Source organism: Manis pentadactyla, chromosome 8 (assembly GCF_030020395.1).
Source record: "Manis pentadactyla isolate mManPen7 chromosome 8, mManPen7.hap1, whole genome shotgun sequence".
Classification (NCBI taxonomy): domain Eukaryota; kingdom Metazoa; phylum Chordata; class Mammalia; order Pholidota; family Manidae; genus Manis; species Manis pentadactyla.
This window is the reverse complement of record NC_080026.1, coordinates 32,407,097-32,479,185: the sequence shown is the minus strand read 5'-3', so window position 1 is coordinate 32,479,185 and position 72,089 is coordinate 32,407,097. Positions and strand designations below refer to the sequence as shown.

The 72,089-nt window shown below is 39.1% G+C and overlaps 2 long non-coding RNA genes across 2 annotated transcripts; one reads left to right on the top strand and one right to left on the bottom strand.

Annotated features, from left to right (window-relative positions):
* Positions 1 to 26,845: 26,845 nt before the first annotated feature.
* On the bottom strand, positions 26,846 to 69,619 carry LOC118913016 (uncharacterized). The gene is made up of 3 exons (XR_005025042.2): positions 69,526 to 69,619; positions 63,823 to 64,117; positions 26,846 to 28,676 (listed from the first exon to the last, which is right to left on the bottom strand). It is a non-coding gene; the product is annotated as an uncharacterized LOC118913016 (long non-coding RNA).
* LOC130684544 (uncharacterized) lies at positions 48,278 to 51,060 on the top strand. Its single transcript, XR_008998828.1, has 3 exons — positions 48,278 to 49,838; positions 49,875 to 50,293; positions 50,354 to 51,060. It is a non-coding gene; the product is annotated as an uncharacterized LOC130684544 (long non-coding RNA).
* Positions 69,620 to 72,089: the final 2,470 nt, after the last annotated feature.

Below are 72,089 nucleotides of genomic sequence, written 5' to 3'. Positions count from 1 at the left end.
CTTTCTCCTTGATTAAGTGTAATGAATCCTGGGAAACCATGCTCTCTGGTCTCCATGGGAATGGTGTAACCAGCACACCCTAGCCACAAATAGGAGGAATAAATATTAGTTCATTGTTCCCATTACAAAAGTCCCAGGAGAGAGAACAGATTCAAGCTATACCAACTAAGAACACATACCACCTCAGCTGAGTTTTATCTATTTCTTTGCCATTTCCTCAAGGCTGTAGAAAGTAGAAACACAAAGTATTTACCTCTCACTATAGCTCATGGTTTAAAAAAAAAACACTGCTGGAGAGAGAGGGTCTAAAAGTTAACTACAATTTATAAGAGCAAAGAGAACATTATAGATTCCCAGAAAAGAGAAAAATGGAAAATAAAGCAATCTTGGCAATGAAGCCAACCTAAAGGAATAAAAAGGAAAAGTAGGATGTGAAAGGTAAAAAATAATAAAATAATTTTTTAAAAAGGATGAAAATAGGAAGAAAGGGAGGGAAGAATGAACTGGACTTTCAAAAAATTCCACATGAGATACAATATGGTTGTTTGCCTTTCACCAGCTTGACACAGACAAATATGTTGACTTTGAAAGGTATGTGTTGAAAATGGTGGAGCCACAAGACAAAAGAACCTGTGTTCTTGGAAAAGGAACTTGAAAGGGAGCTGCCCAGTATCAGGAATATCCATATAAAGAGAGAAATTTTGCATGTGAACCAGTATAGATACTTTTTATTTCTTCCTTATGATAGTAGCATTGCCTTAACAAAAGCACTGTTTATGCAAAAAGTGGAAAAGGAGCAATGACAGATGAAAATATAATTCAAGTATTAGAAGCAAACTTCTCTCAGTTGTTTCATATCTTAAGATCTTAGTATGAGAAAACTCAAAGATAACCTATGAAAAGCAAAAATAATACATAAAAAGGGAACTATAAATTTAAATAGAACACCAAAAGCTTTATGAAAGTAAATTAGAAGTAGTAACAGAATAAATATTTCTGTCATCCAAATTTCTGATAAATAAAAATCATGATATAAACAGTATAAATACAGATAGACAAAGATAGAAAAATATGTTTAAAATATTCAGACAAAAATACACTACAATATTAACTGGTAGAGAACATGGCAAAGAAATAGGAAAATATTCAAAATGTAATACAAGAGAATACCATTTTCTGTATTTAGAAATTAGAAGTTTGCCTATCAAAAGAGAATTTCATGTATAAGAAAAACTTATCCTGAAAGTTTTCTACAAATATACACCTTAGTTAATCTGTTAAAAAGTCAGAAACATAAAAATCTTTTTAGATATTGAGGCAGAAGACTCAAATCATTGTGAAGGTCAGATTGAGGTTTCTCCAAGTACTATTCAGTGTCAGAGACAATGGCAATAAATCAAAGTTCTGGGAAAGAAATAGAGTCAAAATATCTTTACCCAGCCAAAATGTCTTATCCACTGGAGACAAAACAAAGCAAAAAGTGAGTGTAGGGCTAAAACCCTAGAGTAAAGAGAATCACAAAAAGGTGAAGCCTATATTAAGGGCACTTTTCCACTTTAGACTCTGTAAAATTCAAAGTTGTGGCACCTAGTCTTAGAATGAGCAGAAAGTAAAGGAATTAAGAATCTGAGCACAGATTTGGGCTATTTCACAGGAGTGAACAACAAAATTGGTGTTCAGGAACCTTCAGGGAGAAAGTCCTTTTCAGCATTCTAGATTTCCAGTTACAACCCAGTCTAAATTACCACACTCTAAAAGGACTTAAGAGGACACACACTAGAAATAAAGGTAAACTGGAAACACAGAGTTTCACAGATAGAAGTCCAATTTCAAATTAGCTCAGTTCCAATTGGATTAAGCTAATATAAACTATCATAACTACATGACAGAAGCAAAAGCCGATTTCTGGGGGAGATTAAATAAACCAGAGACAAATTAACTATAATAATGTCGATTCCATATATTAATTTTTTGTAAGTCATTAACATTGCATGATCATATCAATACAGGCACACCTTGTTTTATTGCATTTCAGTTTGTCGCACTTTACGTATTTATACACAAACTGAAGGTGTGTGGTAACCCTGCTCTGAGGAAGCCTATCAGCAGCATTTTTCCATAGTATTTGCTTCCTTCATTCTCTGTGTCACAGTTTGGTAATCCTCACAATATTTCAAACATTTTCCTTATTATTATATTTGATATGATGATCTGTCATCAGTGATCTTTGATGTTATTATTGTAATTGTTTTGGGATGCCACAAACCACACCTGTGTAAGACAGCAAACTTAATACATATGTGCAATTGATTACAATCAATTAATGTTCTGTTTACTCCACCAACCAGCCATTACCCCTTTCTCTCCCTCTCTTTGGGCCTCCCTATTCCTTGAGATGCAACAATATTGGAATAGGCCAATTAATATCCCTACAGTGACCTCTTAGTGAAAGGAAGAGTCACAATCTCTCACTTTAAATCAAAACCTAGCAATAATTAAGCTAGTGAGGAAGGCTAAGCCTCTTGCACCAGTGAGTCAAATTGTGAATGCAGAGGAAAAGTTCTTCAAGGTAATTTAAAGTGCTATCCCAGTGAACACATGAATGATAAGAAAGCAGAACAGCCTCATTATAGATATGAAGAACGTTTTAGTGGTCTGGATAAAGGATCAAAGCAGTCCCAACATGCTATTCAGCTAAAGCCTGATCCAGAGCAAGGCCCTGATATTCTTCAAATTTATGAAGGCCAAAAGAGGTGGGAAAGCTGCAGAAGAAAAGTTGGAAGCTAGCGAAATCAGTTCATGAGATTCATGGAAAGAAGCTGCATCCAAAAATAAAATCAAAAAGTAAGGTGAAGCAGCAGCTGAGATATAAATGAAGGTGCTGCACTAAACAACAGATTCTCAATGTAGACAAAACAACCTTTTGTTGGAAGAAGATGCTATTTAGGACTTTTACAAGTAGACAGAAGTCAATGCCTGTCTTCAAAACATCAAAGGAGAGGCTGAATCCCTCATTAGGGACAAATGCAGCTGGTGATGTTAAGGTGAAGCCAGTGCTCATTGGCCATTCTGAAAATTCTAGGCCTGTTAAGAGATGCTAAATCTCCACTGCCTGTGCCCTGTACATGGAAGGACAAAGCCAGGATGATAGCAGCACATCTGTTTACATGGTTTACTGAATATTTTAAGCCCACTGTTGAGACTACTGCTAAAAAATTTCTTTCAAAATATCACTGCTCATTGACAATGTACCTGGTCACCCAAAAGCTCTGATGGAGCTTTACAGTGAGATTAATATTGTTTTCATGACTGCTAACACAACCTGTAGCCTATGAATAAAGAAATAATTTTGACTAAAATCTTATTATTTAAGAAATACATTTCATAACATTATAGCTGTCATAGATAGTGATTTCTCTGATGGATCTGGGCAAAGTAAATTGAAAAACTTCTGGAAAAGATTCAACATCCTTAATGCCATTTAGAACATTTGTGATTTATAGGAAGAGGTCAAAATAACATGCACACGGGTTCATAAAAAGTTGATTCCAACCCTTATGGTTTACTTTGAAGGGTTTGGGAGGACATTGAAGACTTCAGTGGAGGGAGTAACTGCAGATGTGGTAGAAATAGCAAGAGAATTAGAATCAGAAGCAGAGCCTGAAGATATGAATGAATTGCTGCAAGCTCATGATAAACTTCAATGGATGAGTAGTTGCTTTTTATGGATGGGCAAAGAAAGTGGTTTCTTAAGATGGAATCTACTTCTGGTGAGGATGCTGTGAAAATTGTTGAAATGAAAATTAAGACTTTAGAATATTATATAACCTTAATTGATTCAGTGGCAGGGTTAGAGAGGATTGACTCCAATTTTGAAAAGCAGTTCTACTGTGTATAAAATGCTATCAAACAGCACCACATGCTACAGAGAAATCATTTGCAAAAGGAAGAAATCAATGTGGGAAACTCCATTGTTGTCTTATTTTAAGAAATTGCCACAGCCATCCCAGCTTTCAGCAACCATCACCCTTATTAGTCAACAGCCATCAACATCAAGGCAAGACCCTCCACCAGCAAAATGATGAAGACTTGTTGAAAATTCTCAGATGATGGTTAGCATGTATTAGCAAAAATGAATTTTTAATTAAGATATGTACATTTTTTTAGACTTAATATGTATGCATACTTAATAGACTACAGTAAAGTATAACTTTCATATGCACTGGGAAACCAAAAAATGCATTTGGCTTGCTTTATTGTGATATTTGTTTTATTGTTATGATCTAGAACCAAACATGCAAAAATCTTCAAGGTATTCTTGTAGATGCAGAAAATGCATTCAACAAAATCCAACACTCATTCATGATAATATCTCTTGGCAAACCTGGAATAGATGGAAACTTCTCAATTTGATAAAAACTTCCTCAAAAAACCTATAGCTAACAACATACATAATGGTGAGAAACGGGAAGTTTTCCCACTAAGATTGGGAACAAGACAATGATGTCCCCTCTCATCACTTCTTTTCAACATCATACTGGAAGTCATAACCAATGCAATAAGAAAGGGAAACAGGAGTTGCACAGATTGGGAAGAAGTAAAACAGTCTTTATTTATGGATCATCTAAGCAGAAAATCTTAAAGAATTGATGAAAGAAAAATTATGGAACCAGTAAGTGATTATACCAAAGTGGTAGGATACAAAGCTATTGTACAAAGGTCAGTTGTTTTCCTACATACCAGGAATGAACCAGTAGAATTTGAAATTAAAAACAACACCATTTACGTTAGTACCTCCAAAAAATGCAATACTTAAGTATAAATCTAACAAAATATGTACAAGCTTTATGAGGAAAATAACCAAATTCTAATGAACAAAATCAAAGAATTAAGTAAATAGTTACTCTATGTGCATGGATAGGTAGACTATATATTATCAAGAAATCCTTTGCAGCTTGATCTATAGATTCAATTTAATCCCAATTAAAATAACAGGAAGTTATTACACAGATATCTACAAACTGATTCTAAAGTTTACATAGGTAAAAAATCCAGAAGTCTACACTTTGTTATTAAAATAGTATGTATTTTATAAATACATTTTATTCAAGTATTTATATGTATCTTTATCCATCTATTTATAAATCATTCATCTATCTGGATATCTAGAAAATAACATGCAACTATGTTAATAAAAACATATGGACCATGAAAATTACATTTCTTTTTTAAAAAAACACTTCACCTTTGTGTGTGTTTTTAAAATAGAATTAGTTTTTCTAGAGTTCTTTCTTCATGGCAAAATTGAATGGAAAGTACAAAGTTCCCATATACTCCCTGAGCATCCCCCCTCTCCACACGACACACACACACACACACACACCTTTCCCCACTATCATCCCACACCAGAGTGGTATATTTGTTACAAGTCATCAATCTTGTAACTGACCCACCGTTATCACCCAAAGTCTGCAGTTTACATTAGGGTTCACTCTCGGAGTTGTACGTTCTATGTTTTGACAGATGTATAATGACATGTATCTATCATCATAGTATCACACAGAATAGATTCACTGCCCTAAAAGTATTCTGTACTCCACCTATTCACTCCTCTCTTCCCTCAAACCCCGGCAACCACTGATCACTTTACTGTCTCCATAGTTTTGCCTTTTCCAGTTTGTCATATTGTTGGAATAGTAAAATAGGCAGCCTTTTCAGATTGGCTTCTTTCACAAATATGCATTTAAGCTTCCTCTCTCTTTTTTTCATGGATAATTCATTTCTTAAAAGAAGTTACACGAAAATGATGAAGTGTGGAAAAAAATTCAACTGTCTGAGTGGAATGATGTGTAGTGTGTAGTAGATGTGTAGTGGTATCTCATTGTTGTTTTAAATTTGTAATTCCTTGATGCCATGTGATGTGGAGTATCTTTTCATATGCCCTTTGTGTCTTGTTTAAAAAGTCTATAGGAAGATTTTTCCATTTTTATAAAAAACAATTGAGAAATATTTAAAAAAATAACTGGTTCAAAGCAAATATGCCAAGATTTAACAGTGGTAGTTTGGATCAGGGAATATGAATTATCCTATTTTTTTCTTTTGTATTTTTCTATGAAATTGTAAAATTTCATAAAAAGTAAGAAAAGTCAGACAAGTTTATTTAACCTACTCAGTCTGGCACAGATGAGAAGATCTGGGTGTGAGCTGATGGGTATTCCTCAAATCTGTCCATTTTATCTTGGATTTCTACTCCTGATTTCTTTTTCAGAACTTAGAGAACTAAGAAAACCCTTTGGCCTGGCATCTAGCAGCTGCACCTACCCAGTGGGAGATGCGGGAGCAGTGTCCTCAGTTTCCTCTTACTCTAACTAGCAAAACAGAAACTGCCCCCCTGGTCCACAGCCTACTTACACTTCCATTCTCTGATCCCCTTCCAGTTTGCTTTCTAGCATTTCCCAGTAGCAACCAGAGTATACTGGTGAGAATGGGAGCTGAGTCCTGAGCAGGTAAAATCCTCACATTCAGTCTGTGGGTCTAGCGTGGCAAAGCCTGTTGTCACCACTAATCAGCTGGGTCCACGAGGAGGTATTAGTTCTGAGGGATTTCCTATTTCCCACACTTAATGATAAAGCAGGAAGGGGAAACATGGAAAAATAAACCTGTTTTAAACTTTAAATACTTGAAAGAAAAACCAAAGGAGAGGAGACAGAGAGGGGAAAAATATACAGCCACAATGCCCATCGGTTCAGGTGGAGCACTGATAAGGGGCTGCTGCCCTTTGATTTCCTGGGCCCTGGGGTGGGAAGTTGGTGGCAAGGGACAGACCTTGGACCTCTCTCTCCCCTGTAGGCCACTGTTTACCCTTATGATGAGCCTTTTGTTGGTAGCTTTTATTAAACTTTGTAGACATAGCTTATATCCCAGTGCCATTCACTGGCATTCAAACAGCTGTTTGATAATTCTTGTTGTTTTATATGCTAAGCTGAAGAAGTCACCTTGTACATGACAGAACAAACATCCAGCAATTACAGACTTAGGTCCCAGGAACTATCAATGGCACAGAAGGGTTTGCTGCATGAAAGAGTGTTCAACTCCAGGGTAAATGTCTCACCAAAAGGCCCAACTAACCCCAGGCCTTCATGAAGTCGTGTAACATCTGCCATACTAGCTCAGCTTTGGGGATCTTGACATCATGGGGGGACCTGGTGTGTGCCTGAAACTCTTCACAGTTGAGTAGAAATACTCCCACAGCAAAGGGAAAAACAGAAGCAGGTATTCAACTTGGAGGCTAGACAAGGCCTAAAACATCAACTTCCTCAGAATTGCTATGGAATCAGACAAATCTCAATCAACTAGAAAAATCTATTCTTTCTTGTTTCTTAATACACCCAAGGGAAGACTTACTGTAAATTTCTCTGTTAAATAACCAAATATATGCTTTTTTAAAACTCTGGGAATTCATTGAAAAAAATAGCAATTTCAGACACAAGATGTAGTCATAGAAGAATAAATGGGCCATAGAGTTTATAAGCTGCTACTGATATCTGAGTAACTTTTGTTGCCCAATTTAACCTTGCTGAGTCTGTTTTCCTACTTGTGAAATGGGTATGTCTAGCCTGGAGAACTTTTGTAAAAATAAGAGATAATGAGTGCAAAAACTTGGCACAGTGCCCAGCCTAGAGATCAGGCACAAAGTGGTGATTTAAATATTATTCATACATCATGTTCTCAGGCCCACCATAACAGTGTACTCAATGACAGAAAAACAGAAGCAGTTTTAGACATGCGACATCAGTGCATTTAAAATCACATTTAAAAAACCCATAATTTGTCAAGAGGGTGTTATTGATATTGCTCCAAATTTTGCTATTGCCCTAATATATATGTAAAATAAGGGAGAAATGTTACAATACAAATGAAAAGAAAAACCATTAAGACAAAAGGGGAGAGTCTATGTCCTGGAAGTTCCTTCTTAAACAAATCCGTGTCAGCCCACAAAGATCTGAGCAAGGCAAGACAGAGAGGAGGTGGTCCCTGGGCAAATCTGTGGCCGTCACCTTGTGACCATCCATCAGCCAGAATCAGCATTAATGGTATTCAGAAGTTTCCTACAGCACCACATTGCTCCCCTCTTTGGAATTATTACAGAGAATTTTAGGCCTCAAGAAATTACTGCCCAGACACACAGTATCTGCTCTTAACACCAACACTTTCTGCTTGACACCCTGGGTAACACTTCCCCACTATGGCAAAGAAATCCATGTTGGAGGCAGATCAGAGCCTGCGCATATGGGACAGGGGTTTAGATCCTTTCATTCCTCACTAATTGTCATCTGAGTCCAAAGCTTTCCATGAGCAGCTTCACTTCATTCACCAGGTCTTTCTGCTAGACTAGGCTTCTGGAATTCACAATTAGAACACAAAAGTAAGGTGGAATGGTTTAAGAAGAACCCTGTTTAAAGGACTCATGCTGTTTTCACTTAATGGGGCAATCCTTGCCTCCAGGAGACACCACCTTTTGAGGAAAGAATATTTATTAATTTCATTTTACATTTTTTCCTCTCAAAGAATGTATCCCAAACTCCAAACTCTTAGCAGCTTATAGGGCAAGATTAAGAAAAGTGCACATGGAAGAGTTTTCCTCTCATTTTACTGTTTTTATGCTAGTATTTATTATGTTCATGTATTACCTGGAAAATAAGTTTAAATACATATACCCAAGATCTAGTAACTTTGCTCAGCCATTCTGCAAAGGTGTTGATAATTTATACCACTGTCATCTATAAAAGTGTAAGTGCATAAACCCAACTACATCTTTAGTGTCAGTCACAGGGGACTCTGAGAAGAATAATGGCTTAACTTGTTTAAAATTCAACAAACATTTTTTTGAGTGCCTATTCTCTACCATCCACTAGAAATGCTAGGGGTGAATCAGATTTGTCCATGCTTTCCAGATCATACTATGTGATGATAATAACCTGATTAAGGATAATATCAACAATACTACCAGTTGTTAACTCTAACCACTCAGCCTGGCCCTGTGCTGAACCTTCATGCCCATTCTCATACAGAAACTTGCGATTAACAAAAGAAAAAAAAAAATCAAGGCTCAGAGAAGTGAAATGAATTTCCCAAGGTGTTTTCAAATGTAGATGTCATTATTTTTTAGGCTTGGTGAAGCCAACAGATCCCGAGATGACTACAATTGAAAAGATGATTTGTTACTCACAGTTCTGAAGAGGAGAAGGCAGGCCACGCCAAGGTAGGTCAGCAGAGGAGGGCCGGAGCAGACCAGGAGTCAGAGGGGCTGAAGGAAGATGTGGACAAGAGCCTTTGTCCAGCTTCCGTGGGAAGGAACGGTGAGGCAGGTAAGCAGGCTTCGGACTGGCTAGTGTGAACAGTTTCAGCTGGCTCTGCCTCTGGCAGCTGCCCCCACTTGTCTGACAGCTGGCCCTGGTGATTAGGGCAGGGGAATAGTGGCTGGGAGTGTAAGAGTCCCAAAGAGGAGGCTAGTATGGGCTCTGGATTGGGTGGTTTGCAGATGAAAGGTGCACACCCAGGTGAGTCCTTTACTATCTCTAGGAACTGGGTACACCTGGGAGAAGCAGTCTCTCCAGGGACCCCAGCTGTCAAAACATCAGAAACACCTGGTTAATACCCAAGGTCACAAAGCTGATAAACAGAAACAGAATTTGAACCCAGGTCCAGCCACAGAGCAATGAATACTTTACTGAGTGTTACCTTCATTAGGGGAATGCCATAATATTCCTTCATTCTTACATCTCTGTCCACTTACTCCACTTAGCAGTAATAAGGAAAGAACGCTAGTTTCCCACTCATAATTGTAAATAGAATCAGGATCTGGTTCTTTGGAGTTAAATCTTGCTGCCTCCATCAAGTAGTTTTTTTTGTTGTTATTGTTTTTTAACATTAGAGAAGTTACAAACTTGACTGAGCTTCAGTTTTCTTACCTGCAAAGAGGGAATACTAAAGCTTACCCTGAAGACCTGTTTTAGAGATTACAACATGCATTAGCACAGTTTTTGGAGTGTAGTTAATGCTCAGTGAATCACACACAATTCTCCACATAGTGAGAGCTGCAGTGCCCATTCCAGGCTAGGGGATTCTGCTGGGCCTTCAAGTGCAGACCAGGGGAGGAAGTCCTAGGTCATTGGCCCCAGATGGTTATTTCCTGAAAAGAATTTAAAGGTTATCTATTTAAATTATTTTGATGAGCAGCCAATGTATGAATGAAAATGCCCTCAAACATTTTTAAGGTAAATATTTTCTTACTTTGCTTTTATACTTATTTTGTAGCCTAGATAAGCAATATGGTGAAGTGGTTAATGGGATGGATTTCTGAAAATGAATAGGTCTTGTTAAAATTGCAGATCTGCTGCTGAGCACATTCCATTACAGATCTTAGAACCACAGTATCCTAACCTGTAAAATGTAAAGATAAAACCTATGTCATGTAATTGTTGCAAATTATAAATAAGTTAACACAAATTATTTAGCATACACCCTACATCATTGAAAGGGTTAAGTGTTGTCATGGTTATGATTATTTTCTTCCTAGTTATGCCAAATCAACTCGGTGGTGCTGGATCATCCTGGGACCACAGATGGACTGAATCCAATTATTGATTTCATTACTGTGTCTTACTATTTTGTCTGAACTGACCGCTTGTTTCCATGTCATCTAGACCGAATGTCCATAAATGATAGAAGCTAATCCATCCTAATGAGCTTCGTACATCAGTTTAAGCAGACATTCTCTGGAAACTTCCCTCATCTACATTCTCAATTCCTTGTATTTTGTCTTCAGAGGGAAAGTTGTAAGCACAGTGAAAAGTCTTGTGTGGGGAAGTTGGGGTTCCTATAGCCAGGATGCTCACTGAACTTAAACCACCTGATGATGTAACTGGCCTGTTGCTGGGCTGCCACTTCCACACCTGTAGGCAATAAGCTATTATTGCGCAATATAGAGAGCTAGGCCCAGTGCTCTGGGTGGAGGCAGAGACGCTAGTGCTCGACCTACCACCGGGAGAACGAGCCAGTTATAAACCCTTTCACCCCAAAGAACGTTTTGCTGTCAATTTCTTGGGTCACATTGAATCCATAGCAAACTTGCCTGGAGCTGAAACCCATTGGCAAGACAACTTGTAATAAAAATAGAAGGTTCATTTAACCTTTATATACTATTTTTTTGTGAGGTAAAAAAGAAATTATGGATATACTGTATCAGGAAGTAAAATCAAACCACTTGCATCTTTTCACTAAAACAAAAACACAGCAGATAACACTGGCAAGATAATACTGAATCTAAAACTGGTATCCCTTTTTGTACTTAAAGCTAATGAAAAAAAAATTTTTATTTTCTTTAAATCCCTGGTTACATTTTCAACTCTCTGTTCTACCATAGAGCCATGCTGCCAGTTCTTGTCACCATGAACCTTCTGGCTTCAGGCATTATCAAATCCCTTTTTTATCTTTGTTGGCAGACTGTGTATGATGGAGGCTAATTTCTGTGCAATCTCCATGTGTCCCTTCACAGGTATTCTTTTCCTTTGCTGTGGAATACTCTTCTCAATGTGCTATGTGAACAAGAAGGTAGAATAGGTACATTTTACAGAATATTGACTAATTTCATTTCTTAGAATAACATTGAGCAGCCAACGTTTGCTGGCCCTATGGAAGTTCATGCTGATGAATCAGTTCTTTGTATTGACAGCAGCCTAGCAATAAGTTGAAAGCCAAGATTGGTTCCTCAGTTCCAGTGAACACATGGGACCTTTTGCTTTAAAAGCTGTGGGGTGAGGAAAGATGGGGGTTTTTATAATCAGATAGCCATGGGTTTATAGGTATGTAATATGTGTATGATTTGGGGCTTGTTAAAAAATTTATCTGGATTATATAACACTTTTGTGTGAAAAATATAAGTAATAAGACCTTTGTAGTGGACCTCTGCTGTTTCTGCTTGGTTCTGCTTATTATTGTTGCCAGATTTAATAAATAAAACAAAGGAGGTGGAGCCAAGATGGCAGCTTGAATAGAGCAGCTGAAATCTCCTCCCGAAACCACATATATTTATGAAAATATAACAAAGACAACTCTTCCTAGAATAGAGACCAGAGGACACAGGACAACATCCAGACCACATCCACACCTGCGAAAACCCAGCACCTCACAAAGGGGGTAAGATACAAACCCCACCACAACAGGACCTGAGCGCTCCTCCCCCCAGCTTGCGGTGGGAGGAAAGGAGTCGGAGTGGGGAGGGAGTGGGAGCCCAGGACTGCTAAACATCCAGCCCCAGCCATCATGACCAAAGCGTAGACACAGTGCATGCATGGGGTCCTGGATACTAGGGAAACAGGAGAGCAAGAAATGTGAGTGGGTCCCTGAGGCCAGCGTCCAGGGACAAAGAAAAGCGAGCGGCTTTTTAAATTATTTTTTTGTTTTAAATTATTTATTTAATTATTATTATTATTATTATTTTTGTTGCAAGTGCTTTTTGGAAGTCTTCAAGGGACAGGGACCCCAAAACCGGATGTAAGCATCCTGGGACACTTAGTCCAGCAGGAGGGAATCTGAGGATCTCTGGGCACTCTAACTCCCTGGACAGCAGGGAGCACGGAGGCCCCTCAAGGAGATAAATAGCCTCCCGGCCACTCCCCTTCTAACGTGGCTCCACCATATCAGAGCACCTGCCAGAGGCAAGCCACACCCACAACAACAGCGAAGATAAACTCCATAGCAGCCGGGCAGGAATCAGAAGCCCTGTCTGCGTGGAGCTTCCCAGCACAAGCCACTAGAGCTCGCTGTTCTCCCAGGAAATGAAGGCCACAAACCAACAAGAAGGAAAGTTCTTCCAGCCGTCACTCATGCCAGCTCTGCAAACTATCTCAATCACCATGAAAAGGCAAAATTACAGGCAGACAAAGATCACAGAGTCAACACCTGAGAAGGAGACAGACCTAACCAGTCTTCCTGAAAAATAATTCAAAATAAAAATCATAAACATGCTAACGGAGATGCAGAGAAATATGCAAGAGCTAAGGGATGAAGTCCAGAGGGAGATCACAGATGCCAGGAAGGAGATTACAGAAGTGAAACAAACTCTGAAGGATTTATAAGCAGAATGGATAAGATGCAAGAGGCCATTGATAGAATAAAAACCAGAGAACAGGAACGCATAGAAGCTGATGCAGAGAGAGATAAAAGGATCTCCAAGAATGAAACAATATTAAGAGAACAGTGTGACCAATACAAAAGGAACAATATCCATATTATAGGGGTACCAGAAGGAGAAGAGAAAGAAAAAGGGATAGAAAGTGTCTTTGAAGAAATAATTGCTGAAAAATTCCCCAAACTGGGGGAGGAAAGAATCGAACAGCTCATGGAAATACACAGAACTCCCAACAGAAAGGACCCAAGGAGGGCAACACCAAGACACATATTAATTAAAATGGCAAAGATCAAGGACAAGGAAAGAGTTTTAAAGGCAGTTAGAGGGAAAAAGATTACCTATAAAGGAAAACCCATCAGGCTATCGTCAGACTTCTCGACAGAAACCCTACAGGCCAGAAGAGAATAGCATGATGCAATGAAACACAAGGGCCTTGAACCAAGGATACTGTATCCAGCACAATTATCATTTAAATATGATGGAGGGATTAAAAAATTTCCACACAAGCAAAAGTTGAGGGAATTTGCCTCCCACAAACCACCTCTACAGGGCATCTTACAGGGAGTACTCTAGATGGGAGCACTCCTAAAAAGAGCACAGAACAAAACATCCAACATATGAAGAATGGAGGAGGAGGAATAAGAAGGGAGAGAAGAAAAGAATCTTCAGACACTGTATATAACAGCGCAATAAGCAAGCTAAGTTAGGCAGTAAGATACTAAAGAGGCTAACATTGAACCTTTGGTAACCACGAATCTAAAGCCTGCAATGGCAATAAGTTCATTTCATTCAATAGTCACCCTAAATGTAAATGGACTGAATGCACCAATCAAAAGACACAGAGTAATAGAATGGATAAAAAAGCAAGACCCATCTATATGCTGCTTACAAGAAACTCACCTCAAACCCAAAGACATGCACAGACTAAAAGTCAAGGGATGGAAAAACATATTTCAGGCAAACAACAGTGAGAAGAAAGCAGGGGTTGCAGTACTAATATCAGACAAAATAGACTTCAAAACAAAGAAAGTAACAAGAGATAAAGAAGGACACTACATAATGATAAAGGGTTCAGTCCAACAAGAGGATATAACCATTCTAAATATATATGCACCCAACACAGGAGCACCAGCATATGTGAAACAAATACTAACAGAACTAAAGGGGGAAATAGACTGCAATGCATTCATTTTAGGAGACTTCAACACACCACTCACCCCAAAGGATAGATCCACCAGGCAGAAAATAAGTAAGGACATGGAGGCACTGAAAAACACAGTAGAACAGATGGACCTAATAGACATCTATAGAACTCTACATCCAAAAGCAACAGGATATACATTCTTCTCAAGTGCACATGGAACATTCTCCAGAATAGACCACATACGAGCCCACAAAAAAGAGCCTCAGTAAATTCCAAAATATTGAAATTCTACCAAACAACTTTTCAGACCACAAAGGTATAGAACTAGAAATAAATTCTACAAAGAAAACAAAAAGGCTCACAAATACATGGAGGCTTAACAACATGCTCCTAAATAATCAATGGATCAATGAACAAATTAAAATAGAGATCAAGGAATATATGGAAACAAATGACGACAACAACACAAAGCCCCAATTTCTGTGGGACGCAGCGAAAGCAGTCTTAAGAGGAAAGTATATAGCGATCCAGGTACACTTGAAGAAGAAGAACAATCCCTAATGAATAGTCTAACATCACAATTATTGAAATTGGAAAAAGAAGAACAAATGAGGCCTAAAGTCAGCAGAAGGAGGGACATAATAAAGATTAGAGAAGAAATAAACAAAATTGAGAAGAATAAAACAAGAGCAAAAATCAATGAAACCAAGAGCTGGTTCTTTAAGAAAATAAACAAAATAGATAAGCTTCTAGCCAAACTTATTAAGAGAAAAAGAGAATCAACACAAATCAACAGAATCAGAAATGAGAACGGAAAAATCATGACAGACTCCACAGAAATACAAAGAATTATGAAAGACTACTATGAAAACCTATATGCCAACAAGCTGGAAAACCTAGATGAAATGGACAACTTCCTAGAAAAATACAACCTTCCAAGACTGACCAAGGAAGAAACACAAAAGTTAAACAAATCAATTACAAGCAAAGAAATTGAAAGGTAATCAAAAAACTAACCAAGAACAAAACTCTAGAGCCGGATGGATTTACCTCGGAATTTTATCAGATACACAGAGAAGACATAATACCCATTCTCCTTAAAGTTTTCCAAAAAATGGAAGAGGAGGGAATACTCCCAAACTCATTCTATGAAGTCAACATCACCCTAATACCAAAACCAGGCAAAGACCCCACCAAAAAAGAAAATTACAGACTCATATCCCTGATGAATTTAGATGCAAAAATACTCAATAAAATATCCGCAAACCGACTTCAAAAATATATCAAAAGGATCATACACCATGACCAAGTGGGATTCATCCCAGGGATGCAAGGATGGTACAACATTCGAAAATCCATCAACATCATCCACCACATCAACAAAAATAAAGACAAAAACCACATGATCATCTCCATAGATGCTGAAAAAGCATTCGACAAAATTCAACATCCATTCATGATAAAAACTCTCAGCAAAATGGGTATAGAGGGCAAGTACCTCAACATAATAAAGGCCATATATGATAAACCCACAGCCAACATCATACTGAACAGCGAGAAGCTGAAAGCTTTTCCTCTGAGATCGGGAACAAGACAGGGATGCCCACTCTCCCCACTGTTATTTAACATAGTATTGGAGGTCCTAGCCATGGCAATCAGACAAAACAAAGAAATACAAGGAATCCAGATTGGTAAAGAAGAAGTTAAACTGTCACTATTTGCAGATGACATGATATTGTACATAAAAAACCCTAAAGGCTCCACCCCAAAACTACTAGAACTGATATTGGAATACAGCAAATTTGCAGGATACAAAATTAACACAGAGAAATCTGTAGCTTTCCTATACACTAACTATGAACCAACAGAAAGAGGAATCAGGAAAACAACTCCATTCACAATTGCATCAAAAAGAATAAAATACCTAGGAATAAACCTAACCAAAGAAGTGAACGACCTATACCCTGTAAACTATAAGTCACTCTTAAGAGAAATTAAAGGGTACACCAACAAATGGAAACTCATCCCATGCTTGTGGCTAGGAAGAATTAATATCATCAAAATGGCCATCCTGCCCAAAGCAATATAAAGATTTGATGCAATCCCTATCAAATTACCAGCAACATTCTTCAATGAACTGGAACAAATAATTCAAAAATTCATATGGAACCATCAAAGACCCCGAATAGCCAAAGCAATCCTGAGAAAGAAGAGTAAAGTGGTGGGGATCTCTTTCCCCAACTTCAAGCTCTACTACAAAGCCATAGTAATCAAGACAATTTGGTACTGGCACAAGATCAGAGCCACAGACCAGTGGAACAGATTAGAGACTCCAGACATTAACCCAAACATATATGGTCAATTAATATTTGATAAAGGAACCATGGACATACAAGATGAAACGACAGTCTCTTCAACAGATGGTGCTGGCAAAACTGGACAGCTACATGTAGGAGAATGAAGCTGGACCATTGTCTAACCCCATACACAAAAGTAAATTCAAAATGGATCAAAGACCTGAATGTAAGTCATGAAACCATAAAACTCTTAGAAAAAACATAGGCAAAAACCCCTTAGACATAAACATGAGTGACCTCTTCTTGAATGTATCTCCCCAGGCAAGGAAAACAACAGCAAAAGTGAACAAGTGGGAGTATATTAAGGTGAAAAGCTTCAGTACAGCAAAAGACACCATCAATAGAACAAAAAGGTATGCTACAGTACGGGAGAATATATTTGTAAATGACAGACCTGATAAAGGCTTGCTGTCCGAAATATATAAAGAGCTCACCCACCTCAACAAACAAAAAGCAAATAATCCAATTAAAAATTGGGCAGAGGAACTGAACAGACAGTTCTCCAAAAAAGAAATATAGATGGCCCACAGACACATGAAAAGATGCTCCACATTGCTAATTATCAAAGAAATGCAAATTACAACCACAATGAGGTATCACCTCACACCAGTAAGGATGGCTGCCATCCAAAAGACAAACAAAAACAAATGTTTGGCAAGGTTGTGGAGAAAGGGAAACCCTCCTATACTGCTGGTGGGAATGTAAATTAGTTCAACCATTGTGGAAAGCAGTATGGAGGTTCCTCAAAACCCTCAAAATAGACCTACCATTCAACCCAGGAATTCCACTCCTAGGAATTTACCCTAAGAATGCAGCACTCACGTTTGAAAAAGACAGATGCACCCCTATGTTTATCGCAGCACTATTTACAATAGCCAAGAATTGGAAGCAACCTAAATGTCCATCGGTAGATGAATGGGTAAAGAAGATGTGGTACATATACACAATGGAATACTACTCAGCCATAAGAAGAGGGCAAATACTACCATTTGCAGCAACATGGATGGAGCTGGAGGGTACTATGCTCAGTGAAATAAGCCAAGCAGAGAAAGAGAAATACCAAATGATTTCACTCATCTGTGAGTATAAGAGCAAAGGAAAAACTGAGGGAACAAAACAGCAGCGGAATCACAGAACCCCAGAATGGACTAACAGGTACCAAAGGGAAAGGGACTAGGGATGATGGGTGGGTAGGCAGGGATAAGTGGGGGGATGAAGAAGGGATATTAAGATTAGCATGCATGGGGGGGTGGGAGAAGGAGGAGGGCTGTACAACACAGAGAAGACAAGTAGTGATTCTACAACATTTGCTATGCTGATGGACAGTGACTGTAACCCAGTTTATAGGGGGGACCTGGTATAGGGTAGAGCCTTGTAAACATAATATTCTTCATGTAAGTGTATATTAATGATAACAAAAAAAAAAAGAAAGAAAAAGAAAGAAAGAAAAGAGGGATTACTCCCTGAAAGGATAAAACTGTAAATGAACAATTAATGCATGCTTTAAATATTCTTAATTTTGATCACTTAAAGGGTGTCAGATGATCGGCTATGGAGGTACATTTTTCTGATAATATTCCTTTCCCTTAAAAAAAAAAAAAAAGCAGTTCCTGTGTGGTGATCTCCAATGAGTTCTACACAATGATATAAAGGGCATATCAAAGTGTGGGCAAAGGGTCTGTTTGTGTTTATACAGAGGATCAAAGCCTAATTTGACTACCCGGAAAATGAACTAAGATACAATATGAAGAAGAACTTCCAACATCAGCACTCTCTGGAAGAGTCATACCAGAAGATGATCATCGATAAACCTCAACAAAGATACAGGCGATGCTGCAGTTGTAGCTGCATTCATCCCACCGGTTCCTGAACTTGCCATTGGAATGAAGAAGGAGATATCTAAGCTGGCCTGTGCATACAGTAAAACAACAAATTTGACTGGATCTATACTGTTGGAACTCAACCAAGAATTAGGAGAAGTGCAAGTTGTAGCGCTCCAAAATCTTACAACTACAGACTATCTACTGTTAAAAGAACATATGGGATGTGAACTGTCTCCAGGAATGGGTTGTTTTAATTTGTCTTATTTCTCTCAGACTGTTCAAGTTCCACCATATCATAGATAAGTTTTCACAAATGCCTAGGGTGCCTAACTGGTTTTCTTGGTTTCACTGGTGATGGCTGGTAATTATAGGTCTGCTTTGGTTATGTAACTGTATTCCTATTATGTTAATGTGTGTATGCAATTTAATTAATAGTTTAAAACCTATACATGCTTAAGTTACTCTACAAGAAGATATGTCAAAGAAATAATCAATCTTCCCATGTTTTCTTTCATCTGCTACTCCTATAGCTTTTCTTCTTCCTTCCTAATTATAACCTGTAAATAGAATTTGTGCCTCATATCGAAAAAAAAAAAAAAGATCTCCACCCAGTGCTCTGGGCGTGACATGGTGGCAGGGCTGCAAGGCTGCAGGAGAGCAGAGCAGAGGCTGATGTGGTGGCAGCGCTGAGGACAGAGGCCCAGAGGATGGCTGTGTGGGACGACTGTGCAGAGAGGCCCAGAGGACAGCTGTTTGGACACCGGGGCCCAGAGGAAGAGACTGGCTTGCTGCATGCAGACTCGTTCTGAGTGAATGGGATTTTAGTGACTGACCTGCCACTGTGAGTAAAAAGTTAGGTATAACCCTTTCACCCCAAGAACGTTTTGCTGTCATTTTCTTTGGTCACAATGAATCCATAGCAAACTTGCTCGGGGCTGAAACCCATTGGCAAGACAATACTCATTTAACTTTAAATTTCAAAGAAAAATCATTTCTTAGTATATATATATATGTCCCAAATATTGCATGGGACATATTTATACTAAGAGTTCTGCAATCCTTGAGACATAACAATAAAATACTATTTGTCTAAAATTCAAATTTAAATGAGTGTCCTGTATTTTATCCAGCAATGCTATGCTTATCCCAGCTCCCTTTTCTCTCATAATTCCTACTTTTTCCTGGGAAGTCATGCCTCCTCCAGACTATCCCAAGTGTTGCAGGTAGAGTTTCTGTTGCCTCAGGACTAAGCAAGTGATAGAATGCAGGTTTGGCCAATCAGCTCCAAATTCCGCTTTTCACTGCTTCTTTCTCAAAGCTGGTCATGTGACCTACAGACCTACAGTGGTGCAGTTGGACTCAACCCCGGGAGGTGATGAAACAAAAGTAACTCTGGAAAGAAAAATGTACTTTCTGTCAGGACTGATGAGATACAGATATAAGCTTAGAGCTGCTATTTTGCTAATATGATTGAAGGGCTGCAGGGGAATAGAGCCAGGGCGACCTTGTGTAATGCTCAGAGTTGTAGAGTAATATTATATCCTAATGATACTAACTGAGACCCTGGACTCACCTGTGTCTGCAGCCAGCATACCCCTACATTCGTGGTTATAAGAGCCAGTTTAATAAACCATTTTTTGGCTTAGAGTTGGATTTCTGCCACTTGTAACCAAAAGAATTTTGAAAAATACAGAGCACCATCAAAATATTGCGATTAAGAAATGAAAAACTATGTAGTTAAACAGTCTGACACATATGACATTTAACAAATATCAGTCTTACCCTCCCATATACACACAAACCCCCAAACCCCAAATACATACACAGTCTCTGTTCTAACAGAAACAATGATTCATGTATGAGGATGGATGGTGTCATTCAAATTGATCATCCAAATCAGAAACAAAAACTTAGAAATAAAATATCTTAACAACTATGGGGTCAGATGCATGTTTTCTTTAAAAAGGAGAGCACCACTTTTTAAATTTTCTGTAAGCATGAAATACAGCAGCATAGCAGCTCCTCCCAAAATCCATGAAAAGCAAATGCAAATGAAAACCTCTTATTGATAAGAACCATAGTGCTAAAATATGAGAAACTTTAATCTCCTTGAACCCATGCAACATTGCTGTGATTAGTAATTGAACCAAGATACTTGCTTTTCTTAAAGTTTATAGGGAAAATAATTATTTACAAGGTTTTGATAACCTAGCAAGCATTGGGGAAGCTAGCTGATCTTTAATTCTGCATACTAATATGAGAAAAACATGTTTTGGTTCCAAGCTGTCTTAAAGTGTGTGTCCTGTAATGCAGTGTAACGCAGTGGGTTTCTCCTGGGAAACCCACTGAGAATACATCCAACAAAGATAGTCTAGTGATCTGATTTCAGGGTGAGATGCTGTCTTGCCAATGGGTTTCAGACCCGGGCAAGTTTGCGATGGACTCAAAATGACCAAAAGAAATTGACAGCAAAACGTTCTTTGGGGTTTATCACCCAGGTTGTTTTCCTGGTGGTAGGTCGAGCACTAGCGTCTCTGCCTCTGCCCAGAGCACTGGGCCAAGCTCTCTATATAGTGCAATAATAGCTTATTGCCTAAAGGTGTGGAAGAGGTAGCCTAGCAACAGGCCAGTTACATCATCAGGAGGTTTAAGTTCAGGGAGGATCCTGGTCATAGGAACCCCAAATTCCCCACACTCCACCCCTCCAGGATTCTTGCCTTAAAATCTACATGCTTTCAATCTTCCGCAATGGTCCCTGTGTGAGAAAGGTGGTGCACAGTAACCAGATTCCACAATAGCAACAGAAGATAACAACAACTTAGAGATAATAACAAAAATTAAGATACAACAAGATTTTGATACAGGTAACAAAAATTATAATAATCCTCAAGCCAGAGGAGGTTCCTAACACCAAAAATTATAATAATCCTCAAGCCAGAGGAAGTTCCCAATCCACAAAGACTTCAGGGGCAATAAGATGCATGTTTTAATGCCACCAACACAGGCAAATCTTGTCCATCAGGTAGGATGCATGCAAGAGAGTGGTCCTGTGATATGACTGTATCAGGAAGGGGGTCCCTTCCAGGTGTAGTACACCATACTTTTACTCCTTTCCCTGTGGGGGTTACTGAAGGATCTATATATATTGCTACTGGAGGTGCATGCACTGGCCATATGATAAACCAAAACTCCCCAGTAAGATGCTCCTACCTTCTGGCCATTCAGGACATAGTACTCTGAGCATTGGTGGCCACTCTGCTGTTATTCCAGGAATACACAGGAGGCCAGCTTCCAGGCCTTGTCCCCAAGGTGCCAGGAGAGCCAGCCATCATTAGTCCATGTGTTGAAAGGTCCAAGGCTACGTCCACTCAATGAAGTCTCTGGGGTTCAGTGCAGTTGGTGCTGGCAGCAAGAGGTTATTCTGGTGGCCAAACCTCAGCTTCAGTGAGTCGTCCTTGATTTGTACTTACAGTTGAATAGGGGAGGCAGCCATATGTGTTAACATGTCTACGGGGCTCATGGCTCCCTTTTAGGGTCTCTTGTTCAAACACTGTAGCACAGTCCATAAGTGGACTAACCATCCCCGCAGACTATTGGTATCTGAATTTACTCTGGATTTTAACAAGCCATTGTGCCTCTCTATCATATTTGCTGTGGTAAGATTGTGTAGCACATGAAACTTCCATTTGATTCCCAGTTGTTGCACCCATTCTTCCAGTGTATGTCTAGTAAAATGGGTGCCCTGATCACTCTCAATTACCTATGGTTGGCCATAGGCAGCAAAGAGATGCTCCAGGCCTCTTTTGATCATCTGCGGGTCTGCACAATGGGTAGGAAAAGCAGCCAGAAGTCCACTAGCTGTGTCCACAGAAGTCATCGCATACTGATATCCTTCTGACACAGGTAGAGGCACAATATAGTCTACCTGCCACCTGATGAGGGGTGTAGGCCCCTTAGCTACTGTCCCATGTTGCTGTGGAACTCAATGTAAGTCCCTTTTGGAGCACATGATACACTCCTGCTGGGCTCTACTAACTTCTTCGAAGGTCAAGGGCAAGCACCACAGATGGGCTATAGCCCACATTGTCTTTTGCCCCACAGGCAACAAATGCTGATGTAATCATTAGGCTACATCAGAGGCAGGCTTTCCTCCTAAACAACATATCTGGGCTAATTTATCTGCTTCGTGATTTCCTAGAGCTACCAGTGGCAAATGACCTGTCACATGATATACTGTAATTATTTTAGTCTGACCACAGGCCCATAAGTCTTGCCACAATTCTTGCTCCCAAAGGGGTCGGTGACCAACCAGCCAGTTGGGATAGTACCAGGTTGGTAGCCACAGGGTCAAGCCCCAATAGGCAGCCCAGTGGTCAGTGCAGACAACTGTAGGGGAGGGCTCCTGGCTGATCACAAGACAAACAGCCCGTAACTCTGCCCATTGGCTGCTCTTCCCCTCACAATCTTCCATCCATATTGTCTCCATCTTAGGATGGAAAGCTATGGCACTCCATTTTGGGGTCAGCCCACAGCTGGAGCCATCTGTGGACCATGCATCTTCAGTTATAGGGACTCTTCCCTCCTGATAGGGACTCTCTACTACTAATAGTTCAAAAGCAAGTTCTTCCTGCTTTTCACTAGTATATGTCACCAGCCCTAACAAGCATTGGAGTTCTTCAATCAAGGGCCTACTAGAGAGAGCACTACACTGCTGTAGGTAAGCACCCCACTTAGCTAGTGTGGTTGTTTGTGTCACACCACTCCTTGGCTTTTGGTTCCAGTCTCGTACCCACCCCAAGATGGGATAGGTGGATATTACCTTTATTGGGGCCATTCCAGTGATGGGTTCTGTAGCCAGCAAGGCATGATACACAGCAGGCATTGTTTTTCTATCAAAGTGTATTGTACCTCTGCCCCTTTCCAGAGTTGTGACAAGAATCCAATGGGTTGGCAAGTTCGTTCAAGCTGCTGCAAGAGACCCCAGCCATAACCGTCTTCAGTCACATGAACATCCAGCTCACAGGGCCTTGATGGGTCTATCACACTCAGGCCTGCACGCCCTTGACTGCCCGTTTTGTTGTAGTAAAGGCAGATGCACATGTCTCATCCCAGTCCCACTTGATGCCCTTTTGTACCAACCAGTATAAGGGCTTCAGAATTGGTGCCATCTGTGGGATAAACACTCTCCAGTACCTAGAAGACCCAGAAACTCCTGTAACAATGCTATGGTTGTAGGGGTAAGAAAGGCCTGGACTTTATAACTGCTTCTGGCATAACTTTGATCTTATCCAACCAGACAACCCCCAATAATTTGACAGACAACCAGGTCCCTGAGCCTTGGTGCTGTTCACAGCCCATTCTTTCTCCTGTAAATGTTGCAGCAGTCTAGGTGCTGCACCTTCTAGATATGAAAGAGAATTGGATGTGAGCATGACATCATCAATATAATGGTACAGCCGCACTATTGGCGGTTTCTCTCATGTAGCCAAGTCCTGGGCTATAAGTCCATGACAGATGGTGGAGCTGTGGAGGTATCCCTGTGGGAGGACAGTCAAAGTCCATTGCTGTCCTTCCCAAGTGAAGGCAAACTGTTCCTGAGTTTCCTGCTCAATGTCAATGGAAAAGAATGCATTAGCAATATCTACCACATAATGGTGTTCCTAGTTCATGGCTGAGGATATCCATCAAGCCTGCAATAGAGAGGACAGCAGCATGCATAGGGGGTATGACTTTATTCAGTTCTCTGTAATCCACAATCATACATGAGGAGCCATCTGGCTTTTTTACTGGCCAAACTGGGGAAATGAAAGGACTATGGGTGGGCATTGTAATACCCACCTTCTCCAGCTCCTGGAGAGTTTCTCCAATCTCTTTATGCCCTCCAGGCAGTTTGGTATTAGTCATCTACTGAGGCACAGACAAAGCTATGGGCGGGTGCCTAGCATGTCCCCTCAGAACTGCCTTCACCACACATACTCTCAGTCTGAACTCACCTGCAGTGATCTGCAACCATAGACCCTGCAGGATATGAATCCCCAAAATATACTCTGGGATAGGAGATACATACACAGTATACTCTTTTGGGGGTAGATACCCTACTCCCAAAGGGATTTGGGCTTTTTTCACTCTGATAGCCTTCCCCCCATATCCATCTATGATAGTGGGGGTCCTGGGGAACTACTCAGGGTTACCATGAATCAGTGAACATTCAGCCCAAGTGTCCATCAGAGACAGGACATGTTGTATGCTCACTGAGGACCAATGGATAGGTATTTTAACATGTGGCCTCTCATCCTGCCCCAGTCCCTCAGGCCAGATACATTGACCTTCCCTTCAGTCAAACCGTGTTCCCCAAGAACCTTCCTGTGTGGGTTCAAGTGAGGTTGGTTCACTGTCCAGTAGGAAGTCTTTCAAACACACTGGCCGGATTCGTGGCTCTGTCTCTGACCTCTGCCTCTTTGGTCTTAATGGCTGGAAATGCTGCACTGGTTTGAGTAGTTGCCATAGCTCTAGTAAGATCTTATTTGATGTTCCATCTAATTTCCTTCCATCTGCTCCTTCCCATATTAAATCAACCCTCATCTGGATCCCCGTAACCTTCATGGGGCCCTTTGAATTCTCCTTGTGAGTAGCAGACCTCATTTTTGTGTGTCTTTTCATTGCTTCAGCTTCTCCTAAGTCTGCTACTGTACATGTCACCTTGCTTATGGGATGCCAAAAGTGAGGGGAATGAATGGCCTCTAGAGACCCAAAGAGGGATGTGGGAGCCATTTGAGGCATAATATTTCTCTTCCCAGTAGTGAAAATCTCTTCATCTGGGCCATAATTCACTGGACTATAGAAGGCATTTCTTATGTCTAGCTCTCATAACACCTGTTGGAGCTCAGTGTACATCTGCTATCTAACAGGAGAGGATGGTAGTTCACCCAGATTGGGCCACACAGCATGAACTGCAGCCTTAAGCCAATCGAGGAGGGAGTGACTCCCTAGGGTCTGATGTGCTTTTTGTAATCACTGCCTCAAGGTGGGCTGCACTGTCAGGGAAGCCCACTTTCCCATTTCTGATCCCGACAGAACAATTCCATCCACCCCTAAGTCCCACAGACATAGGAGCCAAGCTGATAGTGACTCCAAGGGCTTCTCTCTAAACCGGGAGCCCTAATTCACCCATTCAGTCTGAGTATAGGGGCAGAGCATAGAGTGGTCCATGACCTGGGGAGGTGGCTGCTCCTCTCCTTGGGGAAATTTCAGGTTCTGGGTCTTTATTTTCTTTACAACCACTGGGCATATTTTCAATACAGGAGGAGCCAGTGCCTCCAGCACCACCCCTTCATCTTTCTCCAGCTCCTCCATTTCTGGGGCTGATGGCACCTTTGTCTCCCCTCCCCCGAGTGCCTCCTCTGCTACAACCTTTACCTTTTCTACTGTGCCTTGCAGCAATGCTAGCTCAGTCTTCAGAAGCTCTCTTACCTTCACTTCAATGCTTCGCAGGTGATGTTCTCATGCCACCTCTGCCTGTGCTTCCCTCAGGAGTTCGTCTTTTTCCTTGATGGCCTCTTCCCCCTTCAGAGCACCTGGCAGCACTGCCATCTCATTCTGTAAGGAATTTTTTAGCTCTTCAATGGCACCTTGCTGCCGGCATTCTTGTGCTGTCTTCTCTCACATCAATGACATTTCCCTCCTCAGGGAATCCACAGAAGTTTGCAGCTCGCGTTCTCATGCCATCACTTATTGGGTCACTTCTGTAGACTTTTTTAATACTGTGAGAAGCAGACAACCCACAGTCCCCACTGCTTCATGGGCACTCTATTTCTCAAAAGGCCTATTTAGTATACCAAGGGCCACCCCTATAGCCTCTGGTGTCACCTCCACTTGTCTCCAGTCCTGGGGAGACAAGCCACCTCAGACCACATACCCATTGGGGGACAGTCCACTGTCTCCCCATTCACAGGGGCAGCCTGCTGAAGCACCCCTCCCATAAGAGCAGCCTTTTTCCTTGGTCAACAATGAACCCTGCCGACTTTCACCAATTGTCTTGCCAATGGTTTCAGCCCCAGGCAAGTTCGCTATGGATTCAATGTGACCAAAGAAATTGACAGCAAGAAATTCTTTGGGATGAAAGGATTTATTACCCGGCTTGTTCTCTCAGTGGTAGGTCGAGCACTAGCCTCTCTGCCTCCACCCAGAGCACTGGGCTGAGCTCTCTATATTGTGCAATAATAGCTTATTGCCAAAGGTGTGGAACCAGTAGCCTAGCAACAGGCCAGTTACATCATCAGGAGAATCCTGGCCATAGGAACCCAACTTCCCCGCAGATGCTTAAATATTGTCCAAGTCCTAGGGTTACTCACATAGATTCTGATGGATTATAACATCATTCTGGCTTCTTTAATTACAGTAATTACTTTGCTTTTACATCTTACAATCAAGTAACTCAAGCAGTGATCTAAATACTGAAGGCTTTGAAATTAGATGAACTTGGATTAAACAGGTTCTGACAATTGTTAGTTTCATGGGTAAAAGCAATCTGTGTAATCATTTGATACTCTTTAACTTCATCAGTAAAACACATCACTGTGAGAGTTAGAGATAATATGTGATGTGTACTGAGCAAAATTTCTAGAATGAGATAGATGCTCACAAAAAGATAAGCTCTAGAAATATTTGAATCACAGCTATATTGAGCTTTCATAGCCTTCTGAGGGGCTCACTGCCAGGTTCATAAACTGGCACTTTTTCTTCTATTTGCTTCAAATCCTGAAGTTAGAAAGTGCTACCACCCCCAGTTTCTTCCAGCTATAGTGCAAATAATTTTTGGTCTGGCAGAAAAGTTTATAGTACCCTTAAAAATTTCCAAACATTTCCCCCAATCCAGACTACTTTCTGATATTTTACCATTGTTTCCTCCATTCCTTTGGATCATTATATTGTTGGTGTTTTAACTTCCAATAAGCTATTTTAGCTTGTACTAATAACATTTTCTATTTGGTGTCTTTGACATTCCTATCCTTGCAACACATTTAATCTGACACTAATAGGTCAAAAGTGTTTACTAAAACACAAAGATGATAAGAAAAATTGTATCAGGGTAGGGAGCACTGCAATACTTAGTTCAAGATAGTATGGCACAACACTTATTCATAGAGTCCAAGGCACAATTTTCAACTAAGGCTGGAACCAAGTGAGGCCAGAGGAACTCCTAGGTTGCAAATTTAAGAAGGCATTCACTCAGAGGGTAGTGCAAGGGCAGTGTCAGCCTTGAGAATGAATGTCTCCTAAATTTTGTTTCCTTTGTATCTCCCTCACTTGTCCTGGCCCTGAACTGCAACACTAAGTCACATTAACTGTGAATGCTATTGCATTCAAAGCTTGGAAAAATAAATCAGCATTAACTTGTAGTGAATTATATTACAAGACAATGCTAAAAATTACACACACAACCACATACATAAATAAAATACATTTCAGTAAGAAATTGTTTTTAATTAATTAACACTATGTAGGACATGCCTTTATTATCTTTGGTTCCAGGAATCATTTTGGTTCAGCGCAATAGGAATAAAATAATGGGTATGTTGAAGGAGTGGTTTTCAAAGAGGCATAAGCATAAATTGTTTTCTAGCTTCTTTTAGTTGTCAGGTAAATTCTCAGTTTTTTCTGAGGTAGTCAAAACATGGAAGATACCTGGTGTTTTCTCTCCTATGTGAATTTTATAAATTGGCACATTTCAGAAATCCAACTTTGTGAATGTATTTTAAATGAGAAAGAAGTATGATAATTTAAAGGCATCTCTGATAATTTCTTAGCAAAGCATAAAGAAAAAAATAGTAATCCAAAACAAATTTAAAAATCAAGAAGCTGATCAGAAGCTTTTCAAACTTCCAAATGTAGGGCTAATTAGTTGGCCAAACTTTCCCCCTAAGACAGAGGCTCTGCTATTTGTTCAGGATTCAAGGAATACGTATACTGATTATTAATTTCAGAGCACTCAGAGTAAGTCCCCATCATTGCAATTTTCAAGCAGCTCTGTCCCTATGCTCAATGTGCACTGTTCCTGTAAGATTCCTTCAGGCTAATCTTTGCTCTCAGATTTTAAGAATTTCAGATGTGCATTTTCAGCAGCTCACACCTGTATCTGCAGACTGGCAGCTGTCACATACCTGTGGATGAGATTTGGGAGTCAGGTTTGGGGGCCGCGCAGTATAAGCTTTGCAAAAAAGAGATTTCTCTGATGTTTTCTGTCAATTTGTGCTTTTTGTCTGCCCTTTCCCTTTCTTCTCTTACTGTGTGTTCCTTTTACTCTGGAAGAAGGTTCACATGCTCCTGAGGAAATGCTGAATGATCTATAGCTATAGGACAGGCAGGTTTTTTATGAAGTCTCATGTTGTGGCTAGAGCTTGTCACTTGGCACCAAATTTATAGACTTCCTAACTGCTAGAGAAGATGGAAAGATGGTCTCATAGTCAGGTGGAATGATTTACTTTAAATGACAGTAACACTCCTTCTTGCTGGTTATAGGATAGAACCAAAGAACAGAGACTGTGGTGAGAACAATCAAAGCTCTCTGTTCTAACCAAAATGGGTTAAACATTCTTTCCAGGGAAACTCTTCAGTTTGCCAACTTTTGAAAAGTTTCACCTCCCCCCACCCCCAAAAATGTGGTGGGTTCTGATCCTTGTGTTTTGGAGACAGCCCATAAGAATTTCTAGGACTTCAAAGTAATTAAATCTGTCCTTTTACATGTTGTATCTTGGAGGCTATGTTGTATAATAAAAAAGCATTATACTTGGGTAAGAAATTTTATACCCCAGTTTTGATACTATAACTCTTTAACATGCATTGGAAAAGTTATTTTTCTTTTCTGAGTCTCACCTGCTTCATCCTTAAATCTGAGATTTAAAAATTATCCTCTGCTCCTGCTCAAACAGTCCATGAATCCATGTTAGTCTAGGTTCAATGTGATGCATACGCAGAAGTATAAGCCATAGTCATGACTGGAGGAACTTACAGTCTAGTTGGAGATAGAAGGCTATGAAATTAAACTAACAGAAAGCACTGAAGAACAGACCATATTTTTGTCAAGAATTATATGGAGTAGATCATCAGTGTCAAAATATTTCAGAAGAAGGAGAGATCAGGGTGGACTAAAAGGGTTAAGAAAATCTTCCTAGAGAGCATTAGACTTGGGCTGGGTCTTTACAATAGGTAGATCAATAATGTAAATGGATGAAATGGCAAAGGTAATGGGTAATAGTAATTCAATTAATGGGGACTTCATGAGTGGAAGTCCAGATTTGAGTGTGAACATGATAAGCAAAGAAAGGAAATGGCTCAATATAGCCTTGGTTCAAATGGTAGAGATTTGTTCATTTCTAATTTGCATAACTTCTATTTTCAACTTCCTGACTGGTTTGGGTAAGAATCAAATGCAAGACTCAGAGCCTAATCAACTGAGCTATCCATACACATTTGTGTGTTACTTACTTCTCAGGAGAGCTTCCCTATACTATAGCTCATCCTCCTTTACTTCATCTTTGACTGAGTCTTTTCCAACAAGATTCCTCAGAAACTATTTTACCAATGTAATTTTCATTGCTAGACTTAAAAAGCTTATTCCATTCCCTTTGAGACTTTCCAAAGCTTCAGATACAAGGAAGTTATAGGAAAGTCTAAAGAACAGATAATCTCTCCATTCTTGTATCACAGAACACAGTCATTGCATCTTGAAATATTACCTAATTCCACAGTACCTCAATTCAGCTATCTCCCTGCATGCTGAAGTTCCCTAGGTTAGGTCCATTGTTCCTTGTCCCTCAGAACTTTAGAGAACCTCAGAACTTCTATCACTATTTGGAAGTACTAATTACTGATGGCTGCCAAGCACAGATTCATGGAGTAACCACTGACTAATTCATTTTTATGATGTAGCTGCATGGAATGATATGGATTTCTTTCTTCCCCCTTCCCTCTATTTTTTAGATTCTCAAAATTGTTCTTTCCACCTAGTGGGGGAGAAGGAAAATTGCTTTAAGACATATGAGGTCAGATTGCAGAATCTTGTGTTGGAAACAGATGGGTGGAAGGAAACTGCTGTATCTCACATTTGAATATCAGAGAGGTCAAGGCCTGCATCCAGGACTCCTTTAAGTATGTAAAAACGGATCTAAGGACCTTTTTTGGACCAAAACTAAGGGAGCTGAAAACTTTGCAAGTGCTGCCTCATTCAACTCTGAGAAAATACCTCCTAATGGATGTGGTCCTATTTCATATTCCATCTGTAGTTCATTAATTACCAAGAGCATTAATGATGACTCAAAAGCCATTTTGTAAAACAAATAAAGTGGAAGTTGCTCTTCAGAATATTTAATGCTCTAGACATCCATTTTATCCCACCAATTTTGAACAGGTGGGGCTATTATGCTTTTTGCTGTTTGTCTCATATGACTGATTCTCACTCTTACAACTTTCACCACTTCATGCTAAGTGACTAAAAAGGTGCTTAATTAAATGTGTGCTTGGTAATTAGAGAGTTTTTACAAGCAAATACAGATGGGGAAAATGTAATTCAGTGAAGGAACATAGCAATCCAGTGAGCTTGTACATAGTTGTGGAATTGTATGAGCAAGATATTAACAGAAGTCTATAATGGGAGTTTTTTGCATTACTAAAATTTAATTGTTTTGAACTCTTCAGATTCATATTCAACTCAAGGAGGAGTGTCCAAGCATATATTCCTAGTATATGAGGCCATTAAAAGGGAAATCATATGTCCCAGTGTGCCTGGGAGAGCCTCAGTTAATGTTATAGCAGATGCTATTGGTTTCCACCTATAACACCTTGGCATCATATACAAGTCCACATCTAATGTGTCCCAGTCATGCCTTGGGATTATCTCTGTATGGACTTTCACTTGGCTTAAAAGAAAGGTATGCCATCTGTCCACCATACAAAGTTCTTACAATGTTATTGATTATATTCACTATGCTGTACACTACATCCTATTGTCTTATTTATTTTATAATTGGAAGTTTATAAGATTTTAACTAAACCAATTGTGGGGGTCATTCATAATTCATAACAATCAAATATTGAATATTCTACAATATACATATCAAATCATTATGATATACATGTGAAACTAATAGGATATTGTATATTTATTATACTTCAATAAATAAATATATAATTTTATAAAAACCTCAAATGGTATCATTTCACAAAAGGGGTGAGAGGGAGGAGGTCAGAAGTATGTATTTTTTTTCTCTGTGAATGGGCCTTAGACAATAAAGATGGAAGTTGAAGACTAAATAGCCCAGTTTCCTTTCTCTTTGGGTGATAATTCTGAGGTATGTTCTAGACTGATTCTCAGAATTTCTCAATGGGAGTCAGCCCCACTTGACCACAGTGAAAAGCAGCTTGATGTGTGCCCATTCCTGGCTTCCCTCCTGTGCTTAGTTCCTCACTCTTTTTCTTTTTTTTTTTTTTTTTTAGATAATTATTTTTTATTGAAGGGTAGTTGACACACAGTATTACATTACATTAGTTTCAGGTGTACAACACAGTGATTCAACATTTATATACATGATAATTCTAAGTACCAGCTATCACCATACCAAGTTGTTACAATATTTTGACTATATTCCTTATGCTATACCTTACATCCCGGTTGCTTATTTATTTTACAATTGGAAGTGTGTACTTTTTCTTGGTTGTTGTTGTTAGGGCATCTCTCATATTTATTGATCAAATGGTTGTTAACAACAATAAAATTCTGTATAGGGGAGTCAATGCTCAATGCACAATCATTAATCCACCCCAAGCCTAATTTTCGTCAGTCTCCAATCTTCTGAAACATAACGAACAAGTTCTTACATGGAGAACAAATTCTTACATAGTGAATAAGTTACATGGTGAACAGTACAAGGGCAGTCATCACAGAAACTTTTGGTTTTGCTCATGCATTATGAACTATAAACAGTCAGTTCAAATATGAATACACATTTGATTTTTATACTTGATTTATATGTGGATACCACATTTCTCTCTTTATTATTTTTAATAAGATGCTGAAGTGGTAGGTAGATACAACATAAAGGTAGAAAACATAGTTTAGTGTTGTAAGAGAGCAAATGTAGATGATCAGGTGTGTGCCTGTAGACTATGTGTTAATCCAAGCTAGACAAGGGCAATAAAACATCCACATATGCAGAAGATTTCTCTCAGAACAGGGGGGGTGAGGTTCTAAGCCTCACCTCTGTTGATCCCCAATTTCTCACCTGATGACCCCCCTGCGACTGTGCCTGTCTTAGGTTGTTCCTCCCTTGAGGAATCTTACCCGTCTCTGGCTAAACAGTCATCTTCCGGGGCCATACAGGGAAATGTTAAGTTGGTAAGTGAGAGAGAAGCCTTATTGTTTGAAATGGTTAGCTTTTTATTTCTTTGCATATTTATGCCCTGTGGCTTCTATGCCCAGCATTTGTCTTGAGGTATCTTTACCACTTGGAGGAGTTATGATACTCGGTAAATTTGATATGAGGCACGAATTCTATTTAAGAATTCGTTGTAATTAGGAAGGAAGAAGAAAAGCTATAGAAGTAGCAGGCGGGAGAAAACATGGGAAGATTGATTATTTCTTTGACATATCTTCTTGTAGAGTAACTTCAGCATGTATATATTTTAAGCTACTACTTAAATTGCGCACACACATTAACATAATAGGAGTATAGTTACATAACCAAAGCATATCTGTAATTACCAGCCATCTCCAGTGAAACCAAGAAAACCAGTTAGGCACCCTAGGCATTTGTGAAAACTTATCAATGATATGATGGTTATTATCTAACTGAATTTGAATAGTTTGAGAAAAATCAGACAAATTAAAACAACCCATTCCTGGGCACTGTTCACATCCCATATGTTCTTTTAACAGTAAATAGTCTGTAGTTGTAAGATTTTGGAGCGCTACAATTTGCACTTCTCCTAATTCTTGGTTGAGTTCCAACAGTATAGATCCAGTCAAATTTGTTGTTTTACTGTATGCACAGGCCAGCTTAGATATCTCCTTCATTCCCATGGCAAGTCCAGGAGCTGGTGGGATGAGTGCATCTACAGCTGTAGCAGTGCGTGGATCTTTGTTGGGGTTTTTTGATGATCATCTTCTGGCATGAGTCTTCCCGAGAGTGCTGATGTTGGAAGTTCTCTTTCATATCGTTTCTTAGTTCATTTTTGGGGTAGCCAAATTAGGCTTTGATCCTCTGTATAAACACAAACAGACCCTTTGCCTACACTTTTATATGTCCTTTATATCATTGTGTAGAACTCATTAGAGGTCACCACATAGGAACTGCATTTTTTTTTTTAATCATTAATCTACACTTACATGACGAATACTTTGTTTACTAGGCTCTCCCCTATACCAGGTCCCCCCTATATACTCCTTTACAGTCACTGTCCATTAGCGTAGCAACCTGTTGTAGAATCACTACTTGTCTTCTCTGTGTTGTACAGCCCTCCCCTTTCTCCCACCCCGCTATGGATGCTAATCTTAATACCCCCCTACTTCTCCCCCCCTTATCCCTCCCTACCCACCCATCCTCCCCAGTCCCTTTCCCTTTGGTACCTGTTAGTCCATTCTTGAGTTCTGTGATTCTGCTGCTGTTTTGTTCCTTCAGTTTTTCCTTTGTTCTTATATTCCACAGATGAGTGAAATCATTTGGTATTTCTCTTTCTCTGCTTGGCTTGTTTCACTGAGCAAAATACCCTCCAGCTCCATCCATGTTGCTGTAAATGGTTGGATTTGCCCTTTTCTTATGGCTGAGTAGTATTCCATTGTGTATATGTACCACATCTTCTTTATCCATTCATCTATCGATGGACATTTAGGTTGCTTCCAATTCTTGGCTATTGTAAATAGTGCTGCGATAAACATAGGGGTGCACTGATCTTTCTCATACTTGATTGCTGCATTCTTAGGGTAAATTCCTAGGAGTGCAATTCCTGGGTCAAATGGTAAGTCTGTTTTGAGCATTTTGATGTACCTCCATACTGCTTTCCACAATGGTTGAACAAGTTTACATTCCCACCAGCAGTGTAGGAGGGTTCCCCTTTCTCCACAGCCTCGCCAACATTTGTTGTTGTTTGTCTTTTGGATGGCAGCCATCCTTACTGGTGTGAGGTGATACCTCATTGTAGTTTTAATTTGCATTTCTCTGATAATTAGCGATGTGGAGCATCTTTTCATGTGTCTGTTGGCCATCTGTATTTCTTTTTTGGAGAACCGTCTGTTCAGTTCCTTTGCCCATTTTTTAATTGGGTTATTTGTTTTTTGTTTGTTGAGGCGTGTGAGCTCTTTATATATTCTGGACGTCAAGCCTTTATCGGATGTGTCATTTTCAAAGATATTCTCCCATACTGTAGGGTTTCTTTTTGTTCTATTGATGGTGTCTTTTGCTGTACAGAAGCTTTTCAGCTTAATATAGTCCCACTTGTTCATTTTTGCTGTTGTTTTCCTTGCCCGGGGAGATATGTTCAAGAAGAGGTCACTCATGTTTATGTCTAAGAGGTTTGTGCCTATGTTTTCTTCCAAGAGTTTAATGGTTTCATGACTTACATTCAGTTCTTTGATCCATTTTGAGTTTACTTTTGTATATGGGGTTAGACGATGGTCCAGTTTCATTCTCCTACATGTAGCTGTCCAGTTTTGCCAGCACCATCTGTTGAAGAGACTGTCATTTCGCCATTGTATGTCCATGGCTCCTTTATCAAATATTAATTGACCATATATGTCTGAGTTTATGTCTGGATTCTCTAGTCTGTTCCATTGGTCTGTGGCTCTGTTCTTGTGCCAGTACCAAATTGTCTTGATTACTATGGCTTTATAATAGAGCTTGAAGTTGGGGAGTGAGATCCCCCCTACTTTATTCTTCTTTCTCAGGATTGCTTTGGCTATTCGGGGTCTTTGGTGGTTCCATATGAATTTTTGAATTATTTATTCCAGTTCATTGAAGAATGTTGCTGGTAGTTTCATAGGGATTGCATCAAATCTGTATATTGCTTTGGGCAGGATGGCCATTTTGACGATATTAATTCTTCCTAGCCATGAGCATGGGATGCGTTTCCATCTGTTAGTGTCCCCTTTAATTTCTTTTAAGAGTGACTTGTAGTTTTCAGAATATAAGTCTTTCACTTCTTTGGTTAGGTTTATTCCTAGGTATTTTATTTTTTTTGATGCAATTGTGAATGGAGTTGTTTTCCTGATTTCTCTTTCTGTTGGTTCATTGTTGGTATATAGGAAAGCCACAGATTTCTGTGTGTTGATTTTGTATCCTGCAACTTTGCTGTATTCCGATATCAGTTCTAGTAGTTCTGGGGTGGAGTCTTTAGGGTTTTTTATGTACAGTATCATGTCATCTGCAAATAGTGACAGTTTGACTTCTTCTTTGCCAATCTGGATTCCTTGTATTTTTTTGTTTTGTCTGATTGCCATGGCTAGGACCTCTAGTACAATGTTAAATAACAGTGGGGAGAGTGGGCATCCCTGTCTAGTTCCCGATCTCAGCGGAAATGCTTTCAGCTTCTCGCTATTCAATATAATGTTGGCTGTGGGTTTTTCATAGATGGCCTTTATTATGTTGAGGTACTTGCCCTCTATTCCCATTTTGCTGAGAGTTTTTATCACGAATGGATGTTGAACTTTGTCAAATGCTTTTTCAGCATCTATGGAGATGATCATGTGGTTTTTGTCTTTCTTTTTGTTGATGTGGTGGATGATATTGATGGACTTTCGAATGTTGTGCCATCCTTGCATCCCTGGGATGAATCCCACTTGGTCATGGTGTACGACGGTTTTGATGTATTTTTGAATTCGGTTTGCTAAAATTTTGTTGAGTATTTTTGCGTCTACGTTCATCAGGGATATTGGTCTGTAGTTTTCTTTTTTGGTGGGGTCTTTGCCTGGTTTTGGTATTAGGGTGATGTTAGCTTCATAGAATGAGTTTGGGAGTATCCCCTCCTCTTCTATTTCTTGGAAAACTTTAAGGAGAATGGGTATTATGTCTTCCCTGTATGTCTGATAAAATTCCGAGGTAAATCCATCTGGCCCGGGGGTTTTGTTCTTTGGTAGTTTTTTGATTACCGCTTCAATTTCGTTGCTGGCAATTGGTCTGTTTAGATTTTCTGTTTCTTTTTGGGTCAGTCTTGGAAGGTTGTATTTTTCTAGGAAGTTGTCCATTTCTCCTAGGTTTCCCAGCTTGTTAGCATATAGGTTTTCATAGTAGTCTCTAATAATTCTTTGTATTTCTGCGGGATCTGTTGTGATTTTTCCTTTCTCATTTCTGATACTGTTGATTTGTGTTGACTCTCTTTTCCTCTTAATAAGTCTGGCTAGAGGCTTATCTATTTTGTTTATTTTCTCGAAGAACCAGCTCTTGGTTTCATTGATTTTTGCTATTGTTTTATTCTACCTAATTTTATTTATTTCTTCTCTGATCTTTATTATGTCCCTCCTTCTGCTGACCTTAGGCATCATTTGTTCTTCTTTTTCCAATTTTGATAGTTGTGACATTAGACCGTTCATTTGGGATTGCTCTTCCTTTTTTAAATATGCTTGGAGTGCTATATACTTTCCTCTTAAGACTGCTTTTGCTGCGTCCCACAGAAGTTAGGACTTAGTGTTGTTGTTGTCATTTGTTTCCATATATTGCTGGATCTCCATTTTGATTTGGTCATTGATCCATTGATTATTTAGGAGCGTGTTGTTTAGCCTCCATGTGTTTGTGAGCCTTTTTGCTTTCTTTGAACAGTTTATTTCTAGTTTAATGCCTTTGTGGTCTGAAAAGTTGATTGGTAGGATTTCAATCTTTTGGAATTTACTGAGGCTCTTTTTGTGTCCTAGTATGTGGTCTATTCTGGAGAATGTTCCATGTGCACTTGAGAAGAACGTGTATCCTGTTGCTTTTGGATGTAGAGTTCTGTAGATGTCTATTAGGTCCATCTGTTCTAGTGTGTTGTTCAGTGCCTCTGTGTCCTTACTTATTTTCTGTCTGGTGGATCTGTCCTTTGGAGTGAGTGGTGTGTTGTAGTCTCCTAGAATGAATGCGTTGCATTCTATTTCCTCCTTTAGTTCTGTTAATATTTGTTTCAGGTATGTTGGTGCTCCTGTATTGGGTGCATATATATTTATAATGGCTATATCCTCTTGATGGACTGAGCCCTTTATCATTATGTAATGTCCTTCTTTGTCTTTTGTTACTTTCTTTATTTTGAAGTCTGTTTTGTCTGATACCAGAATTGCAACACCTGCTTTCTTCTCTCTGTTGTTTGCTTGAAATATCTTTTTCCATCCCTTGACTTTAAGTCTGTGCGCGTCTTTGGGTTTGAGGTGAGTCTCTTGTAAGCAGCATATAGATGGGTCTTGCTTTTTTATCCATTCTATTACTCTGTGTCTTTTGATTGGTGCATTCAGTCCATTTACATTTAGGGTGATTATTGAAAGGTATGAATTTATTGCCATTGCAGGCTTTAAGTTTGTGGTTACCAAAGGTTTAGGGTTAGCTTCTTTACTGTCTTACTGTCTAATTTAACTCGCTTGTTGAGCTATTATAAACACAGTCTGATGATTCTTTATTTCTCTCCCTTCTTATTCCTCCTCCTCCCTTCTTCATATGTTGGGTGTTTTGTTGTGTGCTCTTTTTAGGAGTGTTCCCATCTAGAGCAGTCCCTGTAGGATGCCCTGTAGAGGTAATTTGAGGGAGGCAAATTCACTCAACTTTTGCTTGTCTGGGAATTGTTTAATCCCTCCTTCATATTTAAATGATATTCGTGCTGGATACAGTAGTCTTGGTTCGAGGCCCTTCTGTTTCATTGCATTAAGTATATCATGCCATTCTCTTCTGGCCTGTAGGGTTTCTGTTGAGAAGTCTGATGATAGCCTGATGGGTTTTCCTTTGTAGGTAACCTTTTTTTTCTCTCTGACTGCTTGTAATACTTTGTCCTTGTCTTTGATCTTTGCCATTTTAATTATTATGTGTCTTGGTGTTGCCCTCCTTGGATCCCTTGTCATGGGAGTTCTGTGTACCTCTGTGGTCTGAGAGGCCATTTCTTCCCCTAGTTTGGGGAAATTTTCAGCAATTATTTCTTCAAAGACATTTTCTATCCCCTTTTCTCTCTCTACTTCTTCTGGAATGCCTATGATTCTTATATTATTTCTTTTATATTGATCACTCAGCTCTCTTAAAATTCTTTCATTCCTGGAGATCCTTTTATCTCTCTCTGCATCAGCTTCTCTGCGTTCCTGTTCTCTGTTTTCTAGTCCATTAATGGTCTCTTGCATCTCGTCCATTCTGTTTTGAAGTCCTTCCAGAGCTTGTTTTATTTCTGAATTCTCCTTCCTTAGTTCTTGCATATTTCTCTGCAAGTCCATCAGCATGGTTATGACTTTTGTTTTGAATTCTTTTTCAGGTAGACTGGCTAAATCTATCTCCCCAGATTCCTTCTCGGGGGAAGATGTAGCAGATGCCGAAGCTGTCTGGGTTAGTCTTGTCTGAATCATATTTTTTTGCCTTTTCATGTTGACAGGTGCTATTGACTGTCAGCTGGGAGGGCCAAAATTTTCACTTACTACTGGCCTTTCTTTACTGGGGCAACTGCGACCCCTAGTGGCTTGTGTTGGGTAATTGCGTGTAGAGTGGGTCTTTGTGTCTTGCCTGGCCGGGAGGGAAAAATTTCCCTTTCTGTGGGCGGAATTTGTCTCAGGCTGCTTCTCTGCTTTCGCAGCGCCCGGTGGGGTGATGGATGGGGGGGCTGCTTGACTGTTTGCCTCCGTGAGGGGTCTCAGAGCTGTTGCCCAGGGGGTTAGTGCACCCGGTTTTCCCTGTAATTTCCAGCTGCTGTACTGTGACCTGGGTTGTTTCCGTCAAGCTGTTAAGTCCCTGTCCCTTTAAGACTTTCAAAAAGCCCCCGATTTTCTTTGTCATAGGGGCATCAGCTTCAGCACCCGCTCTGAGGTCTTACCCCCTGTTCTCCCAGTATCCAGGGCCCCCTGGGCATATACCGTGTCTGCGCTCTGGCCCGGATGGCTGGGGCTGGGTGTTCGGCAGTCCTGGGCTCCGTCTCCCTCCCGCTCTGCCTATTGTTCTCCCGCCGGGAGCTGGGGGGAGGGGCGCTCGGGTCCCGCCGGGCCGGGGCTTGTATCTTACCCCTTTCACCAGTCGCTGGGTTCTCGCTGGTGTAGCTGCAGTCTGGCCACTGTCCTGCGTCTTCTGGTCTCTCTTTTAGGGCTAGTTGTGTTTGTTGTATTTTCAAAAGTATATATGTTTTTGGGAGGAGATTCCCACTGTCCTACTCACGCCGCCATGTTGGCTCCGCCCCCTCCTCACTCTTTTTCCACTGAGACTTCCTGGGATAACTTCCCAAATAAAAGGCTTGTTTTCAAATTCTTGTCTCCAATTACACACTCAGGGGAAAACACCCCAACACATGCTTGTTGTCCTTGGGTAACTTTGAAAAGAGCTTCCTTTTTCTCTCAGTCACATATCCTAGTCATTAGATACCAGGAAACATCATTGTTGAAGTCATCTAAACTGCAGAAAATATTGCTTCCTTTATTTCAAGATTTACTTTTGAGCCAATAGTTTTAAATAGTCCTTCATTTCCTCTTACTGCAATCTTCTGAAAGACAAATAACTGGAGTACTCTAGACACCTCCAGGGAGTTCAACATACTCCTTCTGTTTCCACATTTTTAAAAATTGAATTATATTTGACATATAATTTCCTAATAGTTTCAGGTATACATAATAGTGATTTGATATTTTATTCATATGAAATAATTGCCGCATAAGTGTTGCTACCATCTGTCATCATAGAAAATTATTACAGTATTATTGATTATATTCCCTATGCTATGCTTTTCATGACTGATTTATTTTTTTAACTGCAAGTTTATATCTCTTGATCCCCTTCATCCATATCATCCCCTACCCCAACTCAGGTAACTAACAGTTTGTTTCCTGTATCTATGAATCTATTTCTCTTCTATTTGGTTTGATTGTTAGTTTTTTAGATTCCACATATATGTGAAATCATACAGTATTTTCCTTTCTCTCTCTTATTTCATTTAGCATAATACCTTCTATATCCATCCATGTGATAATGAGTAGTAAGATTTCACTCCTTTTTTTATTCATATATTATTGCTTAAATTTTTATTGTATAGTTTTTACTAGTGAACTTTTTAAAATTCTTACCAAAACAAACTGTATTCCTTAACAAATCATTATATATTAAGTATGAACAAAAATAAGAAACTTTCATTAAGACTGCTATTAATATCTCTCACAACTCCATCTTCAGAAACAAAAGATCACATTTTAAATAATTATATAAATCACTGTAATTCAAAATTTCCATCTTGTGTGCTCTCTTTCTTTTAAATCCAAGTACAATTGATAAGAAAATGCTATATTAAGAGATTCTCAAGATGGCAGCATGAGTAGGGTGGTAGAAATCTCCTCCAAAACCATATATATTCTGAAAATACAGCAAATACAACTATTCCTGAAAGAAAAAACCAGAAGATACAGTACAACAGCCAGGCTACATCTACATCTGCGAGAACTCAGCATCTCACAAGAAAGGTAAGACACAAAGCCATGACCCAGTGGGACTCAAGCACTCCCCCAACCCAAGCTCAACTGCGGGAGGAAAAGAATCAGAATGGGGAGTGAGAGGAAGCACAGGACTACTAAATAACCAGCCCTAGTAACCTGCACCGGGAGCACAGATACACATTGCATAGTGTGCTGGATATTAGAGAAACTAAAAAGTAAAATCTGAGATGGAGACTGTGAGCGGGTTCCCACAGCTGGCTTCCCTGGGACAAAAGAAAAGTGGGTGCTTTAAAAGCCATAAAGGGGGACTCTCATGTCTCCTCCTTGTGTGAGCCAGGAGCTTTATCCTTTCACTTTATCTCTAAATAAAAGCCTGTACCTTATGAAGCTCATTCTTTGGCTTCGTGAACAAGAACCCCACCATCATCTTTGGGGGCTTATCCCAGATAACTTCATAGTCACAGGTATTGAGGCCTGGATTCACCACTCCAGAGTAAAGGCCTGGAAAAAGTCCCAAGACCTCCCAGAGAACACAGATAAAGAAAAACCCATTGCCCAGAACACCAAAATTTGGGAACCTGAGTATGCCTGTGAACCTATAGAAGATCTCAAACTACTGTTCAAAAGAAAATCCTCAACTACCAATGTTTTATATAAGTACTACATGTTTTTTTCTTTTTTTCCTCTCCTTATAAGTAATTAATATGAAAATCTACATTACTCTTTTATTTGCTGTTCTCTAATGCTCCCTTCATAATAAATGAATCTGATTCCTTCTTAAATTAGGCTGAAGACGTAGCTAGAATAAACAGAAGTTCATCTTGTTGGATATGTGGATTATTTCCTGTTTCTAGTACCTCAAAAATCCTTTCGTGAGTGTCTCTTCTTCAGAGACATGATTGGTTGCTTTTACAAATTCTTAAAAATGATACACGCACTGCCCAGGTGTACTAAGTGTTGAAATAACTAATTGGAATGTAAAATTCTGGCCCATTAATAATACCTTGAAGGACAAAAGGCCTTAAATGATATAATCTGAAGAAAAACCCTCCTAAACACTGAAGTTAAACTAATGCACCAAGATGTTATACAAAATAAAATGGCATTAGACATCTGAACAGCAGCACAAGGAGGAACCTGTGCCATAATCAAAGTTAAGTATCGTGTGTATATTCCAAATCATTCATAGAATGTCTCTGATTCACTCTAGGACCTCCAAAGGCAAATCCAAGCTATGTCAAGCCCAGAAATCCCATAGACTACCTCAAGGAAACTGGCTTTCTAAGTCCCTTTGGTGGAAATCCATTTTACTCATCAAACTCATCATTATTCTCATAGTAATATTTTGCCCCTGTATACTTAACCTAATAACATTATTTATTCTATATCACCTAGAAGCCACGAAACTTCAAATGGTGATGGAAATAGAACCCAGGATGGAAATGCCCATCTTCCGAGGCCCTCCTGATGGACCACTGATGGAGACCTAGCTGCACCCTTTACTGTATCCCCTCTCAGCATGAAGCAGCCAGAGTGGTCATCACCCCCTTTCCCTGGCAGTTAGGGTCTCTATCTGTAGAGGGGGAAATGAGACAGGGACCATGTGTGTACTTAAAGTAGGGTGAGGTACTCTGGAAAAAGCAAGGCAGGATATTTGCTGTCAGAGCAATGTAACTACATGCAAGGAACCCCTACCAAAACTCTGTGTTAAACATTAGGCTCTAGAGTCATTCTTCAGTGAGATCAGTTAATATTCCCCAGACAAAGAAGAGTAGCACATGTTTTTATTATGCTAATCATTTATAGTCATGTGTAAGATTCATTTTAACATGCTAAAAGGCCTAAGCGTATGTGATATCTTTCCTCCTTCAGATCTGATGAGGTGATATTGCAAACTTGGCAGCTAATTGAGCAAGTAAGCCCAGGCATAAACAACATAGCAAAAGGCAGGAAGGATTCCTTCCACCTTAAAGATAAGATTGCATTTAAACTGAAGGAACAAAATGGCAGCAGACTCAGAGACTCCAAGAATGAACTAGCGGTTACCAAAGTGGAGGGGTGTGGGAGGGCGGGTAGAGAGGGAGGGAGAAGGGGACTGAGGGGTATTATGCTTACCACTCATGGTGTGGGGGATCACGGGGAGAACAGTGTAGCACAGAGAAGGAACATTGTGGATCTCTGGCAACTTGCTGCACTGATGGACAGTGACTGCATTGCGGTTTGGATGGGGACTTGACAATATGGGTAAATGTAGTAACCACATTGTTTTTTCACGTGAAACCTTCATAAGAGTGTATATCAATCATATCTTAAAAAAAATAAAAAAAGATAAGATTGTATTTTAAAATCCAAGAAGTTAAGAAGATAGAAATTCTTAACTTACTCTTCAGAAAACAATACCTCAGCCCACCTTGGGGGCTGGGTAGGCAGCCTTGTTTAATATGCTCCCAGACCAAGATGCTAGTATTTCAGGGAAAAATCATCAGAGCAGGAAGTTGCTTGTATTAAGTTAATTCTGAACATTCAAGGACCCCTTGACAAGTCCATACCCCTAAACCTTTTTTCATGTTCTCAAAAATCCTCAACCGCCTGGAGAGAACCAAGATGGTGGCATGAGTAGAGCAGCAGAAATCTCCTCCCAAAACCAAATATATTTTTGAAAATGCAACAAATACAACTAATCCAAAAAGAGAGACCAGAAGACACATGACAACATCCAGACCACATCCACACCTGCGAGAACCCAGCGCCTCACGAAGGGGGTAAGATACAAGCCCCAGCCCGGTGGGACCTGAGCACCCCACACCCCAGCTCCAGGCAGGAGGAGAGGAGTTGGAGAGGGGAGGGAGAGGGAGCCCTGGCCTGCTAATCACCCAGCCCTAGCCATCCACACCAGAGCGCAGAAACAGTTCATGCGTGGGGTGCTGGAAACTAGGGAAACAGGACAGTAAGACCTGTGAGCGGGTCCCTGCAGCCGGCGCACCCGGGACAAAGAAAAGCGAGTGCTTTTTGAAAGTCTTAAAGGGACAGGGACCCCACAGCTGGACGGAAGTGTCCTGGGACACTTAGCCCAGCAGCTGCGAACCTCAGGGAGCTCTGGGTGCCTGAACCCCCACAGCACAGCTTGGAGGCCCCTCACCATGATAAACAGCCTCCCGCCTGTTCCCCCTCTGATGCGGCTGCGCCATATTGGAGTAGCAGCCTGAGGCCAGCCATGCCCACAGCAACTGCAGAGCTAAATAAACTCCATAGCAGCCAGGCAAGATCAGAAGCCCCATCTGCGTGCAGCTGCCCAGCACAAGCCGCTAGAGGCCGCTGTTCTCCCAGAAGAGGAAGGCCATAAACTGGCAAGAAGGGACTTTCTCTTACCCAACACATACACCAGCTCCCCCAAAATATTATCTATCACCATGAAAAGGCAGAAGAAATTGATACAGACCAAGATCACAGAGGCAAACCCTGAGAAGGAGAAAGACCTAACCAGTCTTCTTGAAAAAGAATTAAAAATAAAGCTCATAACCACGCTGATGGAGATGCAGAGAAATATGCAAGAGCTAAGGGATGAAGTCCGGAGAGAGATTATAGATGTCTGGAAGGAGATTACAGATGTCCGGAGGGAGATTACAGAAATGAAACAAACTCTGTAAGGATTTATAAGCAGAATGGATAAGATGCAAGAAGCCATTGATGGAATAGAAACTAGAGAACAGGAATGCATAGAAGCTGATGCAGAGAGAGATAAAAGGATCTTCAGGAATGAAAAAATATTAAGAGAACTGTGTGACCAATCCAAAAGGAACAATATCTGCATTATAGGGGTACCAGAAGAAGAAGGGAGAGAAAAAGGAATAGAAAGAGTATTTGAAGAAATAATTGCTGAAAACTTCCCCAAACTGGGGGAGGAAATACTCGATCAGACCATGGAAGTGTACAGAACTCCCAACAGAAAGGATCCAAGGAGGACAACACCAAGACACATAATAATTAAAATGGCAAAGATCAAGAACAAGGACAGAGTATTAAAGGCAGCTAGAGAGAGAAAAAGATCACCTACAAAGGAAAACCCATCAGGCTATTATCAGACTTCTCAACAGAAACCTTACAGGCCAGAAGAGAATGGCATGATATACTTAATGCAATGAAAGAGAAGGGCCTTGAACCAAGAATACTGTATCCAGCACGACTATCATTTAAATATGAAGGAGGGTTTAAACAATTCCCAGACAAGCAAAAGTTGAGGGAATTTGCTTCCACAAACCACCTCTACAGGGTATTTTACAGGGACTGCTCTAGATGGGAGCACTTCTAAAACTAAATAGATGTCACCAGAGAAAATAAAATCACAGCAAAGAAAGCAGACCAACCAAATACTAACTAAAGGCAAAAAATAAAATCAACTACCCACAAAAGCAGTTAAAGGAAGCACAAAAGAGCACAGAATAAAACAACCAACCTATAAAGAATGGAGGAGGAGGAATAAGAAGGGAGAAAAATAAAGAATGACCAGTGCCATAGCTCAATAAGTGAGTTAAGTTAGACAGTAAGATACTAAAGAAGCTAACCTTGAGCCTTTGGCAACCATGAATCTAAAGCCTGCAATGGCAATAACTACATATCTTTCAATAATCACCCTAAATGTAAATGAACAGAATACACCAATCAAAAGACACAGAGTAATAGAATGGATAAAAAAGCAAGACCCATCTATATGCTGCTTACAAGAGACTCACCTCAAACCCAAAGACATGCACAGATTAAAAGTCAACGGTTGGAAAAAGATATTTCATGCAAACAACAAAGAGAAAAAAGCAGGTGCTGCAATACTAGTATCAGACAAAATAGACCTCAAAATAAAGAAAGTAACAAGAGATAAAGAAGGACATTACATAATGATAAAGAGCTCAGCCCAACAAGAGGATACAACCATTATAAACATATATATGCACCCAATACAGGAGCACCAGTATATGTGAAACAAATACTAACAGAATTAAAGGAGGAAATTGAATGAAATGCATTCATTTTGGGAGACTTTAACACACCAATAACTCCAAAGGACAGATCCACCAGACAGAAAATAAGTAAGGACACAGAGGCACTGAACAACACGCTAGAACAGATGGACCTAATAGACATCTATAGAATTCTACATCCAAAAGCAACAGGATACACATTCTTCTCAAGTGCACATGGAACATTCTCCAGAATAGACCACATACTAGGCCACAAAAAGAGCCTCTGTAAATTCCAAAATATTGAAATTCTACCAACCAACTTTTCAGACCACAAAGGTATAGAACTAGAAATAAATTGTACAAAGAAAGCAAAAAGGCTCACAAACACATGGAGGCTTAACAACATGCTCCTAAATAATCAATGGACCAATGGCCAAATTAAAATGGAGATCCAACAATATATGGAAACAAATGACAACAACAACACAAAGCCCCAACTTCTGTGGGACGCAGCAAAAGCAGTCTTAAGAGGAAAGTATATAGCAACCAGGCATATTTAAAGAAGGAAGAACAATCCCAAATGAATGGTCTAATGTCACAATTATCGAAATTGGAAAAAGAAGAACAAATGAGGCCTAAGGTCAGCAAAAAGAGGTACATAATAAAGATCAGAGAAGAAATAAATAAAATTGAGAAGAATAAAACAGTAGAAAAAATCAATGAAACCAAGAGCTGGTTCTTCGAGAAAATAAACAAAATAGATAAGCCTCTAGCCAGACTTATTAAGAGGAAGAGAGAGTCAACACACATCAACAGAATCAGAAACGAGAAAGGAAAAATCACGACGGACCCCACAGAAATACAAAGAATTATTAGAGACTACTATGAAAACCTATGCTAACAAGCTGGAAAACCTAGAAGAAATGGACAACTTCCTAGAAAAATACAACATTCCAAGACTGGCCAATGAAGAAACACAAAATTGAAACAAACCAATTACGAGCAAAGAAATTGAAGTGGTAATCAAAAAACTACCCAAGAACAAAACCCCCAGGACAGATGGATTTACCTCAGAATTTTATCAAACATACAGAGAAGACATAATACCCATTCTCCTTAAAGTTTTCCAAAAAATAGAAGAGGAGGGAATACTTTCAAACTCTATGAAACCAACATCACCCTAATACCAAAACTAGGCAAAGACCCCACCAAAAAAGAAAACTACAGACCAATATCCCTGATGAACGTAGATGCAAAAATACTCAATCAAATATTAGCAAACTGAATTCAAAAATACATCCAAAGGATCATACACCACGACCAAGTGGAATTCATCTCAGGGATGTGAGGATGGTACAACATTCGAAATCAATCAACATCATCCACCACATAAACAAAAAGGACAAAAACCACATGATCATCTCCATAGATGCTGAAAAAGCATTCGACAAAATTCAGCATCCATTCATGATAAAAACTCTCAACAAAATGGGTATAGAAAGCAAGTTCCCCAACATAATAAAAGCCATATATGACAAACCAACAGACAACATCATACTTAACAGTGAGAAACTGAAAGCTTTTCCCCTAAGATCGGGAACAAGACAAGGATGCCCATTCTCCCCACTTTTATTCAACATAGTACTGGAGGTCCTAGCCATGGCAATTAGACAAAACAAAGAAATACAAGGAATCCAGATTGGTAAAGAAGAAGTTAAACTGTCACTATTTGCTGATGACATGATATTGTACATAAAAAATCCTAAAGAATCCACTCCAAAACTACTAGAAGTAATATCTGAATTCAGTAAAGTTGCAGGATACAAAACTAATACACAAAAATCTTTTGCATTCCTATACACTAACGATGAACTAGCAGTGAAATCAGGAAAACAATTCCATTCACAATTTCATCAAAAAGAATAAAATACCTATGAAGAAACATCACCAAGGAAGTGAAAGACCTATACTCTGAAAACTATGAGACACTCCTAAGAGAAATTAAAGAGGATACTAATAAATGGAAATTCACCCCGTGCTCTTGGGTAGGAAGAATTAATAGTGACAAAATGGCCATCCTGCCTAAAGCAATCTACAGATTCAATAAAATCCTTAGCAAAATAACGACAGCATTTTTCAATGAACTGGAACAGTTCTGAAATTCATATGGAACCACAAAAGACCCCAAATAGCCAAAGCAATCCTGAGAAGGAAGAATAAAGCAGGGGTTATATCACTTCCCAACTTCAAGCTCTACTACAAAGCCACAGTAATCAAGACAATTTGGTAGTGGCACAAGAACAGACCCATAGACCAGTGGAATAGAATAGAGAGTCCAGATATTCCAGATATTAACCCAAGCATATATGGTCAATAAATATGTGCTAAAGGAGCCATGGACATACAATGGTGAAATGACAGCCTTTTCAACAGCTGGTATTGGCAAAACTGGACCACCACATGTTAGAGAGTGTAACTGAAATAGTGCCTAACACCATACATAAAAGTGAACTAGAAATGGATCAAAGGCCTGAATGTAAGTCATGAAACCATAAAAGTCTTAGAAGCAAACAGTCAAATCTCTCTTGGACATAAACATGAGCAACTTCTTCATGAACATATCTCCCCAGGCAAGGGAAACAAAAGCAAAAATGAACAAGTGGAACTATATCAAGCTGAAAATCTTCTGTACAGCAAAGGACACCACCAAGAGAACAAAAAGGCATCCTACAGTATGGGAGAACATATTCATAAATGACAGATCCAATAAGGGGTTGACATCCAAAACATATAAAGAGCTCACGTACCTCAACAAAAAGAAGCTAATATTCAAATTTAAAAATGGGCAGAGGAGCTGAATAGACAGTTCTCCAAAGAAGTAATTCAGATGGCCAACAGTCACATGAAAAGATGCTCCACATCGCTAGTCATCACAGAGATGCAAATTAAAGCCACAATGAGATATCACCTCAGACCAGTTTAGGATGGACACCATCCCAAAGACAAACAACAACAAATGTTGACGAGGATGTGGATAAAGGAGAACCCTCCTACACCACTGGAGGGAATGTAAGTCAGTTCAACCATTGTGCAAAGCAGTATGGAGGTTCCTCAAAAAACTAAAAATTGAAATACCATTTGACCCATGAATTCCACTCCTAGGAATTTACCCTAAGAATGCAGCACCCCAGTTTGAAAAAGACATATGCACCCCTATGATTATTGCAGCACTATTTACAATAGCCAATAAATTGAAGCAACTTAAGTGTCCATCAGTAGATGAATGGATAAAGAAGATGTGGTACACATACACAATGGAATATTATTCAGCTATAAGAAGAAAACAAATCCTACCATTTGCAACAACATGGATGGAGCTAGAGGGTATTATGCTCAGTGAAATAAGCCAGGCGAAGAAAGACAAGTACCAAATTATTTCACTCATTTGTGGAGTATAAAACAAAGAAAAAACTGAAGGAACAAAACAGCAGCAGACTCACAGAACCCAAGGATGGACTAAGAATTACCAAAGGGAAAGGGACTGGGAGGATGCATGGGAAGGGAGGGATAAGGGGAAAAGGGGGCATTACGATTAGCAGACATAATGTAGCAGGAGTGGGGGCATGGGCAAGGCAGTATAACACAGAGAAGACAAGTAGTGATTCTACAGCGTCTTACTGTGCTGATGGACAGTGACTGTAATGGGGTATGTGGTGGGGACTTGATAAGTGGGGAAGTCTAGTAACCATAATGTTGTTCATGTAATTGTACATTAATGATACCAAAATTAAAAAAAGAAATTATTACATTAATGTCAAGTGTACATCATAGCATTTTGACAATTATATATATATTATGAGATTATCTCCACCATAAATGTAGTTATAATCTGTCACAATACAGTTATTACAATATTATGACTATGTTCCCTGTGCTGTACTTTTCATCCCTCTGACATTTTTACAATTGGAAGTTTGCACCTATTTATCTAAAGAGTTCATTTTTTATAGGTGAGTAATATTCCCGTGTGTGTGTGTGTCTGTGTCTATATCACATTTTCTTCATCCATTCATGTGTTGATGGAGACTTTGTTGTTCCCATATCTTTGCTATTGTAAATAATGCTGTAGTGAACATAGGTCTGCATACATATTTGTGGGTTGTTTTTGCTCTGTTCAGATAAATAACCAGAAGTGGAATTAGAAGATCATGTGGTAGTTCTATTCAATTTTTTGAGATACCTCATATTGTATTGAGTAGTGGCTACACCATTTTAGATTCCCACCAACAATGTATGAGGGCTCCCTTTTCTCCACATCCACACCAACTCTTGTTATTTTTTTGTTTTCTTAATAATAACCAATCTGACAGGTGTGAGGTGATATTTCATTGTGGTTTTGATTTGCATTTCCCTCATTATTTGTGATGTTGAGCATCTTTTATGTGTCTGTTGGCCATCTGCAGGACATCTTTGGAAAAAATATCCATTCAAGCCCTCTTACCATTTTTTAATTGGCTTAATTTTTTGATACTAAGTTCTGTAAATTCTTTAGAAAATTTGGATATTAATCCCATGTCAGGCATATGATTTGCAAGTAGTTCCTTCCATTTACTAGCTTGCCTTTTCCTTTTATTGATGGTTTCCTAAACTATGCAAAAACTTTTTAGTTTGATGCAGTCCCATTTGTTTATTTTAGCTTTTATTACCCTTGCCTGATCAGATTCTTCCAAAAACATATTGCTAAGATTAATGTCAAAAATCTTGCTGCCTATGTTTTCTTGTAAGAGTTTTATGGTTTCAGGTATTACATTCAAGTTTTGAATCCACTTTGCATTTATTTTATGTAGGTTGTAATATACTGATCCAGTTTCCTTCTTTTGCATGTACCTAGCAGTTTCCCCAGCACTATTTATTGAAGAGACTGTCTTTTCCCCATTGTATATTCTTGCCTCTTTGTCATAGCTTAATTGATCATATATACATTTTTTTTCTGGCCACCCTATTCTGTTCCATTGAGCTATGTGTCTGTTTTTGTACCAGAACCATACTGTTTTGATTATTTTGCTTTGTAGTATAGTTTGAAATCAGGGAGCATAGTAACTCCAACTTTGTTCTTCTTTCTCAAGATTGCTTTGGCTATTCAAGGGTCTTTTATGATTCCATATTTTAGGATTCTTAATTCTAGTTCTGTAAAAATGTCACTGGAATTTTGATAGGGATTGAACTGAATCTGTATATTGCTTTGGGTAGTATGGACATATTAATTCTTCCAATCCATGAGTATGGATTATCTTTCCATTTGTTTGTGTCTTCAGTTTCTTTCATCAATTTCATTATTTCCTAGGTATTTTATTCTCTTTGATGCAATTGGAAATGATATCGTTTTCTTAATTTTATTTCTGCTAGTACATTGTTTATATGGACATTTAACAGATTTCTGTATATTGAATTTGTATCCTGCAACTTTACTATATTCATTTATTATTTCTAATAGTCTTTTGGTAGAGTCCTTAGGGTTTTATACATATAGAATCATGCCATCTAGGAATTTATCCATTTCTTCTAGGTTTTCCAATTTTTTGACATATAACTATTCATAGTTAATCTCTATGACCCTTTGTATTTCTGTGGCCAGAAACTTCTCCTCTTCCATTTTTGCTGTCATTTATTTGGGCCCTCTCATTTTTCTTGATGAATCTGGCCAGAAGTTTACCAGTTTTATCTTTTCAAAGAATGAACTTTTAGTTTTATTGATCTTTTCTGGTTTTTTCTTCATCTCTGTTTCATTTATTTCTGCTCTGATCTTTATTATTTCCTTCCTTCAGCTAGCACTGTGCTTTGTTTATTCTTAATTTCCTAGTTCCTTTAGGCATACAGTTAGATTGTTTCTTGAGGTAGACCTATATTGATATGAACTTCCCTCTTGGAACAGCTTTTGCTGTGTCCCACAGATTTTGGATTGTGTTTCCATGTTCATTTGTCTCAAGGCAGTTTTTGAATGTCTTGTCTGATTTCTTCACTGACTCTTTGGTTGTTTAGTAATACTGTCTAGTATTACCAAATACAATATATTTAGTAATATATTCTTTAGTGTTTGTGTTTATTCTAGATTTCTAGTTTTATACCAATGTGGTTGGAAAAGATACTTGATATGTTTTCAATCTTATTAAATTAATTGAGACATGTTTTAAGGCCTAACATGTAATCTATCCTGGAGAATGTCTTTTGTGCACCTAAAAAGAATGTGTGTTCTGTAGTTTTTGGATGAAATGTTTTGTATGTATCTGTGAGTCCATCTGATGTAATATGTCATTTGAGGCTATTGTTCCCTTATTAATTTTTTGTGTGGATGCAATCATCCATTGATATAAGTGGGGTGTTAAAGTCCCCTACTATTATAGTTTTACAGTCAGTTTCTCCTTCTATGTCTGTTGGTATTGTATTTATATATTTAGGTGCTCCTATGTTGGACATAAATATTTATGAATGTTATGTCCTCTTTTTGGATTGACCCCTTTATCATTATGTAATGCTCTTCTTTATCTTTTTTTTTTTTTTTTACTTTTTAGACTATATTGTCTGTTGAATATAGCTAAACTAGATTTTTGTTTCCATTTGCATGGAATATCTTTTCCCATCTCTTCACTTTGAGTCTGTGTGTATGCCTTTAGAACTCAAGTGACTCTCTTACAGGCAGCATGTAGATAGTTCTTTTTATCATCCATTCAGCCTGCCTGTGTGTTTTGATTGGAGGATTTAATCCACTTAAATTTAAAGTAATCATTGGTAGTATGTTATCATGGTCATTTTGTTAGTTGTTCTATTTAGTGTGTGGTTTTCTGTTCCTTTCTTCTTCTCTTGTTATCTTCCCTATGGTTTGATAGGTGTGTGTGTGTTATGTTTGGATTCCTTTCTCTTTATTTTTTGTGTTTCTATTTTAGGTCTTGGTTGGTGTTTACCATGAGGTTCATATACTTTGACCTATATATATATATAGCAGTCTTTTTGAAGCTAGTAGTCACTTAAGCTCAAGTGCAGTGTAAGAACACTATATTTTTACTCCACCCACCATATTATATGTGCTGGACATATTATTTTGCATCTTTTAATTTTATGTATCACTTAACTCTGCTTATTGTAGTTAGAGTTCATTTTACTATTTTTTGTCTTTTAACCTTTATATGAAGTTAAGTGACTTATTTACTGCCTTTAGTATATAGTATATGTCTTTACCAGTGAGATTTCTTTTCTTTCATATATTTTCTTGTTTTCAGTTATGGCCTTTGTTTTCTACTTAAAGAAGATCCTTTAGCATTTCTGGTAAGGCCAATTTAGATGAACTCCTATAGTTTTTGCTTATCTGAAAGACTCTTAATCTCCCTTTAGTTCTGAATGATAATCTTGCCAGATAATTATTCTTAGTTGTAAATGTTTTCTTTTAAGCGGTTTAAATATATCCTGCTACTCCCTTCTTTCTTGCTATGTTTCTTCCGGAAAAAAATCAGCTGATAGTCGTATTGGATTTCCTTTGTTTTCTCTTTCTAACTTTAAGATTTTCTATTTTTCTTTATTTTTTGTCATTTAATTATATTATCTTGCTGTGGATCTCTTGGGGCTCATCTTGTTTGGGATTCTGTACTTCCTGGACTTGGATGTCTGTTTCCTCTCCAGGTCTGAGAAGTTTTCAGCCATTATTTCTTCAAGCTTTCTGCCCCTTTCTCTCTTATATCCTTTTGGGGATCCCTATAATATGAATGTTAGTATGCTTTTTGTCCTACAGGCTTCTTAAACTATTCTCATTTTTTTAAATGCTTTTTTTCTTTTTCTATTCTGATTGGGTGATCTCCACTATTCTATCTTTAACACTGTTGATCCATTCTTCTGTGTCATCTACTCTACTGTTGATTCCCTCTAGTATATTTTTATCTCAGTTATTGTATTTTTCAGCTCTGAGTGGTTCTTATATTTCTAACTCTCTGTTGAACCCTCATTCTGTTCCTCTACCCTCCCAAGTTCAGTGAGCATCTTTATGACCATTACTTTGAACTCTTTATCAGGAAAATTAGTTATTCTCCTTTTCATTAGGGTTTTTTTCCAGTGTTTTATTTCGCTCTTTTATTTGGAAAATATTCATTTGCCTCCTCATTTTGTTTGGCTTCTTGACTTTCTGTGTTTGTTTCTATTAATTAGGTGAAACAGCTACCTCTATCAGCCTTGAAAGGGTGGCCTGGTGTAAAAATTTCCCTTGTGTAGACTGCATGTACCTCGTGACTTTGGCTGCCTAGCTGAGGATGGAGATGGCACGGGTCTGGATGGAGAGGGGTCCCAGGATATGCACCACCAGGGCCACCCTGCTGGTATAGCTGGAGCTGGAGTGGCATGGGCCAGGGTGCTCCGTGCAGATGGTGAGTGCCCTGACAGGATGACTGCAGTTGGAGTGGGCATGGCCTGGAGGTATTCCAGGGTGCTCCTCACTGGGGCCACCCTTATACAGCTGGATGTGGAGTGGGCATTGGTCCAAGGTGTCCCAGTGCATATCATATCAGGACAGTCCTGGTGAAATGGCTATATTTAGCACAGGCTAGGGGTACCTGGAGCATGGTGTGGACCTGGAGCTGGTTGGGCTAAGGGCCTGGGGCTCAGTGGGGCAGTCCCAGAAGACCAGCTAGAATGTCTGCACCCTGCTCCCTTCCATACTATCAAGTTGAAGAACATAAACAATGGTGCTCACCAGTGCCTCCAGCAAGTGGACCCACTGTTGGTCTCCCTCACTCCCTCCCTTCCTCACTCTCTCTCTCCATCCCTCTTTAATCTATTTTCTTCAGATTATAGGAATAGGCACATGCCTAAAATCTGGCCAACTGTTAAATCCCTTCTCACTGAATAAGTGATTGGTACAAGAGTAGAGTAGACATTACTTATGTTTGTTGACATTTAGCTTTTAAATTCTTTTTGATATGCAGATGCTGAGAGAATGAAGTCATCTTTCCACTAGGACTAGTAAACTGGTAGTTTGAATCTGGAACTGTTGGAAAGTGTCTTCTATACACTTAAATATATCTTAAAAGTTTGGATGTAAAAACAAAATGAAACAGAAATAGGATTTGAATCCTGGTGTTAGTCTATGAGGTGAGGGCTTGGTTGTTACAGATCTTCCTCAAGTCCGTGTATCATCTCTAGCTTCCTAAGCCAAAAAATGCTCCCCATTTTGTCAATTTCTAATGCTGCTTTGTACTATGTTATTCTCTCTTGCAACATTTGACCTATTCGAAGATAAACAAATCATCCTTCCAGTCAGAACAAAAAAATGACTCAGCCACACAAGTGTTTATGAGGCTTAAAAACAGAAATTAGAAGAATGACTCTAGCTAGGAGATGAAGAAAGCAGAATTGCAAGAGTGTAGTCAAGGTTCCATGTCAAACAAGCTGACCCTTATGGACATGTGAGACAGGTGAAGAAAAAAGGAGTAGAGGTATGTAAAGCTTGGACGGAACATGAGCGATGTGTGTCAGTATCACATGAAGATATATCACAGGATCAACATCATCCACCACATCAACAAAAATAAAGACAAAAACCACATGATCGTCTCCATAGATGCTGAAAAAGCATTCGACAAAATTCAACATCCATTCATGATAAAAACTCTCAGCAAAATGGGTACAGAAGGCAAGTTCCTCAACATAATAAGGCCATATACGATAAACCCACAGCCAACATCATACTGAACAGCGAGAAGCTGAAAGCTTTTCCTCTGAGATCGGAAACAAGGCAGGGATGCTCACTCTCCCCACTGTTATTTAACATAGTACTGGAGGTCCTAGCCACTGTAATCAGACAAAACAAAGAAATACAAGATTGGTAAAGAAGAAGTTAAACTGTCACTATTTGCTGATGACATGATATTGTACATAAAAAACCCTAAAGACTCCACTCCAAAACTACTAAACTGATATTGGAATACAACAAAGTGGCAGGATACAAAATTAACACACCGAAATCTGTGGCTTTCCTATACACTAACAATGAGCCAATAGAAAGAGAAATCAGGAAAACAATTTCATTCACAATAGCATCAAAAAGAATAAAATACCTATGAAGAAACATCACCAAGAAAGTGAAATACCTATACCCTGAAAACAATAAGACACTCTTAAGAGAAGTTAAAGAGGACACTAACAAATGGAAACTCATCCCATGCTCTTGGCTAGGAAGAATTAATATCATCAAAATGGCCATCCTGCCCAAAGCAATATACAGATTTGATGCAATCCCTATCAAATTACCAACAACGTTCTGCAACGAACTGGAACAAATAGTTCAAAAATTCATATGGAAACACCAAAGACCCCGAATAGCCAAAGCAGTATTGAGAAAGAAGAATAAAGTGGCGGGGATCTGACTTCCCAACTTCAACCTCTACTACAAAGCCATAGTAATCAAGACAATTTGGTACTGGCACAAGAGCAGAGCCACAGACCAATGGAACAGACTAGAGAATCAAGACATTAACCCAAACATATATGGTCAATTAATATTCGATAAAGGAGCCATGGACATACAATGGGGAAATGACAGTCTCTTCAGCAGATGGTGCTGGCAGAACTGGACAGCTACATGCAAGAGAATGAAACTGGATCACTGTCTAACCCCATACACAAAAGTAAATTCAAAATGGATCAAAGAACTGAATGTAAGTCATGAAACCATAAAACTCTTAGAAAAAAACATAGGCAAAAATCTCTTGGATGTGAATATTATTGACTTCTTCATGAATATATCTCCCTGGGCAAGGAAAACAATAGCAAAAATGAACAAGTGGGACTATATCAAGCTGAAAAGCTTCTGTACAGCAAAGGACACCATCAATAGAACAAAAAGGTACCCTACAGTATGGGAGAATATATTCGTAAATGACAGATCCAATAAAGGCTTGACATCCAAAATATATAAAGAGCTCACGCACCTCAACAAACATAAAGCAAATAATCCAATTAAAAAATGGGCAGAGGAGCTCAACAGACTGTTCTCCAAAGAAGAAATTCAGATGGCCAACAGACACATGAAAAGATGCTCCACATCCCTAGTTATCAGAGAAATGCAAATTAAAACCACAAGGAGATATCACCTCACACCAGTAAGGATGGCCACCATCCAAAAGACAAACAACAACAAATGTTGGCAAGGTTGCGGAGACAGGGGAACTCTCCTACACTGCTGGTGGGAATGTAAATTAGTTCAACCATTGTGGAAAGCAGTATGGAGGTTCCTCAAAATGCTCAAAACAGACTAAAATAGACTTACCATTTGACCCAGGAATTCCACTTCTAGGAATTTACCCTAAGGATGCAGCACTCCAGTTTGAAAAAGAAAGATGCATCCCTATGTTTATCGCAGCACTATTTACAATAGCCAAGAAATGGAAGCAACCTAAGTGTCCATCAGTAGATGAATGGATAAAGAAGATGTGGTACATATACACAATGGAATATTATTCAGCCATACGAAGAAAACAAATCCTACCATTTGCAAAAACATGGATGGAGCTAGAGGGTATTATGCTCAGTGAAATAAGCCAAGTGGAGAAAGACAAATACCAAATGATTTCACTCATCTGTGGAGTATAAAAACAAAAGAAAAACTGAAGGAAAAAAAACAGCAGCAGAATCACAGAACCCAAGAATGGACTGAACGTTACCAAAGGGAAAGAGACTGGGGAGAATGGGAGGGTAGGGATGTATAAGGGTGGGGAAGAAGAAAGGGGGTATTATGATTAGCATGTATAATGTGGGGGGTGGGGGAAAGGGTTGGGCTTTGCAACACAGAGAAGACAAGTAGTGATTCTACAGCATCTTGCTTGCTGATGGACTGTGACTGTAATGCGGTTTGTGGGGGGGACGTGGGGTAGGGGAGAGCCTAGTAAACATAATGTTCTTCAAAAAAATTAAAATAAATAAATTAAAAAAAAACAGTAATAAAAGTAAACTTCAACTTGAAAAAAAAAGATATATCACAGGTCAGGAAATAGTCTAATGTATACATTTGGTCAACTCACCCAGTGCATTCAGTGATTCAGCTAATGTCTTACAGGTTGTCCTAGTCCACAAGTACCCATAACAAAGGTCTCTGCCTCTTGAGCTTATGCTTTTAAATATTGCTTTCCATCAGCCAGCCTCAGGGAAACCTTCATTTACTAGTCAAATGTTAGTTCTTGGATGGGGTGGCAACCAGTCTTATTTAACCCTGCAAATATATAAAACTCCAAGGCCTGAAGAAGCCTGCTTTTTCAAGAAAGCATGGGATTTATTTAAATCCTATTTAAGGAACCAAGAAATTAAAGATACTTAACTTAATGGGGATTATTCTATTTTGTACTCATTTAAGTGTTCATAAAATCTCTTTGCTGCTGGTGAATGACTGTCTCTGAAGTAGAACCATAGGCTTACAGAGGGATTGAATGAAGGGTAGAAAGTCAAGTACCGTGGTACAGAGTGTTTCTGTCTCATTGTGACACATTTTTTAAAGTCACAACTGGAAAACCTTTTAGCTCTGAAATTAGTTTGGCAAATAGTGTCTTTATATTCACAACCACCAGACGGCAAATGGCTGAGCCAAAAAGTCCTAGAGTCAGAATCTGACCTTGCTGATTTAGAGAACACCAATCTCATCCTTCAGGCATTCTATGCTAGTCTCTGTGGTAGCTCCTAGAGACACAATAGTGCACAAGATCACCGTGGTCCATGACATCATGGAGCTGCTGATCTAATGGGAAGATAGGCAGTTAAGACAAGTCATAATGACATGGGAGGAGAGAGTTATGATGGAGATGTTCAGGGAGCTAGGGGCAGTTATAGCAGGAGGCCTGACTAACTGATGGGCACAGAAGGCCTTCCTTTCAAAATTGATATTCAAGCCAAGACTATAGGACAAATAGTATTAGCCAAGTGAAAGTGGCTGTAGAGAGTGTTTTGGGTAGCATGAACACTATGTGCGAAGGATAAGATAAGAGAAAGGGAGCATGACCTTTGATGGAAATGCTATGTGTCCTTTATGGTTTGCATGTGATGGGGAGAAGGGAAATTGGAGACAGATGGTGCTAGCAGAGTGACCAGCATAAGTAATTACTCAAAAAATACTGAGTCAGTTAATGTCTCTATAATTCTCTTAATTAGGAAAATCAAATTCCAACTCCAAGGTTTTCTTATTTAGCTGTCCATTAACTAGGCACAGGAGCCAGATGGTGGAGTCTTATGAGTTATTTTAAGGAATTTAAATTGGTGTTTGAAATTTCTTTAAGACAACTATCCACCATCCATCCACAGATACATGCTTGTTTAACAAACATTTATTGATTGTCTATTATGTGGCAGGCACTGCAGTAGGAATTTGCTTTATATTAAAGAAGAGACGTAGTTCCTGTCTTTGTGAAACATACACAGAAGGTGGAGGAATGGGCAATAAACAAGTAAAGAAACGAATATGTGACACAGCTTATTACTAATACAGCAAAGGAAACAACCTTCATATGGTGATAGAGGATAAGAGCAGTTGGCCCACCTAGATAAGACGGTATGAGAGATTTCTCCCAGGAAGTGTGATTTATGCTGATGAAAGAAAGATAAGAAGGCAGCCACATGAAAAGTGAATGAAGAATCTGCACAAAGGAACAGTATATACTGTAAATGCCACAGGAGAGAAATATTTTGTGACACTTGAGCAAATGAAAGATTGTCCCAGTGGTTGGGGTGTAAGAGGAAGGGCAGAGGGATTCAAGGTAAAGCTCAAGGTCTACCATACATGGTTCTGTAGGCAACAGCAAGGACTTTTTGAATGTCAATAAACCACTGAAGTTTTAGTCAGAAAGCAGCATGACCCATTATATTATCTTCATGCTTGAGGTTTTTATGGTTTATTCTAATTGCTGTTTGGAGAAGAGATCTGCAGTAGTCAGCTTGGACTGTCATAACAAGATACCACAGACTGAAGGGCTTAAACAACAGACATCTATGTTCTCCACAGTTTGGGGCGCTTGAAGCCCATGATCAAGGTGTCAGAAGAGCTGGGTTGTGGTGAGACCTTTCTGCCTGGCTTACAGATGGCTGCCTTCCCTCTGGTCCTCACATGACCTTTGCTTGTGCATATGCAGGGAGAGAGATTGAGATCTGGTTTCTCTTCCCCTTCTTACAAGGACACTAATCTTCTTGGTTTAAGGACCCACCCTCATGACCTAATTTCACCTTAATTTCCCCCTGAAATGCCCCATCTCCAAATAGTCACTTTGGGAGTTAAGACTTCAATATATGAATTTGTGTGTAGGGGGGAACAATTCAGTCCATAACAAGATTATAGATCAAGAACAAATGGAAAGACACAGTATGTTAGGATCATGACTGTGCCTTGCAGCAAATAATGCTGGGCTGTTAGGGAAAAGTAGATGAATTCAAGATATGTTTAGAGGTAGAAACATCAGAACTTGGGCGTAGCCTGGATGGGGGAGGTGGTGCCTCTACTGAGGTGGGAAAGCCTTAGGTAGGAAGAATTTGGAGGAGGTAAGCAACAGCACAGTGCTGGAACTGTTATATTTGACAAATATGTGAGCCACCAAAGTGGAGATGTTAAACAACTAGACATAAAAATCTGGAACTCAGAGGAGACTTGGAGAGAAGATAGAACTTTGAGGATCATAGGCATAAAGACGGTCACTGGTGATGCTACAGGGAAGGTAGTATCCCAAAGAAAGAAAGCCCATGGTACATTAACATTGAATAGATGGGGAGAGAAAAGCAGATCCAAAATATAAATTGAGAAAGAGACAGAAAGGCAGGAAGAAAACGAGGCAAATGTGTGGCTAGAGGTGGGGAGACTTTCTCAAAGGAGTGGGTGTCTGTGTTGCAGGGCCCCAAACCATCCAAGCTTCATAAATTCTCTCGGAGGTCTGACAGCATTCTGCACAATTGTACTCATGCTATGATTTATCACAGGGAAAGGATACAAAGCAAAATTAGCAAAGGAAAAGGCACACGCGTGAAGGTCATGAAACTAGGAACAAGCTTCCATGTGTCCTCTCCTGGGGCAGTCACACAGGACACACTGATTTCCCTAAATTCCAGACTCCCTGAAGGAAGGCAGGTGTTAACACAGCACAAAACCCTATTGTTTGCACTGGCAGGCTAGGTATAAGGAGCTCTTCCTATCAGTTCTGGGAATGGTAGGAACCCTCCCCAAATCCAAGCTTCCATATGCCCCCAAGGGCCACCTGGTAAGGGGCCTTTCTAAGGAGAAGCAGTCAGACCTCCTGAGGTAACTCTTCTCTGCACTGTGTCAAAGAGTAAAATGCTACTTATGAGGGTTAAAGGTAGAGAGAACTGAAAAGTCTGATTAAGTTATGTGACAAGGAACTTACTGGTGACTTCACTAAGTGGTCTCTGCATAGGGCAGGGGAAGCTAGTTTGCCATGGGTTAAGGCATAAACAAGGGTTAGAAAACTGAAGAACATGCAGAAAACTCCCAAGAAGAGCTGATTTTGTAGGGAAGCATGGAGTGTAGTGGTAGAAGTCAAAGTGCAGTAAGTGTGTTTGCCTGTTTCTTGTAAACAGGGAGGCCTGGAGCATACTGCAAACCTGGTATGGGGAGTTGACAGAGAAAGAGAGGTTGAAGGTACAAAGAATATGTGTCCTAAGGAGGCATCAGAATACCAAGATTAGTCTTAGACTGGAGGAGGGACTTCGCTTGCATTCTGACAGGAGGCAAGGCAGAACAAATGGGTTTACGGGCACAGAGATTTGAAGTTTTCATTATAAGAGGTTCACATAGTTTGCTTCTGCATTTGTTTACTCAAAGAAATAGATAAGATTTTCTTTGTGAGTCCCACAGAGGGAGGTGTTAGAGGATTAAAGAAAATGGGACAGAGTTGAGTCGCAAAACACAGTAGAAGTGACAATCTGGTTAAGGTTGGTGACCATAAATTTATAACTGCAATGAATGCCTAGCTGGGTGATTTCTCCGAAGAAAATTGAGAATTAAAAGGCTTGCAGTCAGGGGCACACTATAATTTGACCTAGGAACCAATATGAACATGAGGTTGCACTTGGTCAACGTAACAGATACGGATGCAAAGAAGCCCCAAAAAGGGTAAGGTCAGCAGCAGGGAGGTAAATGTTTAAAACCTTTAAAAAAAAGGATTTACTCAGACTTGGCTCTCTTGACTTTTGTCTCATGAAATGGTGATGGAACCAGAAGTTCAATTCTGTCAAAACAAACAACCATTTAATGAGCACTTACATGCCAGACACACTATAACACATAGATAGTGAGAGGGGGACATAGAGGAAGATCGTATTGTATAATAAAAATAACCAATGGTTTCACTTACCAGAGTGTAGAAGGAGATAATTAAATCAAAAGTAAAGGTGATCAGATCATTTGCTATCTGTTCTCCCAATCATTTGCTATCTGTTCTCCCATAGGCAATTGAATGCTTTCTATTAATTGGGACTAGTATGGTATTTTTGTGGAGTTCCCTTATGATTGTACACAAAATATTCTAGCCTTATATTATTCAGGTTGTATTTTCTAATTTCTCTTCTTTCATTACAGTGCGTCTCATTAATTAGTGTTTCCTTACTCTACAGCCATTTGAGTTTTATTTGCTGAGCTTGATATACATAGTGCACATTATAGAGGCAATGCTAGGAGTTGCTATTCCCTCTATTTTAATAAACCTAGGCTTTAATGAGGTGTCTGGCTGATACATAGCCCAGAATTTAGAAGACAAATCAAGCCCTTCTTTGAAAATGAGGATCTAGACTTTTTTCAAAATGCCACAATACTTTGGCAGTCTGGACTGACATGAGAATAAAAAGCTATTTTTTAACATTCATTTTATGGTGATCGTATTCTTGAATATTTAAGCATATTCTGATGAAAGAATTTCCATTTTAAACTTAGAGACTGTCTTGAATGGAAAAGGAAATTGAGAGTATAGTGTAGCATTTCATTCCTATTTCTCATTCAATTTCAGCAACCAAAAAAAGAGAAATACTGAAATTAGATGTGCCAAAATCCATGTGAAAGAAAGAAATACATATGGCTATAATGACTGTGTTTATCCATTTAGCTGGCATTTCAAGAAGCAAACTATCATAGATCTATCAGATTGTATTTAATAAATATGTCCCCAAACAGTTTAATGTAACAAATACATATTTAGTACCACTGTATACTGAGAACAATGCTAACATTTATGGAAGATGCAAATGAAGCACAGTCTCTGCCTCCTGGAATATAGAGTCCTACTGAGGAAAAGTGAAATGTTGACATTTTTGATAAGTGGAAGAACACCTCAATAGAGACCCTAAACATGTGGCATAGAAAGGCTGAGTAGGAAGTGATTACTCAATTCCATATAATCCAGTTACTATTTCAAGCAGCGCTGAAATCATCTCTCATGACTAAGCTATTTCCATCACTGGGGTAATCCTCATCCATTCCTTTACATGGAGCTTCTGGAGGAGCATGCAGACCATTTAATGCTATCCCCAAACCCTTTCTGGTTTGACACCTCCATGACTTGCACTTGCCAATCCCTCTACCTAGAAAGCCATACCCAATTCTTTACCCTATTTAGACAACTAGTTTCTAGCCATACAAAAGCAATTCAAACTTCTCTTACTCTGGGACACCTCTCAGACCCTACTTGGCTAGACTAGGAAACCTCTTGTTTGGGTTAAAATATCGTCCCTTACCTTGGTCCCAGAAGCAAAATAGCTTGAAGTAATCTCCCAGATGTCCGAAAGCTCCTCAGAAGCAGCATATCCTTGGCGGTATCTGCATGAATGAGCGCCATCGCCAGCCACTACAATGATGCCTGGCACATAATGGGCTCTCTAAAACTTATCACATTGTTGAATGAAAGGAATATTTGATATTTGATAACTTGATATGGATATACTAGTTAAATAGCATATCAACTCTCCAACTGTTTCAGAAGAATAGAACAAAGACATGATTGTCAAAAGCAGTAGGACTTTCTTCTAGGGTCTGGGAGGAGATAAATGTGACTGTAATAAAAGAATAGAACCAGGCTCTAAAGAAAAAAATAGGATGACACATTAATTGCGAATAAACTGTATATAACAAAATTTTGTGGATATATATCTCCCATGTACTAATCATTCCTGAATTCATTATCTCATTTACTCATCAAACAACTTTACCAAGTAAATGTTATGGTATGATAGTTTATAGGCAGTTTCTACTTTAAAACTGTCTAAATTCTGTGATAGTTGCTCTAATTTGATCTACATTTCATTATTAAAACAATGTATGCACACAATATATACAATGAATGAAAAAGCTATTATACCATTGACATTTCCAGTTACCTTACAGGTAACCACTTTTAACTACTCACATTTTTAGATTTCCAGTGGTTAACAATATTTTAATAATATAGACATGAGTCCATTGCTTAATTTATCAACTTAGGATAGTTTTCTTTGGCTATTTAAAACTAAAAATCCAGTTCACTTATTTTACCAACCACCAAGGTTGTAACCTTAAATCTGAGTTTTGAGAGTCATATTATTATTTTAGTTCTGCTACAGATTTCCTTAAATCTAAGTAAAATATCTGGGCTGTGTTTTTGTTCCATTAACGCTAAACCTGAAAAAGAGAAAGGAATTCATACCCCCATATTAACCTACTCTATGGATTGCCCTCTTTCTCTTGTACCATTATAGGAGCATCAAGACTTAAGAAATTTACTTTATAATATAAAACCATAATTAATTCACATATATCAATAACTTGAGATTCCCAAAATCCAAATAGCTATAAGTAGTTTTAATATTTTGATTATCCAAATATAATTCTGTTTAGAACCAAGTAGTGTGTTTGAATCCCTAAAAAGCAATAATATTTGACATGATGCAGAATATGCTGATCACAAGAGAATGTTCCAAGCATCAGTCAAAATTATTCTCTTAAACTTTTCTATCTGTTGTTTAAAGCATGCCAAATTTTGCTTTGCTTTATATTCCAAGCATGGCCTTCTCATACAGCTCTTTGCATGCTGGTTTCTAATCACATCTCTATTCTCTTGATGAAAGAAACCATGCTTTTTAAATGATATATGTGAAATCTTCCAGCTTTTAAGTCATACTATCTGATGAATAAGGCCACTTTCATCTTTCAGTCATTCTTATGGCACACTCTTTCCTTCTATCCCCAGAAGAGCCATAACCCAGAAAGAGGCCTCAATCCTGGGGAAAAGATGGAGCAGAGGCACAGCAAACCCACAATGGGCATGTAACTTACACATGTGGAGCCATTTGTTACCTCAGCATATGTAGTCTATTCTGACTGATACTGGTTCGGTATTTATGGCTGGGAATTTCCCCCATAATTTTGAATTACTATTCTAGCATCTAGTGCTTTTGATAAAAGGTTTGATAACAGATGTTGTTTATTTACTACTGAGATCTTTTATTTTATTCTCTCAGAAAAAAAATTAAGATCTTCCCTTTATCTTTGGTGTTCTGAATTTTCATAAGAATGTGTCGAGGTTTCAACCTTGTTTCCTTCATACTTTAATGGGACACTTCTTTCCCCAGTTCCATTAACTTTTCTTCTCTCTTCGTTTAAGTAGTTTTCTGCTATAATTAATTTTCTTCCTTCCTCCTTCTTAATTAACTTTGTATTCTGAACTGAAATCTTCCAGCTTTTAAATCATAATATTGGATTCTTATTATAGATCTTCTAATGTTGTATCTTTAATTTCTCTCCCATAGTTTTAACTCTCAATTTAATTGGAAATTAAATAAATTGTAGTCGAAATAAATTGTCCAAGTCATAAGATAACAGCCTACTGGCTACAAATTCTGTGTGATTTCCTCACTTTAATTTTTTAATGTTTTAATAGTGTCAATTATGTTTTTATTAAAGTACTTTCTGTGTTCTCTGTTCCTTTCCCTACCTTTTATAATGAAGGTAAATATCTTCTCAATCCTCTTTAAAAATAGAAACTGTAATTTTAAAAAGTTGTTTCATCCTCATTGAATTATATCTATTTTCCTCTTGATTGGTTGGTCTGCGCTGCATTTTGGTACTCCTAGATCAAGCCATCTGTTTTCCTCGAACGCCTAGTTGTCTTTGCATCTTGGTCATATTTAGGAGTATTCATTCAGTGAGGTGAATGACCACAGATAACTGGGTAGTTGATCTAAGCTTCTTCTGATTCTGATTATAGTTCTTTAAACAACCAAACCCCAAACAACAAAAGCTTGAAACTGAAGGACTAACTCTATGCCTTCAGGTCTTGCATTTCCAGTCAGGACAAGCTGGCTTTCAAGTTTCTATTTAGGAAGAATAGGTAGGGAGTAGGTAAACAAATTGCCCTTCCCCTCTGCTGAAAAAGTGCTTTACTCGTAGTCACCATACCCTTATTAGGCATTCTAACTTTATGTAGCTAGATTGTTCAAAATCATTGGAAAACTATTTCCTACTTTCAGTTATGAAGGCAAACTGTACTGCTTTCTGATTTCTTGATATATGTATGTGTATTTGAGTTGAAGAGGTCTACTGTCTTTACTCTTATATAGACAGTTTCAAAAGAAATTATTCAGATTATTACCCTACAACCCTCCTGCTTTCCCTGCCTATTGATTCTGAACCTGAAGTCCTCCCAGGGTTCCGCCAGGAAGCACAGCTCTTACGTTTAATGTCTCCTCCTTTGGGATTTTTCCTGTATTCTGGCATATATGTCAGTGTGGCCCCATTACTTTGTGAAAATACCTGATTTGCTGAGGAGTTCTTCTCATTTTGGGTGTTATCAAAGAGTTAATCCATTTTGTACTTTCATACTTTAATTCCAATGACATTTTGGCATGCATGTGTCTCAGCCATCTTGATCAGAATGCAACCAAATTAATTTTTCCAAATATTAAGTAAAGCTACGAATTTGCTCATTGCTGGGTTAAAATATTAAAAAGAACATTTAGGCAAGAATGAAATAGTAAGGGACTTAGGAGGACTAACATTTGTTGATCACCTATTTAGTGCCAAGAGCTGAGTGAGAGAGATGATTTGTTTTCATGGCCTCATTTAATCTGTATAATAACCCTATGAAATGTCACAATCTCCACTTTATAAAGGTATATATAGGGGCTCAGGGAGTTTAAATAAATTGTCCAAGTCATAGGACTGATAAATAGTAGTACCAACTGGATGTGTCTGGCTCCAAATCATCCACTAGTTCTTTCACAGCATGCGAAATAGCTTGGATGCTTTAGACTGAATGCTGTAACACTTTGAATTGTTTGTATTTTATTATTTTTTTTAAATAAGAGAATAGAACAAGAAATGTTATTTATTAGCAATTTACCAATTCAGAAAAATTGTATTTAAAGGAAAGATGTCTTTCAATATGTTGTGTTGATACATAAATGTTATGTATGGGGTACATTGTGTCCTTGCCTTTCATTGAAATCCAAACAGGGACATATATTTTTTCTCTCCATTCAGAGAGAGTAACAAAGGTGTAAATATGAGTGTTCTTCAATGTCAAATCAAGGCTAAAATAATAGATGCTGTACACTGGTGCCCACAGATTGTAAAGGCAGGTAGCTTTGTCAAGACTTCCCCCACTGTATCCTCCTCACCATATAAAATGTGATGAAAGGGCAGCTCACATGTCATTCTCTTCTTTCAGCCAAGAAACTATGTTTCTTCCTTCCCCACTGAGTTAGGGTCTATGCAGCATGGTAGGCCAGACATTGTGTGCCGTATGTTGGTGGGTGCCGGCTTTGGGTTTCTGCTGTGTTTTTGTATTCCGTTAAATATTTTGGAGCTTTGTTCTGGGATACAGATAAATCACTTGTCATTTGTTTTATCCTTTTGAAGCTAGCTTTTAAAATTTGTTAGTTGGGGACAGAACAGCCTTTATTTGGGGGCTAGTATACCCTGCTTCTAAGGCGATGTCCTTTTGAAGACTCTATTTGGTACACATATATTAGGAGATATTTCCACTTTGGCTGATGGGACCAGCAACTGTCCCAGGCCCCATGGGAACTCTAAGTATTATGCTCTGCTTCTTTCTGGCTGTTCTTTGCTAGGTTTGGGGAGTTTGTTCATGTGCACTGATCAGTACTGAGCTACAGACCCAAGGAAACCACTCTGAAGATCTTTGTGGAGCTATTTTGTCTCCAGTATTTTGCCACACAAATCTGGTATGCTTGGTCTCCCTGAAATCCAGATGTTTTTCCTCAAGTCAGGAAGACCACCAGGCTCCATTTATGGCTCCCCTCCCTACATCGTGGCCTGAAAATTCTCTCCGGTCAGAAGGCTGGGATCATCACAGGGTTCATCTTGTCTGCATCCTTTTCTCAGTATCAGGGTTATGCACTCTGTTGTCTGAAAACCATTCCTTTGCCTATTCTGCCTTATTTTTCATTGTTTAAGACAGGAGGGGTGTCTTAATCAGCTCAGGCTTCTGTAACAAAAATACCATCGGCTGGGTGGCTTTAATCATGTTTACCTTTAACAGGTCTGGAGGGTGGGAAGTCCGAGATGAAGGTGTCGGCAGATTTGGCTGTTGCTGCGGACCCCGTTCCTGATTTGCAGATGGCTGCTGCCTTCGTCGATGTCCTTATATCTTGGGACAGAGATGGAGGGAGTTCTGACCATTCTTCTTTTTCTTGTAAGGATGCTAATACCATCATGGTGTCTCTAAATCTTGTGACCTCATCTAAAACTAGTTACCTCCCCAAAGCCCCACATCTTAATGCCATTACATTGAAAATAAGGGATTAAATAGATGGATCCCAGAGGTTGAGCACATATATTCAATCCATACAAAAGGTAAAGTCTGTCTATTATTCTTGAAATAGCATTTGTTATTTTATGCCCACTTGAATGTGGTAAAAAATACTAGCTATTAGTCAAGAGTATGGATATAGATGGCTTAGCTCTTCATTCATCTCTGTTTTAGGCCAGAATAAATAAATCCAAAGATCACAAATTTTAAAATTTATTTGAAGGATACCGAGCACCTTATGGGAGAAGAGGGCAAACACTTGATGGATGTATGGCTTATGTCCAACACCTAGACTGTTTTGACAGTACATCCAAAGATTTATACCCTGTTGATACAGCCTTATTTTACATAAAATGAAAGACATTTTTATCACACAGACTTCTTAAGTGTTCACTCATATTTGTAATATATTTGAATATAAAAGACAGTAAAGCAGGAAAATAGGTGTGGTGGTCCACATACAGTAAACAATTGGTCAGTTGACAAGTTGCTGGCTGGAAAATGAGGTCCCTTGCCCAACTAAATCGCTTGGGAGTAATTTAAGGGCTAAACACAATAAAATAAAAACAGCAGTGCTATTTGCTATGTGTAGCTAAGAAAGAAAACAAGTAAAAACTCATTTCAGAGTACTTACAAGGTATTCAGACTAGAAGATGTATCTCCAGTGAGTCAGATGGCAGGGGAAGGCTGTAGTAGTTTTGGTCAGTAAATCACTGACTTGCTCAGTCTTTAAAATATAAGAAAACCTTTGTGTTAGTTTTGAGAGCCCTAAACATTTCAATGGACTATTGGACTATTTTTTTCATCATATATGTTATGACACAGAAGTTCTATTTTGCCATACATTTATTGAATACTTCAAGCAAAGCAATGTGTGCTTTGGGACATACAATGATGAGTAACAGCAGTCTTATTTCTAAAGCAGAAGAGGATACAAAAAGTGTGTCCAAATATTCACAACCTAAGGCAGTGTGTATTACGTACCTCAGCATGGTCTCAAAGAAAACATCTAAGGGAAGAGGACTTACCTGAATTGGCCTCTAAGGGAAGTTTTTCCAGGTAGTCTTTAAAACAGATGGTGAAGGTGGGTAGGATTTCCAGAGGAGGAAGTGGGAGTGGGATGAGAACTTACTAGGGGCAGAGGCAGCAAATGACAGTCGTGATTCAGAATGGTAAGCACCTCCGTGTACACAGAAGACTAACTGAAAGGATTAATGGAAGAAAAAACTGGAGAGGAAAGTTGGTCACCAGATTATAATGAGCTTCACATGACAGGCTAACGGGTTGTTGAGCCAAGGAGATCACTTCAGGGTTTCCATCGGTACTGCACTAGGGTTTGGTGTGAAGCTCGCAAGTTCATGTGGTGTGAGTTACAGAACAAGCTTTATTAAGGAAACTTAAATAAGCCAAAGATAAGCAAGGAAAAGGAAGTCATAGGAGCCCAGGTTCTCCTTTATCACATAGAGAAATGTGCTGGGGTCAAGGCAGCAGGTGACAGCCTAGTATTCTTGTCATGTGCACTTCTTACAGGACAAGCATGGGAACTTAGTCCATGGGTGCCTGTATGAGGGTTTTCCAGAGAAGAACCACAGACAATATAAATATATATATATAGGAAGAGATTTATTATGAGGAATTGTCTCATGAGATTATGAAGGCTGAGGAGTCTCATAATCTGCTGTATGAAAGCCACAGACCCAGAAAAGTCAGTGGTATGATTCAAGTCCAAGTCCAAAGGCCTGAGAACCAGGGCAGCTGAATGTCTGAGGGCAGAAGACCGATGCCCGATCTCAAATAGGCAGGCAGGAAGCAAAAAAGGGTGGATTCCTCTTTTCTCTGCCTTCTTGCTTTATTTAGGCCCTCGACAGATTGGGTGATACCCACCCACAATGGGGAGGGGTCTGTTTTATGAGATTGGAGTCCACAGATTCCATTGCTGACCTCATCCAGAAACACTTACACAGCTACACCCAGAAATAATGTTTAATATGGCACCCTTGGCCCAGTCAAGCTGGCACAAAATTAAACATCACAGTGGGTGAGTGTACAGTTACATGGAGTCCAACTTTGGTATGCCAGCTATTTACAGAAGTGTTTGGGGAAGGCAGAGAGAAATTTGGAGACCATGGCACCCAAGAGAAGCTGCAGTATCCTCTGTCAGGGGAGGAGGACACTTGGGAAGCTGGGTTTTTAATGGAGGTCTCAAGTTCCAGCTAACTGCCAGGGTAGCTTTTAGACAATTCTGCTCACTGTACCATCAAAGGATTGGCATTAACAGGGTTAACTGAGGTTACCAATCCAACAAAGTCTCTAGACACTAAACACATAGAATGAAAAGCAAAAAAATATATAGGGCTTTTGCCATACTTAAGTTTTTAAACACACATACCCCCCCCACCACACACACACATACACACATACACATCCTGTCCAGGCCTTTAATATCGTCTGTGATCCTGATTTTGCCACTAGAAACTGATGATCCCAGTAAAGATAGTGGGGCTCCAAAATCCGAGAGGTTATTTAGCAGAATACTGTATTGGACTAAACAAGATACAGGGTAGTGACAATAAAAATGGAGAGGGGCATAGATATTAGCAAGAACCTGAAAAGCCAAGGTCACATCTGACGATCCATCGGTTGGGGAATGAGAAAGAGTCCAGGATGACTCAGCCCATGAAAACAGGAAACTAAGAACAGGATATTACCACTAACAATAGTAAGGAATTTATAAGAGGAGATGGTTTTTGTGAGAAGTGGCAGGAGTCTGGGCTTTGGACACCTATGCACCAGGCACTCTGCCAAGTATTTGATGTGCAATACCCATCTAATGCTTACAATTATTCTATAAAGTAGAAAATTATTATTATTATGACTCCCAATTTATTAGAAGAAAAAGTAAGACTTGGAGAAATTAAGTGACTTGCTAACTATACTATTTATTTAGCATAGCACAAAGTCTTTCTTATGCCAAAGCTCATCAACCACTGAGTCAATACCCAAAGTCTAACCAAAAGCCTGGATCTCAAGCCCCATCTGAGGGCAGGAACAGAGGCTTTGAGACATCCAGCTTGTCACGGGAGAAGCAGCTACAGGAAGAAAGCAAACTTGTTTGAAGGGAAAACATAGAGATCAAGAGAAAGACGGCCATGCACAAAACATGGGAATTATGTAATTTGGGTGGATAGTGGAAAATGG